Source organism: Chlorocebus sabaeus, chromosome 22 (assembly GCF_047675955.1).
Source record: "Chlorocebus sabaeus isolate Y175 chromosome 22, mChlSab1.0.hap1, whole genome shotgun sequence".
NCBI classification, from domain to species: domain Eukaryota; kingdom Metazoa; phylum Chordata; class Mammalia; order Primates; family Cercopithecidae; genus Chlorocebus; species Chlorocebus sabaeus.
The window spans coordinates 36,671,766-36,743,854 of record NC_132925.1 but is presented as its reverse complement, the minus strand read 5'-3'; positions in this window follow the sequence as shown (position 1 = coordinate 36,743,854).

Sequence of the window (72,089 nt, the reverse complement as noted above, 5' to 3'; positions counted from 1 at the left end):
ATTTTCACATACGATTTTTCCAGAGTTTTGGAAAATAACATTCAATAAAGAAAGAAGACACCCTGATTATCACTTGACCCATAACTTGCTGAACCATGTTTTCTTTTTCAAGTATTACTATTCCGGACTCACTAGTAACTCACAGTGTTTTTCTTCCAACAAGTGTTACTCCAATTATGTCTGCACCCTTGCTCAGCTACTGTGTAAAATAAACATTCTGTACAAGCTACACTTACTAATTTGTATTCTTAGGGCCACTACCCTTACCTTATCTCTTTCATGCTCTACCTGCCCCAGACCTTGGATCATTCAAATTCATAGCAGGCCAAGCTATTATCAAAACTGAAAATCTGACCTGACTCTTCTCCTTAAAACCCCTCCATGTAGGTCCTCATTGACCTTAACATTTTAGGCTATGATTTTAACTACTTAGTAAATAATGCAGAGAGGGCTCTTTGGGATTTGAGCCCTGTTTACCTTTTACTACGACACCCATCCTGCATGGCAAGCTGCAGTCAGGGTTTGACTGCCACCCTCTACCTCATGCCACTCCTACCCTCAACCCACCTTTCCTGCCTAACATCAGAAAGAGGTGTCCTGGAATTTGTTCAGAGACTCAACAATGCTACAAGAACTCAGGTTGTACTGTGGTGCTACTGAGATCCCTCCCTTCAAGGAAGTACTTACAAACCAACTGTGAGGCATGCATTCAGTAGACAGCCCATAGCTGTGAGCTCCTGCAGTGTCAGCCTTGGCTGCAGGGAGCCACCCTGCCCCCAGGCATACTCTTAGAGAAGCTGGCTTCTGGTGACTGAGCAAGGCTGACCCTAGTGTTTAAAGGTGTAGCCCACAATAGGACACTGTGATTGGAAATTCTTTGCTCAAGACCTCACTGTATTTTAGTTGAGGATTTATTGGGTCTGAATTAGTTTGTCTTCTTCCTCTGCCCAATCCTGCTCCCTCCATTTGTCTTTCACATACGTTCATCCCCAAACTCTGCCTTAGTTCTGCTTCTACAGAGCATAATCTCAAACTTTTTCTGGCATCCTTAGACAATGGTTCTCTCCTTTCCACTGGATGGCTGCAGCAGTTTCTAGCATCGTGTCCTCATATGATGTTACACAAAAGCCACAAAGGAGGCAGGGGCATAGGAGTCAGTGAGGGCATCAAGACAGCACATGATTATCATTTTTATTATTTTTTATTATTTTATTTGGGGACGGAGGCTTGCTCTGTCCCTCAAGCTGCAGTGCCATGGCATGATTTTGGCTCACTGTAACCTCCGCTTCCCAGGTTCAAGCAGTTCTCTGCCTCAGCCTCCCGAGTAGCTGGGATTACAGGACACACCACCATGCCCAGCTAATTTTTGTATTTTTAGTAGAGACATGGTTTTACCATCTTGGCCAGGCTGGTCTCGAACTCCTGACCTTGTGATCTACCTGCCTCCGCCTCCCAAAATGTATTTGGTTTTATTATAGAATAAAATATTTCCCAGAATGCCCCAACAAAATTAGCTCTTCATTTCATAGATAAAAGCTGAGCGGATTTTTTTTGTTTTTTAAATTTCTATCTTGAGATGTTGACTCAGTCGGCAAGAAGGGTCATGTATCTGGAAAGAAGTTATCTAGGACAAGTCTTCAAAGTCTTATGCTCATGAATCCCTAAAAAGAATTTTTAAAATTATATAGTTCCTTGCACATTAATTTCACATCAAAACCTGTTTTGTTATAAATTCCAATAGTTGTTGAAGTGTGATTTCCAACATTTGTAAATATTTTAAAATAAAAATATATTATTCTTTAAGTGTATCCAGTGGAATCTGATTACAAGAGAAGTGTTTTTTGTTTGTTTGTTTTGTTTTTGTTTTTGTGAGATTGAGTCTCACCCTGTTGCCCAGGCTGAAGTGAAATTCTACAATCTCAGCTCACTGCAACCTCCACCTCCTGGGTTCAAACAATTCTCCTGCCTCAGCCTCCCGAGTAGCTGGGATTACAGGCACCCGCCACCACACCCTGCTAATTTTGCATTTTTAGTAGAGACAAGGTTTCACCATGTTGGCCAGGCTGGTCTCGAACTGCTGACCTTGTGATCCACCCGTCTTGGCCTCCCAAAGTGCTGGGATTACAGGTGTGAGCCACCATATCTGGCTGAGAAGTTTCTGTTTTATTTTATTTTATTTTTAGAGACTGGGTATAACTTTGTAGCCCAGGCCAGAGTGCAGTGACATGATCACGATCACAGCTCACTGCAACCTCGACATCCTGGGCTCAAGCCATCCTCTCACTTCAGTTTCCCAAGTAGCTGGGACTACAGGTGCACCATCAGGCCTAGTTAAACTTTTTTTTTTAGTTATTTGGAGATGAGGATCTCCTATGTTCCCAGGCTGGTCTTGAACTCCTGAGCTCAAGCAATCCTCCCACCATGGCCTCTCAAATTCCGGGATTAGAGGTGTGAGGCACTGCGCCCAGCCAAGAGATTTTTTTTAAAACATGTTTTAAAAAACCCTCTTTATTATGGGAATTTTTAAGCATGCACAAAAGTAGAATAATATAACAAACCTCCATTTACCAATTACCTAACTTAAACAAAGTCAACATTCTGCCATTCTTAGGCGTTTTCCCCCTATTTGTTACAGTATTTCAAAGTAAATTGCAGACATCATATTACTTCATTCACAAATATTTTTAAATATATAGCTGACTGCAAAAACCATAAAACTATTATGTCACAATCAGCACAATTTATAATATTCCCTTAATAGTGTCTAATATTCAATATATGCTCAATTTTTTCCGCCTTTTTTTTTTTTTTTTTTCCCTCTGCTGGCTTCTCTGAATTAGGATCCAAAAAAGGTCCACACGTTCCATTTGATTGATTCCTTTTGAGTCTCTTTTACTCTATAACGTTTCTTTTTTTTAATTTTCCATGGCACTTATTTGTGAAAGAAGTGGCATCTTTTGTCTTAGATATGATTGTATTGTCACAACTGTGTCTTCATGGTGTTGTTTAACATGTTTTTCTTTCCCCTACATATCCCATAAACTGAAAGTTAGATCTAGTGAATTGGTAAAATTAAGGATTATTTTGCTTTCTTTTCAAGAATACTTCATGGGTGATGCTTAGTATTTTCTATCACATGATATCATGAGGCACATAATGGCAGGTTGCCGTGTTATTAGTGATGTTAAGATTGATCAGTGGTTCAGGTGCTGTTAGCCTGATCCATCCATTTAAAATTCATCATCAGTCAGTTAAATAGTTTTAGCAGCTGCCTGTGATCAGATCCAATATCCCATTAAGGTTACAAAATAGTGACTTTCTATCATTCTGCATTTATTATTCCTGGTTTCCTATAAAAAGTTTTCCTTATCAACTATTTGTTTACTTTGAAAAACAGCTCAGTAAAAAAGACAAGATAAGTACTTCATGTGTTCCCTTCATCAGTTTTCAGAATAATGAGTTGTTGCCCTGGCAACCTTCCATGGTTATAAATGAATTTATTTATTTATTTCTTTTGTCATTGTGAACTTCTAGACTTTATATGTGTTTCAATCGATTGTAGTCATTATTCTTTTTGCTGCTCAGATTTTTCTATCTTTGACCATAGAAATTTCTTTATGTTAGCTTTTGTCTTCTTTCGATGTGACCCTTGAAATCTTTAATATCACCTTTCTTTCAGTCATGGCAAGCCTCACCTTATAAATGCTCTGCTACAGACCCAGAATCAGTCATTTTTCCAAGAGACCAGTTTTGTGTTTTGTTTTGTTCTATTAGTCAAAACATAAATGACATTTAGAACAAACAACCTAAACACACCATAGGATTTGGATCTTCACTGAACAAAAGCTTTTTAAACTTTTTACAATCTTACATTGTTCTTCTTTGTCTTACGCTTTTGTTCTCATTTCATTTTCCTCATGATTTTTATTCTAAGGAAATATGTTTGACAGTATGTTATTGATTCTCTTATCATAACTCACTATGACAACATTTATACAATTAACTTTTTCATTGTTTCATGTAATCATGTCTCTAAGTCTTAAATGCATTTGTAGCCTATATAAACGTTATAAAAGTTAATGAACTTCATAAAAGTTAACCTCATAGAAATGACTTCATGAAAGTTATTTTTCTCCTAAGGATGTAAATAAATGTTAAAAAAAAAAAAAAAACACTTATCAAAAAAGTTGTGTTTTGTTTTGTTTTACTTAACGATGTAGTGTTCATCAGTGAGAAGTAAAGATGGAACTTTTTTCCTTTTCTTTTCTTGAAATCATGAAAAATATGCAACCTGAGGTAGAGAAGGGTGATTGAAAGTACAGGTACTCCCCTGGACCTTTCTCACAATGGAATGGTGACAAGGGAGCCTTTCATAAAAGATTAAGATTATCCTGCGTTCTTCTTACAAGTCTCAAACAATATAATTCTAAAACAGGTAGAAAAGGCACAGAAGTCTTTCTTTTTGAGTCCTGTATTTACCTGGAAATAATGTACCCTCATCTTTCTCAGCAATGTGCTTTACTAGTTTTGCTTCCTCAAAACCAGTGCGTTCTTTGTCAGTAGTCAAGGGTGGAAGAAATGAAGACATAGAAAGAGCTATCACTTCACTCCTTTCGCCACACTGTTTGATACATTTGAATTCAGAATGCTCTAACATTGACCAAACTTTCCTGCTTCTGATGTCACATATCACCCTGCAGACTTCACGTTGTCTCTTTGTTTGAGTCAGGGATTCAGGTGTTTGAATCCTGGAACAATGTAAGATTTTGGACAGGTAAGTGGTAGGCCTTTATTCTTAAAGTGAAAGAGAAATAATGAAAGAGTGGGAAAGAAGAAAACCTACCAATTAATTGAAGAATATAAAAAATCTGATGATTGGAAAATTGATTCAGTTGAAACTATTTGCGCTTGCATACCTCCTTGGATAGATTTTGTGTACAAGTACCTCATTTTGAAGACTGCTGTGCTAACATATATATCCAATAGTGGCATTGAAATTTCCTAGATTAGACACATGAATAATTGTACTAAGTCATGATAGATTGTCCTTTAGTTTTGTAGTTCTATATTACACATTTCTACCAGTAAACATCCCGTTTCCTTAGACTCTTATCAATACTTATTATTCAACTTTTATTTTTTGCCAGTCAAGTAGGTACAAATTGGTATCTCGAGGTACTATTAATTTGTATTTTCCTGATTAATTGTATTCCTGTTATACTTCAAGTTTTCTCATTCTGTGACCCTTATTTGTGAATTACCTGTCCATTTTTTATTTTCTTTCCTTTGGGTAGCTGATTTTCTGGAATTTCTTGAATGTTCTTTATATTAATCTTTGCACAATTTTAAATATCAGAACTATCTTCTCAAAGCATATCATCTTTCAATTTTACAAATAGTAACATATGGTGAACATAAATACTTAATTTACAGTATCATCAAAGCCAACAATTATTTTATGATTTGCTTTATAGTTTATGCTTTCAGAGTCTTGTTTAACCAATATGTGCTCACTCCAAGGTAACCAATGTATTTCCTTAGTTTATTGTATTAGCATTACTCTTTTGGTTTGAGCATGTTTGAAATTCATCTTTGTGTATACTATATAGTAGGGGATTCAACCTTGCTGTTCTCCATAAATGAATCTATCGCTCCCAAATATCTTTTACATAATTATTCCTTTATAGATTTTTATTACTGTTTTATTATGTCTATAGTTTCTCTATGGATTATAGAACTCTTTATAAATACTTTATTCTATCTCATTTGGTCTATTTGTTTATTTCTGTGGCAGTTTCATGTTGTTTTTATTATTATGGTTTTATAATGTGTCTTAATACCGTCAGGTTTTCTTTGGTCTACTTTTTGAAAATGAACTTAGTAATCTATGATTTTAATTTTTGTATACATTCTTGAATAAATTTGTTGAATTTCTTTAAAATACTTCTGCTGATCCCCCCGATATTTTTATTGAGAATTATGTTTAAGTTTGAAATTAGTTTATTGATAGTACACACATTTACAATATTGAGGTATCTAATTCATGAACAAAGTATCAACTGGTATTTAAGTTTATGCTTATGAGATATAACAGAGTTTAAAATTTCTCTTTGTGAATATTTTGTGTACTTTTGGTCAAGATAATTTTTAGATATTTTCTTTTATAGTTTTGAGTGATTCTTAATTTCTATTATATTTCTAAATTTGCTATTACTGGTTTAGATGAATACTATTAGTGTGAGCAAGTTGATCTGACTCATCCGTATTTCAGAAGTTTGAGTTCTACTGGTTTATGTAAACAATCTGTTGATTATCCTGTGTAAATGTACATTTGCAAATAGTTATAGGTTTGCACTAATTTTTTTTCAATCCTTGTCTCACTTTTTGTTTTTTTTTTTAATGTGCTTTTGTGTTTGCTAGTAGTTCTAGTACTGTATCCAACACGGACAGGGTTAATGGGCAATTAATCTTTCTTTCAGATCTCTAAGAAAATGTATACAATGAATTTTCTTTTAGCAGAATATTTACTATAGATTTGGCATATAGTCTTTATAAAGTTGTAGAAGTGCCTTAGTAGTCCAAATATTTGAGAGATTTTTGGTTTGCTTTGTTTTGCTTTTAAGTATGTATTAAACTAAATCAAAAGTCATTTTTCTACATTTATTTTAAAAAAAACCGACTTTTTTTTTCTCCTTTAGGCCACTAATAGGATGCCTCATGTTGATAGATGTTCTGATGTTAAGCAACCATTTTTTTATCAGGATAACTATTACTTTATGAATTTATTTTCTTAGTAGTCACTCCAGTTTTGTCAGATAATTATTATTTAGGATTTGCTCATCTATGCTCTTAAGTGAAATTATTAATTTTTTGTACTGCCTTTACTTTTTTTTTTTTTTTTTTTTTCCTGAGATAGAGTCTTGCTTTGATGCCCAGGCTGGAGTGCAGTGGCACAGAGGTGTGACCTTGGCTCACTGCAACCTCTGCCTCCCAGGTTCAAGCGATTCTCCTGTCTCAGCCTCCTGAGTAGCTGGGATTACAGGCATGCGCCACTATGCCCAGCTAATTTTTGTATTTTTAACAGAGACCAGGTTTTGCCATGTTGGCCAGGCAGGTCTCGAACTCCTGACCTCAAGTGACCTGCCCACCTCTGCCTCCCAAGTGCTGGGATTAGGTGTGAGCAACCACACCTTGCCCTAGTTTTAGAATCTTTAGAGCCAGAGTTTTGTTTTGTTTTCTATTTCTTTGGACAATTGTGTAGGACAAGAATAAGGTTTTGTTCCAAATTTTTGTTTTCTTGTAAAGTTCTCTGGCTCTAGGATTTGCTTGGAGGTAGCAAGATGCTTTCAATTGTCACTTGAAGTTTTTGAATGGTTATTGATCAATTCAATTTTCTAATTTTGTGCCAGGTTTGGCAATTGTTTCAATTACTATAGCCATGTAACCAATTATCTCAAAATAGGGATGAAAAATAATTATTTTTTCCCTCACAGATTCCGTGGGTCAAGAATTCAGACAGGATTATGGTGGGATGACTTGTCCCTGAATGATGATGCTCCTTAGCTGGAAGAACTGAAGAATAGGGGCTGAAATTAGCCAAAGGCTCATTTATTCACATATCTGACTGTAGATGCCAGCTTTCAGCTAAGGCCTCTGTTCTTTTCCCTGCGGGCCTCTCCATCTGGTATTTCCATGTATTCTTTCTAAATCAGCTAGTTTGACTTCCAACATGATGGTGGCTTTCTCAGTGCAAGGGAAAGACCCAGCATAGGAATTCCCATAGCTATCTATAGCCACATTCTACTCTTCAGAGCAGGCACATACCTGCCCAGGTTCAAAGGAGTGGAAACATACTTGGCTTCCATGGAGGAGTGGCAAGATTCTGGAAGCGCTTGTGAATGTTTATAGAAGGAATAATCAGCCACAGTAATTTATATATTTTTTCAGATACATAGCTCATCTGTGTTTTCACACGTTAGTGAATAGTTGATTGTAGTATTTTTTTTCTTTTCTTAATTGCTGTGTTATTTCTGACTGTGTCTAAATTTTCATTTTGTATTTTGTATAACTGAAAATATTGTCAGGGTCAGGCACAGTGGCTCAGGCCTGTTATCCCAGGACTTTGGGAGGCTAAAGTGGGGGGATCACTTGAGGTGGGGGGATCACTTGAGGTGAGGAGTTCAAGACCAGCCTGGTCAACATGGTGAAGCCCCCTGTTTCTACCAAAAAATACAAAAATTAACCAGACATTGTGGTGTGCACCTGTAATCCCAGCTACTCAGGGAGCAGAAACACAAGAATTGCTCAAACTCAAGAGACAGAGGTTGCGGTGAGCTAAGATCATGCCATTGCACTTCAGCCTGGGCAACAAAGTGAGACCTTGTCTCAAAAAAAAAAAAAAAAAAGAAAAAGAAAAAAAAATATTGTCTTTTTTCTTTCTTGTCACTCTTACTGGATATTTGTTTAGTCCTAAACAAAGTAGCTTTAGCTTTTAGTCATACTCATTACTGTTTTTGTGTTCAATGTTTCTTGATTTCTGCCTACTTTATTAATAAGGATCTCTTTATTTCAGATTGGTCTGTTCTTTTTCAATGAATCAAGTAGAATTCATGGCTCATTTTATTTCAATGTCTTTATACTTTCTGATCAATGTATTTAAAGTTACACATTTTCCTCTGATTTCTGCTTCAACTGTGCCCTGCATGATTTTATATGCAGAGATATTGTTGTCATTCAGTTCTAAGTATCTTATAATTTATCTTATGATTTCTGCTTAAGCCCAAGGGTAATTTAATAGCTGCCTTTTTAGTTTCAGGACTAGGCAATATTTTTGGCTGTTTTAAAAATTATTGCTTTTCTAACGTTATTTCAATAGAGTTAGGGAACATATTCTGATGTTGATTCATTGGAATTGTTTGAGCCTTTCTCTATAATTGTTACAAATTTATTTTTTGTGAGTATTCCATATGAGCTAAAAAAGAATCTGTTTTTGTTCTCTGCTCTCCACCCTAATGAGACTTTAGAAACTCTCAGCTGTAAGCCATGATCCTTGGCCCCATAAAGAGAAGGGTGTAAACATGGACCTGACCTTCATATGGGGAGGGGGAGGCAAAAGAACACAACTGAAAATGCTCCCCCAGCTAAATTGAGAAGAGGTAAAGTGTAGGAGTGAGCTAGGGAGAGAACATTTAAAGGATATTGACAGAGTTTAAATAGGTGGTGATAGGAACTTGATAGTAAAAACAAAAACAAAAACAAAAAAACTCACAAAAGAAAATCAAGACTTGGAGACTAACTGGGTCAGGAGGGCAAGAAAGAGACGTTAGAGGAGTCAAGGATGATTATAATATTTAATGAAGTGTGTAGGGCAAGGATTAGGGTTAAGGAAGTTAGGAATCCATGTTCAGGTATAAGTCTGAGATGTGATTTAAAAGCACTGGCAAATGTTCTGAAACAGCTCAGAAAAGCAGAAGTAGAAATTCCCAGCGTCCCCTCAACTGGGAAAGTTGCAGGCTGCCTTCTGCTACTCTGCTAGGGCATCACAAGTTTCCCTGAGGGCCCCTGACCTCTAGTCCTCATTTCCAAATCTAATAGTCTTCTTAGACAAATATTTTTATGAAAATAAAGCCAAATAACATTGCACTGACTTTGTCAGTCTGATTTTCTATTCCACACTGGATTTCAAGGGAGGGGATTGCCTTCTTCATGTTTCAAGGGCCAGCGCAATCTGGTATTCTTTATATTGCCACTACTGCACCATCAAGTTGCAATCTAATCAATTGGAGATAGTGGCTGATTAATTCTCTGTAGACTGAAATTTAATTCTTTCATCCTGAGTGCTGGTAGGTGGCTAAATCAAGGTTCTACCAGGTTTCTTCCTGCATTTTATAACCTTCTTCGGGTCTCGTGAATGGTAAATCTAATCTCCCCTCTCCTGAATTTTCAAAAATGTTTTTTAGGTCTTTCCATGTAGAAAGTATAAACATTAAAACAGATGTGCTGTGTATTCTCTGCTTGGCATGTGGGGAGCCTAAACTATTTCAGCCACTGGATCCTTATGCTTTTAAAATCCTGGGGAGTGGAATAGAGGGCGGAGTCCCTCTCCCACTCTGCCTCTCTGCTTCTCCCCTGGGCTTGTCCCTCTGCTCTCCCTAGAACCTGTCTCCAGCAGGCCACTTCCTCTATGCAGCTTCAGGCATCCCAGCTGCATCTGTCCTTGGCTGTCATCCTTTGCCTGCAGCCTGCAAGATGCTTCAGCAACTCCAGTGAAAGGGCTTACATTTCTGTTCTGGCAGTGGGTGGGGAGGTCTTTTTTTTTCTTCCTCTCTTTCTTATTTTGTTTTGTTTGTGTTTTTGTTTTGTTCAATTTACACATTCCGGAGCTGTCATCCTGGACCTCCCCTCCCTCCAACAACTGTCAGACCCCCCTCTACAAGGAGACAGAGTAAACCAGAAACAAACAATGTATGAAGAGAAATTTCAAAGACATTCAGAGGTGTTACTTCAAAGGCAGTAGCGAGGTCCCCCTGGAGCTCATTACTATAGTTGGTGAGATAAGGCAGGGAGGGAGCTGCTCAGTGGGCTCCCAGGGGATGGGGAAAATGGAAAAAAAAGCTCACCAGAAGTGCAGTTTAGCCATTTTTAAAAACTATCAAACCTCTATATCCGTCATAACTAAAGAAATAAACTTTGCCCCTTTTGTTGTCTCCAAAAGCTGTTCACCTCACTTGATATCCCACTGACACACCCCAAAACCATGAGTTCTTGAGAGGAGAATGTCTTCTCCACTGTGGAATCAGTACGGCTACAGGGAAGAGAGACAGAATGGCAGGGGTAGAGGCCACATCTTGCTGAATAACAGAGGTTCAGATAATGAAGTGGAAGAGGAGAGGGGCTACAGCGCGCCAACCTCACTCTGTATGTTAGGATGGAGAGCCATTGAGGCAGCCATGGGAACCCCAGCTGCTTTTACTTTTGGGGAGCTGGTTTTGTTCTAGCAGCAAAAGTTAACCACTGTAAGAATGTATATTAGGTAAAATTGACCTGGAAGGGAACATGTATGTCAGTAATAATTGATCTTTCATGTACTTTAGATTGTGTATACCTTTATGTTGAGATTGTGCATACCTCTACTAGAGGATATGCACAATATAGGGTAACTAGAGGTACGTACAATCTCAACATAAAGCTTTTTCTATTTTTCCTTACAAGTTTGTCATGTTCATTAGATTGTGAAATTTAAGGTCAAGGAAAAGATTATTGTATTTTACTTTTGTTTTGTTTGCTTTTTCATCTCCAAATTTCTCAAGGAGTCCAAGAGATACAAAATAACAACCAAAATTGTTTTTGAACTCAGAATATTTTATTGCCACCTGCTTCAAATTTATTTTTTAATATGGATGCAATAAAATGGGTGTTTTTGGTATAGAGTTCCATGTGTTTTGATAAATGCAGAGTAGTATAACACCACTACAATCAAAATAAAGAATATTTCTGTCAACCCATATGCACACACATACACAACACACACACAGACACCACACACACACGGGTGTTAGCCTTTTTCAGTTCAGCCTTTACCCGTGACGATTACTAATTTGTTCTCTGTCTCTATAGTTTTCCTTTGCCAGAATGTTATATAAATGGAGTAATACAATATTAGAGCTTCGTGTCTGGCTTATTCAATTAGTATAATGCATTTGAGATCCATCCATGTTGTAGCATGTATCAGTACTTTGTTCATTTTTATTACCAAGTAATATCCCATTGTACAGATATACTGCAAGGTATTTATTCATCCCCCGGTAGAGGACATTCAGAAGTATATTTGTTACAGGAAAGGAGTCCCGATCCCAACCCTGGGAGAGGGTTCTTGGATCTCATGCAAGGAAGAATTCAGGGCAAGTCCATAGTGCAAAGTGAAAGCAAGTTTGTTAAAAAAGTAAAGCAATAAAAGAATGGCTATTCCATAGAGCAGCCCTGAGGGCTGCTGGTTGCCCATTTTTATGGTTATTTGTTGATGATATGCTAAACAAGTGGTAGATTCTTCATGCCTCACCATTTTAGAAAATATAGGGTAACTTCTTCATGTTACCATGGCATTTGTAAACTGTCATGGTGCTGGTGGGTGTGTAGCAGTGAGGATGATCAGAGGTTACTCTCATAGCCCTTTTGGTTTTGGTGGGTTTCGGCCATTTCCTTTACTGCAAACTGTATTATCAGTAATGTCTTTATGACCGGTATTTTGTGGTAACCTCTTATCTCATCCTGTGACTTAGAATGCCTTAACCATCTGGGAATGCAGTCCAGTAGGTTTCAGCCTCATTTTATCCAGCTCTTATTTAAGATGGAGTTGTGGCTGGGTGCAGTGGCTCACGTCTGTAATCCCATCACTCTGGGAGGTCAGGCAGGTGGATCACCTGAGGTCAGGAGTTCGAGACCAACCAGGTCAATGTGGTAAAACCACATCTCTACTAAAAATACAAACAAAAAAGTAGCCTGGCGTGGTAGCATACATCTGTAATCCCAGCTACTCCGTAGGCTGAGGTGGGAGAATCACTTGAACCCAGGAGCTGGAGGTTGCAGTGAGCCAAAATTGCACCACTGCACTCTAGCCTGGATGACAGAGCAAGACTCCATTTCAGAAAACAAACAAAAACAAAAAACAAGATGGAGTTGCACTGGTTCACATATCTCTGACATATACCCCTCCCTTTTATAAGATAATCCTTAATCCTAAGAGTTGCAGAGGGATGAAAATCCATCTTCCATAACTTCTTCAGGCTGAATGGGGAGATGATATTTCTGCCTATCAGGGTCTCTTGTGTTCAGGGTAGAGAGGACCTCAGTCAGAAAACATAAGTATGGCGAGGGCCATTCATGACTCTCAAGTTTCGACAAGACATGATATCTGGAAGATTAATAAGTGTTTAGTTTAAGAAAACATTCAGTAAGCTTGTTCTGTATTCCTACACAAAGAATATAATAGCAATATATTCACAAGAGTAAAGCAAAATAAGTAAAGTTATTCCAAGTAAATTGAGTTAGAAGGCTTTTCATGAACTGGGCAACTGTTTGAACTAAGCTGATATGGGGTTTTTAGCTATTGTAATGTGCCCAGAATTAGAATACTGATCCAGATTTTTACATTACCTATCCCTCTTGTTTCTTCTGAGCAATAGTCAGAGATCACTATTTGCTTTACAGGAATACACAGGGTTAGCCTAAATTGCAGAAACAATTGCAAAAACAACTAATGAGACTAGAATTTAATAAGTGTAGCTGGTTCTTGAAATATAATATTTCTCTCTCCACTTTCCCATTTTTACTAGAGACAAATCACAGTAAGACCAATTTGCTTTATTATACTTGGCCTGATAATTTGTATAAAGTGCAGCAAGAATAATTATTTTCCACATAAGCTCTTTTTAAATTGGCTTTGATGGAACTCTGTTGCCTAGAAGGAATTTCAGATAAGACTATTTTAAAGCCGAACCCAGCCATGGGTGTTTAACCCTCAAATGTCTATGAGTTGGGTAAATTTTTTCCTCTTGAGGTCCCAAGGTAACTTGGGGCTCCTGGATCTGTCAGAAAGTGACATTCTTTACTCACTACAGATCAGAAACCCTGTACAGCGACTGTGTAGGCAAGGTATGAGGCCAGTTCCCCAAGGGGCTTTTATTGGCTTTATAAGTCACATTTAATTCCTTAAAGGAAAACATACCATTCCATTCAAAGCCTTGTCAAAATAACCAATTTCTCTAATTGTGTCCATTATAAAATAAAACAGACTCTTATTGAACTTATGCAAATAACTATATTGCCATAAGTTAAGAAAACTCACAACTAGTTTCCAAATTCTGGAGAAATCAGGTAGAGAGAAATAAATGTGCTCCAAATTTTGTTCACAGGAGTATACTTAATTGCTACAAGCTGTAAATAGCTCAAAAGAAAAGTTTCCTTGTCTCTGAAAAACAAAACAAAGGATCAGCAGCATTTTAAGCAACGCTAAAAAGATTACTTCCGTTTTCTATTGGTTCAGTTAATTCAGTTAACTCCTGTTTATTTGATATTCATGAACATTCTAGCTCTTCATGAGAGTTCTGAAAGTTGTTTCTTCTCTTCTAATGTTACAAATTCCAAAGTTATGAGAAATCTGCATTTAAGACACCTGTTAGAGTTCTGGAGTTGATTATGAACCACCTTTTGAAGAGGATTAAAATAAGACAACAATTGTCTGTGGATGACAAAATGTCTTAGGACAGCCACAGTCAAAAACATGATTGACAAAGGAATGTGGTTAACTTTGTGACATAGAATGATTTTATGAAACAATTATAATTATTAAAAACCTACACTAAGTCATTAGAATTATAGGAGTTTCTCATTATTTTAGAGCACATACCAATAACATTTTTATACAAATACAACTTAAAACCAAACAACATTTCATATTTGATAATGCTTCCTATTTGATTTTCGTACCAAATAAGTCAAATGTCACTGTTGCATTAGTGCATTATTGATGTCAAACCCAATTTTTAATAAAATCTTATAGACATATTTACCCATTTCAATGTTTAACCATAATGTAAGATTCTTATAAACTTTTTATAACCCTTTACATTTATTTTGTGTGTGTGAAAGAGCAGATCAGTTATCTAAGAAAAACCTATTGTGCTTTGATTCCAATGTTTATTTTATGGAAAAACTGAATAATACCCCTGTAACTTTAGCCAGTATGTTCACATACAGAATCTCTTACAATTAATTTTTATAAACCTTCCACAACAGTTCAAACCTTTAATTTTATTCCATCTAACTTAAAACAATTCTTTAGCCCTTTAGGCAAAAAAACAAAACAAAACAAAAAAACCCCACACATTTCCATGTATTTTTATAATCTTTTACCAGAAGTACATTTTACTTTCCTTACACACCTTACATGTAAAATTGTTTCTTCAGTAGTCTCAATTACATATTACATGTTTACTTTTAGTGACTTTTACTTGTGGTGAAAACCCTGGTTAGTAAGTAATTTTAATTGTGTACTAGTTGTGGAACCTAGCCTAGGACACACCAGGCAGAAGTACAGATTAGAGCTGACTCTACAGCATAGCTAAGGGGTGTGGCTAACTCCACATGTCCCCTAGCTTTACCTTACTTAAGCAGGCAAGTTGTACAGTAAGAGTTATAGTGGTATTTTATAAAGCATTTAGGAGGCCTAACAACTGTTGAATTGTACAATGTTTCTTTCAGAAATTCCCTTTCACGACTTACACAGACCATCTGAGACATTCTTGGACTTCCTGACTTGCCTTAAACATCCCTCCTTTTAAACAAACAGTCATTTTACTTTAGGACAAGAATTTACCATGCAAGATCCTTTCGTATACAAAATCTTTCTTTAGATTTTTTTTTTTTTTTTGTATAGGTATTAGACATGGCTAATTTCACATGTCCCTAGGCCTTATCTAGAATCTAATGGCTTAAAGGTAGGTAAACTGAACAATTCTTTAAAGTCAAAGAAACAATTTGACCTTAAAGCATTCTGTAAATCTGATTATCTGACCTTAATTTAAAACGAATGTCTACATTTTCAAGACATTTTATTTTACCAACAACTTTTAAAACTGTCTTTATTTCCAAAAGATTACTAAAGTCACATGAACAAAAAGGCATTCAATTTTCTATTTTTCTGGCAAAATATTTGATTTAAGCACTTATTTTTCTAAGTCAATTAGCTAGAGCTCTTTTATATGTAAACATACAACAACATATAAATACACAGACAGAAGATTCAGCATTTGTACGATTTTTTACTTGCCAGTTTCTTAATTGCGTTACTGGCTTCAGGGTGAAGCCCTTGCAAGAACAGGGCCAGAAAAGCATGTGTTTCTAGGGCAAAATAAGCAGCAAATAAGCAGCTGAAGGCAAAGATCCCCAAAATTAAGAGCGCCATTTTATACTGGATCCTGGATCCCCAAAAGGAGGGAAACACTATGGGAGAAGACAGTGCAGTGCTTTTACTTTGCATTTCATTGCAAGGCAAGCCAAAGTCAATCAGCCCATTTAGTAGTCAGCCCATCCCTCACGGGAGTCTTATCTCTCAGTGTGGGGTGGGGATGCTTCCTTATGTTCCAGGTGGCCAAGAACAAGTTTCTCTGATCCAGGGGTGCAAAGAGTCAAGTATCCCTCCATAACTACTATTAGCCATCACTTAAAGAATATTTCCTACCTAGTTATTACAAACCAAAACACTCTCATAATGTGAAGTAATTTCTGATACCCACAAAACCCAAAGCCATCAGATAACACGATGCAAAACAGAACAGAGCCTTTGATTTTGAGAGGGATCTATTTGCTTTTAATTCCTGGGATTTCATGAGGAAAACAAAGGTTTGTTGTTGTTGTTTCCCTAAAACAGGGTCTGTGGTGCCTCCTCTGTTTTTCCCAAGGAGTCCCAGGCTATCAGAAGTTATCTTAGGGACTCTCATATGTGCATTAAGAGTGGTAAGACAAAAAAAAAAAAAAAAAAAAAAAAAAGAAAAATCATTCAGTCAACTGAAAAGAAAATGTCTCTTTCCAGAAAAACAAGTTTCGAGAAGAGAAAAAAGCACAGGCCTTTCAAATATATCTATAGCTTGTTTATTCACTTTTAAGTAAGCTGACTTTAAACTATTGTGCTCTTTAAAAAAGAAATCCTCCTAGATCTCTTATTACCCAACTTTAGCCATGCCAAGTGGCCAATATTTCTAGCTTCTGAACATTACCAAAGGTAACCTCCTAGGAAAATTTAAGGCAATCCACGAAGAAGAGAATAGACAAGGTCATGCAGATATTAAACCAGAAATGACTTACTTCCTAGGTGGGGAATTGAACCCAGACAGCTACTGTGAAAGTGCAAAAATCTTAACTACTGTGCTACAGGATGGGGCAAGTCCCACTTTCTTTCCTAGAAGAAGTCTAGAGTAGTTAATTTTGAGCTTGCAGAGCCTTTTAACTATTTAATATGATTTTTAGAGCTAACTATGACATGAAGCCTAAAATTCCTGTTCCCTGGAAGGTGGAGACTAAGAGAAAGTACTGCCACATGGTTAAAAGGTGAAGCTCCCAAAGACATGAAACAATGTGGAGACTTTATCCAGTGTTTTGTTTGTTTCAGGGACCTGCAGCCAAGTTTGTTACTGATCAGCTTGCTGGGTCATCTTGAAGAGCGGGCTTACAAGTGTTCTAAGCCCATGTTTTATTCTACAGAAAAACGAATTCATAGCACAAAATACAGCAGCTTACGGCTAGCCTTAGAATTCTTTTTCCCATTAAACAAAATGTTACAGAGGAGATAAACAGATACACACACACACACACACACACACACACACATATATATATTTTTTCCATTCATTCACCCATTTGCACAGAGAGAGAGAGAAGACAGAAATCTAACTGCTAAGAAATTCTTACCCTTTTGCCCACATGCCAGGCTTCTGGGCTCCCTTTCCCTGAGTGGCCCTAGTGATCCAGCTTTTGGCACCATCACCCTGGGGTTCAAGCCACATCATAAAGGAGAATTATTATTATTATTATTATTTGTTCTGGCTAGAGCAAAATACATGTGATAAAATATAGACATTAGTCACTCTGCTTAGCGCCCAATATCAAACTGGCAAGGCTTAAATTTGCCCTCAGATGGGCCCTGCCATCTTTCATCTAACCTCCAACTAGGAGTTTCAACACGTGGTCTCTAGGCAAGATGGTCACCCTGAGTAACAGAAAAGATAAAAACGGAGAGGAGAGAAGGAATGTATTGCCTGTGGCAGGGTGGGGAACGTGAGGGACATGGGGGGCCAGAGAAAAGACCCACCCATTAAAGCAACACTGAAAATTCAGGTGGTTGCTTCTCGGTAGCAAAGGGATCTTTTCCAGCAGTCTCATTAGCTCTCATTTTCCTTTTTATGAAGGAAAAAGTTCCCCATGTTCCATGATCCTGTACATGCCTAACCTTGTCACCCACAGCCATCAGCAGAGTGCAAGGCAGATTAATTAGCAATAACCTGTTCTTAGTCAAGAGGGACTTTACCAAGTGGGGCCTCTAACCCCTGAATCTTACAAGGGACTCTAACCTTCCTAAGTCGGGCCTCTAACCCGAGGTGGGTCAATTGTTCTTGCCTTTTATTAAGAGGGGCCTGTAACCCACTTTGTCTTAGGAGAGACTCTAACTCCCCTAAGTTAGGCCTTTAACCTAATCTCATTCTTTACCTGGGTACCCCCCCCCCAACTTACCCAAAGTTGTTCAATTAGTGCTACAATCTATTTCTTTTGGGTCTGTGGGGGGGTTCCTCAGTCCTCAGTATTGTCCCTTTTGTGCTTCATGAGAAAAATGTTACAGGACCCCAACACTTACCCAAAAATTAACCTTTGGTTTGGGGGTTTTTGCAGTCTAGTTGCTTCTGTGGTCACCAGAAAGATGTTACAGGACCCCAACACTTACCCATAGGTAGCTGTTGGGTCAGGGTTTCTGGACTAGAGTCCCTTCATGGTCACCAGAAATATGTTACAGGAAAGGGGTCCTGATCCAGACCATAAGAGAGGGTTCTTGGACCTCGTGCAAGAAAGAATTCAGGGCAAATCCGCAGTGCAAAGTGAAAGCAAGTTTATTATGAAAGTAAAGGAATAAAAGAATGGCTACTCCATAGACAAGGCAGCCCAGAGGGCTGCTGGTTGTCTTTCTTTTTTTTTTTTTTTTTTTTGAGGCAGAGTTTTGTTCTTGTTGTCTAGGCTGGAGTGTGGTGGCACAGTCTTGATTCACTGCAACCTCTGCCTCCGGGTTCAAGCGATTCTCCTGTCTCAGCCTCCCGAGTAGCTGAGATTACAGGCACATGCCACCACACCTGTCTAATTTTTTGTGTTTTTAGTAGAGATGTTTCATCATGTTGGCCAGGCTGGTCTCAAACTCCTGATCTCAGGTGATCCACATGACTCGGCTTCCCAAAGTGCTGGGATTGCAGGCATTGAGCCACTGCACCTGACCTGATTGCCCATTTTTATGATTATTTCTTGATGATGTGCTGAACAAGGGGTAAGTTATTCATGCCTCTCCTTTTTAGACCATATAAGGTAGCTTTCTGATGTTGCCATGGCATTAGTAAACTGTCATGGCGCTGGTGGGAGTGTAGCAGTGAGGACGATCAGAGGTCACTTTTGTGGTCATTTGGTTTTGGCTGTCTCCTTCGCTGCAACCTGTTTTATCAGCAAGGTCTTTATGGCCTGTACATTGTGCTGACCTCCTATCTCATCCTGTGACTTAGAATGCCTTAACCATCTGGGAATGCAACCCAGTAGATTTCAGCCTCATTTTACCCAGTTCCTATTTAAGATGGAGTTGCTCTGGCTCACATGCCTCAGACATATTCAGTTTGGGCAGTTATAAATAAAGCTGCTCTCTATATCAGAATAAAGGTTTTGGTGTGAACATAGGTTTTCATTTCATTTGGATACATATCTTGGAGTGGGCCACATAAATTTTTGTTTAGTGAATTAATGAATGAATTGACTAATATGCAGTGTTTTTTATTTTCCTTTATAAGCTGTTCTCAGTTTCTTTTTTCAATATGCCACTAATGTAACAAGTCTGTGCCAGTGACTATTTCACACTGAAATCTAGTTTCTGGGATCATTAACCTTGTATTTCCAATAAAACTTCACTTCAGATGTAAAAATGATGTGAGGAGGGGTTCAATTTTTATTTACAGAATTCAAGGGCATACAGCTATTAATTCCCAGTTCTGCTTTTTTGGGCTGAGTGGGTCTGATCTCCCTATGGTTAAAGGACAGGCAGCCTGGCTCAAGTGCATCTCAGCCTCCAGGAGATAATTTGACTCCTGAGTTTCTTCCTAGGTTGAGGCTGGCTAATTCTCTAAGATTATAAGCACTGGTTGCTTCTTATGCCCCCCACTAAATTGACAGGGCAAGAATAGATGATGAATGTTCTGCCTCTTTTGTAAATGTAGAAAGAGGGATAATTTGGGTACATTACCCCCAAGGGTATCACTATTACTATGTAAAGTGTCATCAGCTCTAAATAAGAAACCAATGTCCACAAATCCATTCCCTTATTAATCACATATATGGGGCTGTAGCAAGCAAAGCTGGCTAAAATAATTGCTAATTTTTGTTCCTTTGAAGCACTTTTTTATCAGCAAGCAGTCCCATAAAGATGTGTTTCAATGCTTTGTGAGTGCATCAAAAGACTTTCACTGAATAGGGTTTACACTATGTTAATTTGAAGTAAGATATACATTGTAAATTAAATCTTACACCAGTCCCTTTTTCTAAGTAATCCAAATTATTTTTATATCATGTTGAGACAGGCCAAACTTTAAAAATGTACCATCAAGATATACTCAGTGATAATAGCCTTCGTTTGTGTTCATCACAATTGTGATAATCAGGAAATCAGATAATATTTGAGAAAGAGCCCTTATGTTAAGACTATACAAAGAACAAACTTTATAAATTTTATCACCATTGCATTCAAACAGCTCAGAGGCTCTAACTCTTTTTAGGTTATAGACTCCCTTGAAAATCTGATGTGAACTATGGATCTACTTCCAGAAAAAAAAAAAAAAAAATGTATCTATACACCCCGGAACAAAATTTTACTTATAGTTTTAGGGAGATGATAAAATAAATGAAGTAAATCTTTAAATTCCTTAATGATCCATGTCCAGGTTAAGGACAAAACTATTATTGCATACACATTCTTGTTTGACATGTAGGAAAAGCTATTGTTTAAAAGAGTATATGGATGGTCCTTTTCAAAGACAATGAGGAGAGAGAATCCGAATGTAGCATTTGACCGGAATGATTCATTTTAAAAATCATGTGTAAAAGAATAATAAAGAAGAACATTGGAGAAAAAAGGCCCATGGGAACCACAGTTAAGCAGAGCCTCTTCACCAGTGCCTACCACAGTGCATATAGAAGAGGCTCAATATATATTTGAGAAGGGAAGGAAGGAAGTAAAGGAAGAAATAAGGAGAGAAGAAAGAAATGAAGGAAAGAAGGAAGGAGGAAGCAGGAAAGGAAGGAAGCAAGGAAAGAGGGAAGGGAGGGAAGGAGAAGAATGGAGGGAAGGAAAGAAGTCAGTTGGGAAAGGCAGGGAAGGGAAGGCGAAGGGGAAGGGGAAAGGAGATGTTTTGCAGGTAGGGTATGTGTAATAAACAGACAGGAGGTGACTACAATAGCATCCTCTATAAGTGACCCAGGCAAGGATTGTATTTCCTTATGAATATATTGGAAGAACACATCGAAGTAAAGAAAAAATGGTTTCCTGAACACAGCAAGCCGATGTATACAAATCTAGCCCTGAACTCAGCGTCAGTACATTAGCAAGTGTTATGCCTGCTGCAGCTTTAAAGGATGAGGGATGGCACTCATTCCTTCCATCATGATTCCAGTTGCAGATCAGATTTGGTCTACTCCAAAGCAAACTTTTGAGAAAGACTTCTCCTACCATACAGTAGCTTTCATCTGTTTCTCAATAGTCGTGTTCATCAGCCTAATGAGGTCTTTTGTTAGGCTGCCATTATCCTTGTACTTGTCTGAGCTTGCATCCCAGAAAAACAATTAAGGTGAAGAAAGGAGTTGCTGCCAAGAAACATTTCCTTGGTTGTCTTCTTCACAACTTCCTGGCAAACTTCAAATCACATGCCCTCTAAATGCTTTCTTTCAGTTTTTGGAAAGGAATATATAGTCACTGAAGCCATCCAAGTTTGAATTTCAACCCTGGCTCTATCGTGGGCTGTGTCACCTTGAACAAAGCTCTTAACTTCTTTGAGTCTCTTAGGATTATTAGGATTCTTGGAGCAGCTGCACGTGAGTCAAATGGGTATGTTACCAGAGAAGTAATATACTCACCTTCCCATGTGAATATATCAGCTCTACATGTTTGTACTTTATGATGGTAGTAGAAAGAGCTAGAGCCAAAGGGATGGGAGATGTCAAAGGGAAGAAGTAGAGAAAATAAAGAGATGGTAGCATTTTGGATGAAGGGAGTGGGTGCATGGTAGAGTCAGAGTCCAGCAACTCTATTAAAGGAAGCAAATGAAAAGCAAACACTGGTATCTCCAGTCCATATCATCTCTGCTGCCTGCTCTAGTTTTGTTAACCTAATCCTGAATGTCTCCAGGAAATGTATCTGTATAAGAATATGCTTCATATCAGGCAGTATTGGTAGCCTTTTCTTTCTACTCTGTTTTTTTTTTTTTTCTCTTTGTATTTAAAAGCCCTTGCTTGTTCTTTGGGTAGAAGGAGGAAATACTTAACATTTTTCTAACACATATAATTCATGTTCTTATTTACTACATAAGGCCCTATGCTATTTACTTTTAATGCCTCTGTGTTATAATCTTTGGAATCTAAGTTTAGGCACCTGTCTGCTACAGAGAAGTTCCCCTGTGGCTTAATGTCTTTCAACTGTATGAATTTATACTCCTGCATCCATTTAGATCCAGCAAAGCATACATTCATAAAATACTTTGCTGTTTACACAGTATTTTTATATAAATTTTAATATCAGGGCCTCATGGAAATTAAGATTCAGAAAGGGTTAGTGGTTTGGCCAAAGTCACACAACTAGTGAGCTGTTGAACTGAAACCTAGGTTAGGGCTGGTGCAGTGGCTCACACCTCTAATCCCAGCATTTGGGGAGGCTGAGACCAGAGAATTGCTTGAGCCCAGGAGTTCAAGACCAGCCTGGGCAACAAAGTAAGATCTGTGTCTCTATTTAAAAAAAAAAAAAAAAATTAGGCATGGTGGCATATGTCTATAGTCCCAGCTACTGGGGAGCCTGAGGTAGGAGGATCACTTGAGCCTGGGAGATGGAGGCTGCAGTGGATCATGAGAGTGCCACTGCGCTGCAGCCTGTTTGACAGAGTGAGACCTTGTCCCCACCAAAGTAAATAAATAAATAAATAAATCAAATCAAATCTAGGTTAGCTAGTTCCATTTCAATGTATAAACTCATTTGACATATCTGATAAGTCAAAGAAAAAATAATGAGTTGATTATATAGATATAAAATATACATTTAATTATGTATTACTAGATATATTATCACACACAGGTAGTCATGTAAGCATGTTTTTTTTTTTTTTTTTCCCCCGCCTGTTCTTGGCATTCTATTAGTTCTCTCAGCATTTTTGTGAGTTTGAATAGCAGTTTTCATTTTGTAAGTAGAAAAACTGAAACACGGTGAGATGTTCAGTGAACTGAATATTTCTCTATCTTGGAAAAAAGTTCAGAATACTAAGGACACATTATTTAAGCATGTAATTCTGGAGCTAGTAACCACCCTCAGAGAAATCACATATCTCAGTCATTTTGTCTCAGCTTCATAAAAGTCACAACAATGAAAGTGTTTATAAAATTTATTTGCTGGTGTTTTGTTTCAAGATGGCAGCTTGAGCTACACACTGTATACAAACTATGAGCATCCACTATCTCCTTTATGCAGGTACTGTTCCAGGTGCCAGTGCATATACTACCTTTAGGAAAACATCAGATTCCACAAACTCAAACCATACTCTACCAATTTATAAATGCATGTGAACTAGATTTAGAAAAGTTTTCCTTTGTGTTAAACAAATAATGTCCAATTATCTTCTATTTTAAGTACAGAAGTGCTAGTAGCATTTTTCTATGCATTCTGTTAAATTATTAGACTTACAATTAAGATGCTGAGAAATGTAAACTCTTACTAAGAGGAAAATCTTTACTGAGCATGTGTCCCTATTTAGGAGAGTCCTTTGTCTCTGCAATAGGTAGGTCCAGTCACAGGGCCTTCCTGCCTTTTCACACAGGCTAACACCGGGGAACACCAAGGCTGGAAACAGGCTTCCTGCTGAAATCTAGTTCCTATTTCAGGAGAATATCTATCTCTGGGAGAAGACAAAGGGAAAAATAGATTCTAGGGAAGGATTACACACAGGACTGAGGGAGAATATGATCCCCTAAAGTGAAACTAAACCTGTCCTTAGACACTTCTCTGAGTACAGCAAAAACAGTGTAAAGAACCCTTCTAGCTTTGAAAACCAGGCCAGAAATACTGAAACTGATCTTCAGGGACTAAAAGAGGGAATGAGTTGGGTAGGTCTGGGAAGGGCCTTTTAGTTGAAAAGATTTTACCCCAGTTTAGTGGTTGAGCTGCCTGTGTCACTAATCTTTGTTGACAGTGCCACCATCCATGTGAGATTCTGTCTTCTGTTGCTCTGCAATTGCTTCTGGTACAGCTGCTCTCCAGCTTTGTCCCTGACCTGGTGTCTTTTTCACTTCTTCTGGCTGAATAGATGTCATCCTGCTTGTGAAATTGAACAGTTCCTAGTCCAGACCACACTTTCTTTCTCTGATCCTTTTTATTTCCCTAGTTTGCTGCATTGACATATTTCGGCATATTCTTCCTTCTCTCACCCATGTCATCAGTCCTTTCCCAGAACTCCTGCCCTTTTTCTTATTTGATATATGCTTTTCCCCCCTACAGCCTCCTAGACTCCACCACGCTGGTATTTCTTCCCTTTCAATGTTGCTATCCCTATATCCCTAATCTGAGCCTCTTTTCTTCCTCTATAATTTGGGAGAATCAAAACTAGTATTTATATTTTTTATTATATGTTGAGCCTTAACCATTGATAACTCCCTTCCCAACAATGGTGGTACTCACCTCTCTGATTTCTACCCACAGTCCTCATCCTTCTGGGACTTGGAGCTGTCTAAATAGAGTAAATCTCGGGATGTCCTCATTCCTATCAAGGAGTAAGAAAGAGAGGAATCACCCACCCAAGTTTCAAAATAACAGAGGAGGATGAGAGAAGCAGTCAGGAAAATGTGATCCTGTATATATCCCATGGAGATATTATTGAATGTGAAATTCCTTTCATTTATTCACTCATTTTTTTCAGCAAATGTTTTCTGAGTACTTATTTTACCCCAAGCACTATATCAGACTCTGAATAAGGGTTAGGAGTATCAGACATTTATGCCTGCCAAGCAATGTGCGAAGCACATTCAACCTTCAAAATCACCCAAGGAAGTAGGTATGATAACCCCCATTTTAAAATAAGGATCTGTGGTCAGTCAAGTTAACAGCTTGCTTAAGTTCACACAATTGATAAAGTGACTCTACTACATTCTTGTGCTTCTTAGGTTATGATCAAGCACATTGTGCATTAAGGAAACTTCTATTATTTGTTTGGGGAAACTGAACAAATTATTTCTTATTTCCAGCAGGGTGGATAGACTTTCGAACAACCAATATACAATCTGCGTGTTGGTAAATTAGGAAGCATTTCTAGCCTGCTTGTTTTAGGGTTATTGTTATTCATTTACAAGTTATAAACTCCATCTTATCTAAATATTGTATTTGAAATTCAAACACACACAGACACACACACACACTCTTTTTAAGTATAAGACTAATTACAACACCTTATTGAAAGAAAGGAAAAATGCTACAACAGAAGCCATTGAATTAAACTCAGAAGTGGGTTATGTAGAGAAAACAAGCAAATTGCAACATATCCCCATCTTAAATTTTCTAATTTTTCTAGCCATGAAATGATCTTTCTAGATACAGTTGCCGAGGCTATGTACAACTGCAGGATACAGGGTCTTATCTCAGAAACACAAATCATATAAACCTCTAGAACGTGTCTGGGGGATTCTACTGTGTCTGTTTTTCCAACCTTCAATCAGAGATGCCTAGCCTCTACCCTGGGCCAATTAAAGGGGATACTTTCAAAAGACACTCTGAAAGCTGAGGGATAGAAAATTTAAATGAATTTCACTTAGCAGAGCATATTGAACTGTGTTTGGGCTCCCCCTAGCTGCATGGAACCAGATTCTCATTGCTTAAGCAGTTCGGCTGAATGCTTAAGCTCAAAAGGCTGTGCGAAACAGAGCAAAGATTTTATCTCCTCTCTGTCTCCCTGGTTTACTTTTCTGAATCCACTGTTGTTATTGCATTCGGTTGCAGAGACCAGAGAGCATATTAAGTAGTCCTGGTCAGAAGAGGGAACTCAAGTCAGAGAATGAAAAGACAAATGTTATTGTGGAGGTTGTTTTAGCGATGCTTTATGAATGTCTACAAAGATAACATCAATTTCCCTTGTCAATACCTTTATTGGTGTTTTCCCCCAAAGGGAGTGGGGTGAATGTGTTCACTTATTAAACCACCTCGGTCTCACGTATAACCTCCACTGTTTTTACATGTAACGTCAATTCATCCTTATGTAAGGAGTGAGACTGAGTGGAGGGAGTTTGACAGGAAGAGCCACATCATCCATGGCAAAAGCAGCTCCCTGGCAGCCATGGAGAGAGATGTCCCAAAGGCCTTCCCACACATCCAGAGCTACTGCCAAGCAAGAGGAGCTTTAGGAATGAGAAAATTACAGATGTTTTAGCTTTTGTTTGCGTTACCAAAGCCTACTGTTACTGTTCCTACTGAAAGACAACAGAAGACATCCCCAAGCGGCTTCCAGCATCCCCAAAGCTCTGCCTTAGGGGCTCTGACATTTCAGTGTTTTTTTTTTGTTTGTTTTGTTTTGTTTTGTTTTGTTTTGTTTTTTGTTTTTTGTCTCTTATATAGTATCATTGCACTTGGGGAATTATAAAGCACCAAACAGATGCGGCATAATGTATTGGTTAAAGTGATCCATATTGTTATCCATGGAGCACTGCTGCCTAGGTAGAATGGAGCCACCGATTGTCTCTTTCAATTGGATTAAATGAAGTCTTTGAGTCTACAAGTATTAATTCAGTACTTGGTAGGTTCAAGGCATAGTTTTGGGAACCAGAACATTGGAAATCATTCAGATGCCAGCTCTGTAGGCAACGACCTCACCATCTATTGGAGGAGGGCGAGCTCCTACACAAGTGAGGGCATGGCCAGGCAGGGTGGGACTTGGCAGGTAATAGAAACAGGGTTTTATGAGGCTGTGGGTGAGGAACAAACCTGTTGCCTGTGATGGAGATTGGGTCAGGAGAGAGGCACCAGGGGTAACTTCACAGGATGAAGAACATTTGAAGAGAAACAGACAGAATAGACAGGGTTTAGAGAGGCCAGAAAAGGGATCATAGGGCATTCTGGGAAGAAGGAACATTGCAAAGAGAGAAGTGGAGGTGAGAATGTTAATGGAGTACTGCAGTGGTAATCCTTGGCTCCAGTGAGAATGGCAGGGATGAGGAGATGCATAAAAGATTGGCAGGCAAGGTGGGGCCTGATTGTGAAAGGGCTTAACCATGGCAGTGAATTTCCATTTGTTATGAAGGCATTGGGGACCACATAAGCCTTTTTGAGTGAGGAGCTGGCTGTATCAGATTGGTGTTGTAAGAGAAACTGCAAAGCCTGTGGGGACTGGATGAGCGAAGGGTGTACTGGATAAGTTAAGGAGGGTGGATGATGCAGCAGTCCATCCCGAGAGAGAGAGGGAGAGGGTCGGAAATGGAGCGAGGTGCTGGGAACCGTAAGGGAGTGGATAGTACGATTCAGCTTGGCTGTGCTCTGACAGTCTGGATTATCTTGGGGCTGTCTCAGAGGAGATCTGGGGCTGCCCCGAAGTGGGTTTTACTCTCACTGTGCTGTGTTGTATTTAATAGCTGACAGTTGTATTCTTCTCTGGTTTTATACTTTTTTTTTTTTTTTAAGTGAAAGCACATCAAATCAGTTTTCTATTAGTTTCTACTCCTAATCCTCTATTAACATAAAGGTTTTATGCTCATATATGGTAACCCACAACAAAATCTCATTTTCTAGATTCAGAAATGTTAAAACAAAAATGATCAACACCTCCCACCCCCCCCCCAAAAAATCCTCACCATGGAATATATTTCCAGCAATGACTAGCAGTATTAAAAAAAAAAATAAACACAGGTGTTCTGAGACACAGCACTTAACCCCCAGCCACATTTGCCTCCTGCTATTTTCAGCCTACTAATGTCACCCATGAATTGGCAATATGTAAAAACCCCTTCTGTCCTTTCACGTTGTATAAAGTACTTTAGTGCTATAGTGTTAAGCAACATTTAAGTAATGAATGCATTTCTGCTGTCATAATGCAGCAATTTTGCCAGAATGTATGTGGGAGAATGTAGATGGATTAAACACATTTATATCTCCAGGAAAATTGAGCAGCTATGTCAAAATAAAATATCGCTAGGCATAGTTTACCATTTTATTTTTTTCTCTAATTATTAGACAAATTTCAAACTTGGCTGTCTGTCTGAGTATGAGACAGATTAGGGCTATTAATTTATACCTAATTCCAATTAGAATATATAGGATTGTCATTTCTAAAAGAAATATGATTCAGTGTGAACATTGCCATACTTTAGAAATTGTACAAAATAATGTGTTTCAGACGCTTTTAAACAATGCAGTAAGTGAAAACAAGTTTAAGGGTCCAAAGATAATATTTGGCTATTGGAATTTGCTTGCATCCCTTTCTCTCATAAGCCGCAAGGTCAGATCTACCACCAGCAAGCCTGGGAGAGCTGCTCCACTTGACCAGCTCTCTCCTCTTTCATTTCAGAAAATGCAGAGAGTGAGGGCAGATCCCATACACAAAGACTTAATGCTTTCTAGGGCCTCTTTCTGCTCTGTGATTCTGCAGCTTCGGGCGGCTCCTAGAGGATCCCAGACTAAGAACACTGATAGACCTCTGAGGGCAGGTGAAAGATCTCTGTTGATAGCAAGAAAAGCAGGCACATAGGAAAGCCTAGGAGCAGAGGTGGGGGTTGAGGAGTGTGAGAAATACAAATGATGGCTTTATTACCTGTTTGTTGTTTGTCTGTTTGTTTTGTTTTGTTTTCATTGTTGTATTAACCTTCAACTGCTCTACAGATTCTTGCTGTATTAGGGTTCGCAAAGTGCTGTATTTTTGCCGATTTTGCAAAGCATACTCACAGTAATTACTCTCAGATCACCTTGTGAGCCCCCCTCCCAGAAACGCAGCCAGAGTTCTCATTCTTCTGTATGCTCGGCAGAGTTCGGAAGATCAACTCCAACCCTGCCAATTACTTCTTAAGGTGAGAGAGGTGCAGGCCGGACATGAGTGTAAGGTCATGGTCAGTTTCCAATCTGCAAAGAAAAAGCTCTGTGAAGTGAACTGCAGGTGCTGAGGAGAGCCGGGAGGAAGGTTTGCCGTGTTTTCTTTTACAGTGATCCCCACTCGAATAACTACTTTTTGATTTCTACAGATTAGCGCCAGCAAATTAGCATAATGACATTACCCAGACGCCTTTGCTGTTGTTTTCTTTCAAAGGTCGTTGTAACTGTGGTTGGAGAATGTAATAGATTAAGAAAAAGAGAGGGAAAATTACCATATTTAATATTGTTTCCAGAGAAATTGACATAGTTTATGGAGCCGAGAAATATAATGCAATTTTCTCCTCCATCCCTGCTGGAAAGAGAAGGGATGGGGTACGGGGGAGCAAGAGATGCGGGTGGTGGAGCACATAGTTACCGAGATGGTGTAGCTGCTAACAGGCAACTCCCACAGTACCTTCGGCTCTCAGGGGTGGCCCCGGTGAAGCCAGGTTCGTTACCTGTAAAATCTGGGTATGATCAGAATAACATTTCAATGAAATTAAACTTGGGATGGTTCTTAGATAATAGATACATGAATGTGTGAGAAAAGACCTCGATCGCAGGGCCTGCTCTGTGCCATGTACAAAATCAGAATTGCCGGCGAAGAACACCAGGGAAAGGCACGTGAATTGCCTTCACTCTGTTACACACAGACCAATTGCTATAATATTGAAGAAAATATTCATACATCCCTATTCCTTCCTCTGCTTTATGCTTCATCGCCTTTTCCCCATTTGTGGTTTATAGATGGAATGAAGAAAAAATGTAGAAGGCAGATGGCAAGACTGAGGGTGTTTCGTAGAGACAGAATTGCAGAGTGGCTAAGAGGCAGGTCTTTCTCATCAGGCAACTGAATTAATTCTGGGCTCAGGATTTTACTAGCTGTATGAAAGTTTCTTAATTTCCTTTAACTTCATCTGTAGAACAGAAATGTTGTAAATGATGACAGGAAAAGTACAGAAGCAAGATCAATTGCCACTAATGGGATAAATATCAAAGAAACTGACTAAATAGACTAAATAGTTTGATGTTCCTTTGTTCAGGAGAGGATGATACAATTTAAAGAACAATGAAAATTAAATATTGATGTAAATTGTGTTAGTAAGGTATGATATGCATGCAAAAAATGACAAGCGGTTTACTAAATACTATTGCTAATATAGTTTTAAAATCCCCGACACTAACATTGTGCTTATTTTGTTTTGTTCCCAAGTACCAAAGAACCAAAAACAGAAATATATATAAGGCAGTAGTCAAAGATAAGGAGTTCATTTGACACTGTGAGGGACCTAATGAGTAAAAATAAACAAATACCTACATAAATAAGATTAGGGAATTGGAACAAATGAATAATACCATTAAGCCAATTAGAAGAACTTGAGAAAAGGGGTAAAAATGAAGATAACACAAACACAGAAGGTGAAATAAAGGGAAGGGGAAGATTCCTGAGCCAGTTTCTTTCCATAATTGGCCAAGCAAATGCTTCTTCCCCACAGTCTTTTTCTTTAATTTTGGAGAAAATGGTCAGAAGAGGGTTCCTGGTGTAGAAATGTAATTTAAGCCACACAAAAGGTTCACCTCCATGTGTAAATTCCACAGACTACTATTAGAGAAACCATGGCTTAGTGGAAAGAGCATAGGTGGAAAAATCAAGTTCTTGGCCTGTCTATTCCCTTCTTTATCAATGGAGCTAATTTCCCATTTGTAGTTCATAGGTGGAATAAAGGGAAACTGCAGAAAACAGATGGTGAGGCATGAGAATGTTTCCTAGACACAGTGTCTCACAAAGTTTTCTTGTGGATCAAATGAGACCAATTAAAATGTTTTAAAATTATAAAGTATCATTTAAATATAAGAGTATTCTTATAGTCTCTTATAGCATTTAATGATTTTAGTAATAGTTTTTTATTCTTAGAGTATCAGCTACACACATCATTTCTAATTTGCCAATGTGGACACTGGCAGAGATTAGAGTTTCTATGCTATACTATGCTATATATATGTATACACACACACACATTTATATATATACATACTATACTATATATATGCTATATATTATTACTCAGGTTCATTCATGTAGAAGATATAGGCCAGATTAAATTCTGCCCATTCACAGCATTTCCATAGGAGTAGGAAGCTTCCTTTGATCAAAATGTACAATTGTACTTCAACAGCCCCAGTAAATAAAATCTTCAGTGTTTTCCTCCCCATCCAGCCTGAGTTAAATCTACTTATAAGTGATAAACTCTTTTCATAAATAATTAATGGTTACTTAACAAGAGTTTAGCATTTTCCTGCCATTGTTTTGATTACATTAGGTTCACAAGATGACTTTTTGAGGAAATGTGAATGGCATTTACCCATAGATAGCTGTGATTAATTTTTGTCTGTTTTTAGAAAAGCTTTTGTTTCATTATCATGAAGTTAAAAAAATGGAGCCTGAAGAAAATCAAAACAAATCTGATCTCAGAATACCTGAAGCTTTGATTAAACTATCTTAGGGATGCTAGGTCTATTTTGTACTTACATAATATTATTTATTTATGATTTTGATTTATGTGGAACTTGCAGTGGGAGCTCTTTTGTGAAAACCACCCTTTCAGGGATAGCATTTATGAATCAGCACTGAACTGTGTGCTTTTTAGACTGTGGTCTGGGGTTCTTATAGCTACATCTTTCAGTGAAGACTGAAAACTCAAAGCTTGATCATGGGCAATGGTTGAGGATCCCATGACACTTCTGAGAAACCATCAGGATTAGCTTCCATGCTTGGCCATTTACCCATTTAGGTATATTCTCCTTCATATCCCAGGGTTCCTTGGAGGAGACTTTTTGGTTTAAACTGTCTTGTATTTTAGTTGCAACTGTTAAGCAGCTGCTTCATTATGCTCTCCACGTGGCAACATTTCTATTGAAAACTGAAAGAGAATTACAACGTCAGAAGGGGGCAAAAAAGCAAAACAATAGCAACAATGAGAGAGGCAGTAGGGATGCAATTAGAATGTGTGGTAGTGAGTTTCTTATGGCTAATGTTCAATATACACTTGAAAGTCAATAATGACCTTGGTTATTTTTAGAAAATCTTATTTTCTTCTCTGCTGTGAATGTTAGTCAAGACACCATGGAGCAGTATGACAATTATCCCTGAGTAAGAGGGATCCCTCTGTGAGTCTCATGCTTTAGGATATCTTCCCCACCAGTTATACCCACACTGAGGGAGTCAGAAATCCTTGGGGGTCAAAGAGATAAGCCCACCCTGGGCCTACCGCAGCCCTTCTAGACTATGATCCTGCTTCAGATGAATTTAAAATTACTTGCCCAAGTATCCCTGAACTCACTTCCAGAATCTGTATGGACCTCTTTCCTAGGCTTGTTTTTCTAAGTGCTCACCATAACAACTAGTGTGCACATCTCTAGGCCAGAAGGAATGGCCAAGGGGAAGTTGCTTGCCTGGAGAATAGACAAAACTTGGATGTGGAGCCTGGGAGTGTCCACATGGATGCGTTTCCTCATTGTGTTGACTGAGTCAGGGGTGGGAAGAAACACGAGGAAGCCCATGGATCAGGGGTTGGAACTGGGGCCAAGTCTTCTTGCAACATGTTCTGATCTAGAACTCCAAGTGGCCTAAGAATTGTAAATGTTAAGCTGGCCTTGCAAGTCAATGTAAAGATAAATTGCCAAGTTTGGAAGATAGAATATATTTTATTATCACTTTATTACCTTGATTTATAACATTCAAACATTTAGATACATGACAATAGGCCTCCCTTTATATTACTGCCCCAGGTGCTAGAAACAAAGGCTCACCTGCCACGTGGTCCCATTGTCTCCTAACACATATTCTATTCCCATTGAAAATAATCTATACACTGCAACACTATTAAAACTTTATCATGCCAGTGACAACATGAAAAGAAAATGTTGTTCAGTTCATTTCCTGGCCTAAGTAGCAAAGTTTTACTAATGCTCCCCAGGGATATTAAGACTCAGAATGTTGTTCCTGTCCTGTGAGTTGAGAAATTCTACTTGAATCTACACGAGCATCTACCCATAATTTCCTTTATGTTCTCATGATATCTCTTTCCCAAGCTCTTCATATGAACTAATTGAGAGCATATCCACAAAACGTTCAGGAAACAGTAAAAGCCACACAATTGTACTGCATCAATGTTATTCTCATCTCTCACCACCACCTCCCTCCTTCAGTGAGCTCCTTGAGTTATTATTGCCTAAGAGAAGTTCAATCGGCCTATTCTGGGCTCAACCATAGAATACAACTTTTGTAAGTGTAGTACACTTTCACTTTGATCTCAAGCCTATCTTTCTACGATGAAGCAAAGAAGATGCAACTGAGACTACTCAAGAAATAATAATAATAATAGCTAACATGTACTGTGCTTTTATCACGAACAGTCATAGTCTAAACACATTTTTGATATAGGTACAGGTATTATTATCACATTATAGATGGAGAAACTGAGGTCCATATAGTTTAAGTAACTTTCCCAAGCTGATAAGATTCAGAGAGGGTTTCAAATCCAGGTATTCTCGCTCTGGAGTACTTAATCAGTCCACGGTGTTACCTGCAGAATATCAGGTTGTTTCTCCTCCTGATTCCACCAAAAATCATCTTCAGCAGCCTCTGCCTGTTAGTTTTTAAAAGCTATTGCAAGATCCCAGAGAATTTGAAGCCTTATAAATGTAAAAGTAATCATCATGTTTCATTATTATTATTTTCCTAGCCCCACCATGGTCCCTTTGAAACTATATTGAAACATACTAGCCTTTAGCTCACCTCCCATCAGACGGTCAATAATTTGGCCAGGAAACACAATTGTGATAGGCCAAGCATTGGTATCACAGAGTATGTCCGATTACTTAATCTAAAGATATTTGACTAAGAAAAGCCAGTATTTAAAGACATGAGTAGCCACATAAGCATGAAACACCACAATTTTCTTTCTCACAAGTCAGTGAAAATTTTTAATACAGTATAATCTAGTTTGTCTTAATACCAGTACATAGGGTTAGTTATGCTCACCTATTTTACATAGCAATTCATTGAAGTTCATCATTGTCTCTTGGTAACATGAGGGCAAGGGTAGGAGTGTGCGGAAAAGCATTTTATATTTCCATAGTCATTTAGAACTCTCTTAAGATATACTTTCAATACCTTTCTGAAACTTGCATTTTTAAAATTCTTAACTCACTTGGAAATCAAATAAGTGAAATAAACATCTCAAAATATCTAATTGAAGAACATACATTTCTTCTACCCAAACCAACTAAACCCTATCTAAGAATGCTAGAAAGCTGTTCTTTGCTCTCTTAGCTGCCCTTCTAAATGCAATCATTCTAGCAGTCACTTCACTCGCCAATTCCCATCTAATCGTTTTCATTTACTAGAGTGCATTGGCTCAGTCTCCACCAAAACAGCAGCTACATGCAGTGCTATAATGTGGTTTTGCTCATCTCACAACCCTCTGTGATAGCTTTAGTAACTTCTATTGTACATTGATAACAGCTTCATTTGTCACATGCCCACCGAAAAGAACTCAGTTCCTGTTCTCAGATTGGGTGGGATGAAAGCCAAGAGCTTCCAGTGCTCACTGTGGATGCTAAGATAGAATATACACGGTTAACCTCCAATGGCAGATAAGAAATGCCAGGGTATAAATCCCCAAGGGACCAATACAGCTTTCATCCAAAGCAGAAAGTAATTTTCTTTTTTGCTCTGGTGACTGGGACTACCCTGTTTGGATCATTTGGTTTGCAGCATAAAAGGCATGATGTGTGGGTGGTAATTGAAGGTCAACAATGAAGAGAGATGGTAGTTCTTATGGGAAGGCAGGGGGAGTCAAAGTTCAGTTGAGGTATTTTAAAGGTCTGATTGCACCATTGAGAGGTGCCATAGGGAAATGCCATCTACAGTGGTACTGATGCAGGAAAACTGCTAGGAGCTGGGTGTGGGCATCTATCATCTCAGCAGTGAAGTCCCTGCGGATCATTTGGCAGCCTGCTCAAATGCAGGTTACTTCTGTGTCCCTGACTTTCCCTCTTCTGTCCGGGACCATGACTAGGAGACATGTCTTTGCACTAATGTTGTGAACTGAGAATAAAACTGAAGGCCAAAGAAAAACTTTTCTGTGTTAGACTGTTGAGCCTGCCCTAGACCAAGCAGTAGTCCTGTTTGATAGATGTACAGATTACCTACAAGAATCATTATATGCAATATAAGACCTTTAACATCAGAGAGAGTGTCTTGGTTCCAGTTAAACTGCCAGGCCTAGCAAAGAGGCTGACACACATTAAGGGTCAGTAGATATTTGGTGAATAAATAAAAGAATGAAAGACTGACTAAATGATTAAATCATGAAGAGACCAGGTTATTTTCACCTTCTGAATTACACTGAGACCTTGTCCTGGTAGAATGAGCACATGTAGTATGGGAAAATCTGCTTTGTGCAAGATATTTAAATAATTTTATGAGGTGGGAGGACCAATGAACTATCAGATTTTAAAAATAAGCTAAAGCTGTAATGTCAGGACAAGGGGAAAGCAAGATTTGATTTATAAACTTCAATGCATATACAGCATTTTAGAAACATGTTTATTATATAAAACAAATATTTTTTTTCTTTAATTAAGTTTCCAAAAACAAATTTACCATGAAATGATGTTTAAATGCTTCTGTTGTTGTTCTTTATTTCAGGTAAGTGGAAAGATATCTTCTGAAGTGTACTGCAGAAACTGTGCAGGTGGCGATTCTCTTAGAAGAAAAAGAAAGGCAGGGATCCTTGAAATGGTAATATTTCAGCTATTTCATATACATAGAAGCATCTCACATGACCAGCAAGGCTATTGTTTTCTCTTATGTGCTTATAGCTGTTTACTTCATTATAACTTGACATGGCTTAAACCTCAAGGTCTGTGAGAATTGTTTGTTTTTGTGTATCTGCATGAGAGCCACTCATACCCTAATCCAAAGTTTCTGCAGCCCACCCTCAGTGGAAAGCTCATTATTCATGAATTGTTTAAAATGGAAATGTCATTCTAAACAGATCCTACAAGAACAGACATATACAATTTAGACTATATAGTACTATATATATATACATGCACATATATGTAAATATATATATATTTGTAACCCTGTTTTCTTTCATAACTGTTTCCTCTTGAATATGAAGTGCCTTACTTTTCCTGTTTATGACAGTGTTATCTGTTTAAAATGTATTTGTAGCCTGTAGACTTTCAGTCTAACTGACAAGCCAGCTGAAACATGCTACAGATTTTAGTAGCTATACAACCTAGTTTAGCAAACTAGCTCCCTGAGAATCAATGACTGACAAAAAAATTTGATTTACAAACCTTCAATGCATATGGAATTCCAGTTTACAGTATAAGGTCTGCAAACACTTCACATGAGGACAGAAGCAAAGGAAGTAGATATACATAAATATTAAATGAAAAGTTTGTGAGATTATATTATTGCAGCAGATTTTAAAAACATAATTTGCTAAATGCACTCAATTGGTTCAATGACAAAATTTACATCCCAAAACTAAGGCATGTTTTCTATTTGCAAAAGTGAAATTGGTTTCAATGAGTTGTTACTATTTGGGAATTCCTACCAGAATTTTCTTTTTAAATAACCTTTTCTTTATATCTAAAATAAATCACTCTCATTTGCTAAGAAAGTGTATATAGTTGACTTAGAAAACACTAAAATATGTCATATAGCTTCCTGAAGAATTAGCTATACAATGCTCAGTACTTTTTAATATTCACACACATGGTCAAGTTTTAAAATGCTGGTCATGACATAAATATGTGCAATGAAGTTTAAGTCACCTAATATGAAATGTGTATATACCAAGTATTAATAAAAAGTAAAGATAATTCAAAGCTATTAATAATCATAAATGTATCCTTGACTCAAGAGTTCAGCACTTTAGAAAGAGGTAAGACAGAGGCTATGCTGAATAGCAGCATTGTAATTGAAGAAAGTAAAAGTATTGTTATGCTTTTAATATAAGAAATATATACAGAAAGCTAATGGCCTAAACTGTCATTCAAATTTGAGAAAGTATGTGTGGTTATTTTCTGTTTTCTAGTTATTTTCATTTATTTGCTTATTTTCTTTCTATAGAAGAAATAAGAAATTCTTTCTATAGTTACATCTTTCTCCACAAGAAAATGTTTTAAGTTTAGATTTGAAATATAAATAAATATGGGAAAAGTAAGAGAAATGTTCCCACTTGTTAAATCAGATGGTGATTGCCCTTTGAGGAAGAGAAAGAAGCTCAATTATAGAATATTTAAATATATAAATTATATTGGATACTAAAGAATGTATAATTCAGCAGATTGTTTTGTTAATGTGTAGAAAATCAGGTAACATGGATTACAGTGACCAAAGTACCTCCTTCTGTGGTATGGAGTGAACAGAGCAAAGCAGATTTTTCTGTGTGAAATACACACACTCGTCTTGTATGCTTGACTCCCACTGTCTTAAGGAGTGTCTGATAACTTATATACCATTTGACCTAGCAATCTCATTACTGGATATATACCCAAAAGAATATAAATCCTTCTATTATGAAGATACATGTACATGTATGTTCATGGCAGCACTAGCCACAATAGCAAAGACATGGAATCAAACCAAATCTCCATCAATGATAGACTGGATAAAGAAAATGTACATATACACCATGGAATACTATGCAGCCATGAAAAGAAACAAGATCATGTCCTTTGCAAGGACAGGGATGGGTCTGGAAGTCATTATCCTCTGCAATCTAACACAGGAACAGAAAACCAAACCCCACATGTTCTCACTTATAAGTGGGAGCTGAACAATGAGGACACGTGGGCACATGGAGGGGAAAAACACACACTGGGAGGTGGGGAGAGGGAGGGCATCAGGATAAATAGCTAATGCATGGGGGGCTTAATACCTAGGTGGTGGGTTGAGAGGTGCAGCAAACCACCATGGCACACATTTACCTATGTAACAAACCTGCATGTCCTGCATGTGTATCTTGGAACTTAAAATTAAATTACATTCTAAAATAAAAAGAAAGTAGCTGACAGAAGCGTCAGCGAATGAATCTTAAGGATCTATTTTTGTCATGATTGTTCCTAAAGCTCAGTCACTCTAGAAGACTTTGTGAATTAGAGGGAGGAAGGAGAACCATGGATGAAGAACAGAGTCAGAACATTCAATTCATCAAAAGTTCTCTCTCTCAATTACAAATCTGTCCATTTCCCAAACCTTATTTATAGTCCACAGATGCTTAAAGATTTTTCTCTCATTTTCTTACTCTATGAAAGCCACCTAGTGTCTATATTTCTATTACAAATAGAGAAGTATTCTTTGATAACCTAGAATTCTGAAATCAGTTAATAGTATGAAAAGCATACTTAACTTCCTAATTTTATTTATTTAGGCATTCATTTCTACTCTGTCTCATTTTCCAAAGGATTCAAGGGGTTTAAAGGGTAGAGTGAACAACACTCCTGCCTTTTCACATTATGATTGAAAGACTAAGCACACCAATATCATGGTTTTGGTTGATCTGAGGAACTTCTGTCCTGAGTAGGGTGATCTGTTACATAATCCAATCAGTTAAATCAATTCAAAAAAATATATCCAAGGATCTGCACAACCATATGCTTGATGGGTAGAAAGATAAATTTGTAAAATATAGCTACTGCCTTCAGGGACTTTGCAGCTTAGGCCTCCTTACTGGCTTCTTTTGCTTGATCATCTAGTGGTTTAACCTTTAGTCACTTAACTGATAACCACAGTTATCACTTATTCGCATAACTGATAACCACATGTTATGCCTCTTTCACAGCACAAGAAATAAAGGTTACTCCTTCAGCACATGAGGCCTTCCTGTGAAGGTCAAGTGAAACTGGATTTGACTGAACTGGGTCAGATGAGATTTTGATATTACCAATGTAGTTGTATACAGTATTTTGGCTTCTTCACTAGCTTGGATAATCAGGACATGATAATTATAACACTTGTTTCATGAGGAAAGATAATCATGTCATGACATTTCATGCTTCATTCACTGTTACGATTCGAACAGCATCATGTCCAACACTGGTTTGTAGAGTTCTAGTGCTGCATTACAGTATTATAAAAACAAGCTAGAGTCACATGACTGTAGTCAAGGTTTGGACTGTTGCAGTAATATATTGATTATTTCCATGACATCCAAAACAAAGATTGTGTAACTATAACATAAAATGATTAAAAAGCCAAGAAACTCATTGCATTGGTTGACAGCTAATAAATTAGTTTGAACTTTAAGTTTTCAAAGAGTTTTCTAATGGAAACAAAAATTTTAATGTTTGTTTCACTGATTAGGTGTTCTAGAGAACTTTATGATCTCACTTTTTGTTTGTGACCACGAATTCCTGATTTCCTGGTGTTTATGTTTATGATTTGGCTGATAATCTTGTTTCAAGCACTTCTTGCATTGAAAGTGGAATTGCTATTAGAACTCACCACATGTCGTCGCAATTCTAAAATTAGTTAAGAATGCATTGTTTGAAGCCCACATGGACTTCTTAAAAGTCGGGGAATATCCTTCATGTATTTGAATTTGGCTAGTTTACAATCAACACATACTAATTTAGAAATTCACAGCACCAGTATGTGAACATTTTCTAGTCTTCAATTTATGCCTCTGAAAACAGTAGTCTCCTCAAAGAAAAGAAATAGCTTCTTCTAGAAAATGAAGTAAAGGCAAAACCAAGTTGATATATTTCAAAAGCTGTATGCAGCATCCAGCTCAGATATAATTTTCAAAGAATGAATTTTAATGCACACAGCCCTATTAGCACAGGATCAGATTCCTAACAAATTGATTGGACATGCAAAAAGAGTCTGTGTCCTAGATTTAAAGTCATTACACAGTCTTAAACACAGCTGTGCAGCAAGCCTTTCATTCTAGATGGACATAAGCAAATTGTTCTGAAGGTGATTGGCTGGTGGATTTCCTACAATGCAATTTTCAATAATAACAAGTTTAATGAAATCACTATTGTATTATTTAGCAAGGGAATGTGTATTCTATTTTGTACAGCCATCAATGGCTGATTAAGTGTGCACAGGAATATGAATGCACAAATATTTAAACAGATTCAGAGGCACCCATTATTCTTTGGTTTAGGGGAGGTACATGCACCCAACTCTGTCGTTATTCTTACCCAACCAGGGATGAAGATAATCCTATACTTTTTATTGTAACTTTCTTTCTGTCATTCTTGAATTATAGCTTCTTGCTGTCTCTAATCTTTTACTAGAATCATCCATTTCCATTGACACTTTCTTCTTAATTGTAAATGTTTTCCATTCTATATCCAAAAATGTGGGCCCACATAAGCATTACAAATATAAAAATATTACATATGTAAACTACTGACCTTGTATCATTGTTTCATGCATGGACTGTGCAGATGCCAATGAGGAAAATAATACCATATATATATATATATATATATATATATATATATATATATATATATATTTATTTATTTATTTATTTGGGACAGGGTCTTGCTGTGTTGCCCAGACTGGAGTGCAGTGGCATGATCTTGGCTCACTGCATCCTCCACCTCCCATGTTCACGTGATCCTCCCACCTCAGCCTCTCTAGTACCTGAGACTACAGGCATGTGCCACCACGCCTGGCTAATTTTTGTATTTTTAGTAGAGACACGGTTTCAACATGTTGGCCAGGCTGGTCTTGAACTCCTGACCTCAGGTGATCCATATACCTCGGCCTCCCAAAGTGCTGGGATTACAGGCATGAGCCACTGCACCTGGCCTATAATTCTTAATTTTTTGTCATATGAGGATTGGGGCAGAATGATCCATATACATTCTATAAAATGAAATTCTAATAAATAAATGAATATCCTTGGAGGAGATTATTTTTCTTGTGAAATTCATTCCCAGTACTTACATTTATTTACAGGAAAAGTGCATTATAACTGTTCAGTTTTGGTGAAAAACTTTATACCTGTTGCTTATGATTTCTCATGTGTGGAGCATAAAAAATTGTGTTCTTATAAATTGTCAAATTGCCTGTCATCTTGCAAAAGTAACCATGCAGTCTGTGTAATCTTAGGAAAGCCTGCACAGATTTCCGGAAAAGGAAGTTTAGCAGGTGGAGGTTTTGTCTACCATGGTTGAAAGTCTTCTTGATTGAACCGAAGTGTCAGGTAAACAAAGCAGAAAAACAGAAACAGCTATTTTTACAGCTCAATGTAGTTGTACTAAGGGAATATACATCCTTTTCTTTTTTTATTAAGAAGAGCCCATTCTGAGCTATGAATATAATTAGTTAATAAATAACTCCAGTTGTATGCCTTAAGGAACTTAGCTTCAGGGCAGTTGTTAATAGCAGGCAGTTAGAAAAACATGGGCTTTCTATCAGAGACACACTGAAAGTTAGTCAGCAGAAGCTGATTCTTTCAAGTTGTGCTGTTAATCTAAGTCAACAACAGATAGCTTGTTTACAAAAAGTGATAGGAAATCAAGAGCGTTTGTCAAGAATATCTATAAAATGAATATACTGATAACTATGAAGATTAGCAGATTTTATTTTATGTCATTAGAAATTATAAAAGTGTTGGGAGTAATACATTTGGTCAAGAAAATTATAGACCAGATTTTGAACTTCTTTAAAAGTTATATAATATAAAGTTATATTAATACTTAAGATGTATTAATATAATTAAGAAGAAAACAATTTAGTCTACTTTAATAGACATTTATTGATAGACACTGTCCTGGGAAAGTAAAGATGAGGATGGTCCTTGTCTTTGAGGAATTTATATTCTGGAAAGAGAAACCAACAAATAGGCAGATAATTTTAATGTTGGATAAAATGCAGCAAGTGTGCATGGGGATTCACGTTAGTACAGTGAAGAAGGGGTCCTTGGACCAACCTGCATGGCAGGAAGGACTCTTGGGTATTGGAAGGAATTGAGAGGTTCATCAGGCAGAGAAAGAACAGAAGGATACTCTAGACAGAAAAGAACATCATTTGCATGTGTTCAATTTTCCACTTATATTGTCTGTTACAAATATATCTATTAAATGACTAGCATATCCTACCCAATGTTTTTGAACCTCTTGCCTCTCCTATAGTCTTAACTTTTAGTACTCCCTATGGGTTCCTCCAATGGGAAAGAAGTGAAAAATTAACACAGGTGGCTATATTCTTGGATAAATCCCCTGGTAGTATTTAGTTTCCTTATCCTTTCACAAATAATAGAATGAAACAGAAGCTGTTGATTCAAACTCTCTGTGTTCGTATAAATTAACCACCCCTACCGCCACACACTCACTCACAAGCTTTCAAAAGATGAATCCTTCTAAATCTCTTCCATCACTTTATTGCTTTCACGTGAAGCTTAGGAAAAGAACAATGTTCATGTCTTTTGCTATTTAATGTGCTCAACACAGTGCTATGCACTCTCCATGGGATGTCTTATTTAATTCTTCAGTAGCCAAGAGAAAATATTACTTGCTTTGTTTCATACATCCGAAAACAGAGGCATGAAGAGGTTAAGTAACGTTTCCAAATTTACTCACCTAGTAAGTTGTAGAGTCAGTTTTTGAATTCAGGCAGTCTGACTCAGGGGTTGCACTCCTAAATCGTATTCAATACTGGCCCCTTGTCTGGTATACATTCCATAAATATTTAATATGTTTACAATGTACAAGACATTTGTGTGAATTTTTTTAATGATTTGCAGCATTTTATACAATTTAGTATGCTTCCAGTTCATTATTTCATTTTGAGCCTTAAAACAATTATATTAGGTAGTCCAGCCAGGTAGCTAAACTTTATAGATGAGAAAATTAAGAATCAAGGCATTGTAATTGATCAATGTCTCATAATTAAGAAGCAACAAAGCTCAAATCTTGGATTTTTTTTTTTTTTTTGATCCTACAGATTTTTTTCAGACCAGAAAAAAATGGATAATACTAGAACTATTATTGTAACATATGAGGGGAAAATGATCACGTTGGTGAACTCATATAAAGTCACAATCTGAATTATTGAAAGACTCAACACTAAGATGAGGTCTCTAAATGGAGATTACACCCTTTCTCTCAACCACATCATTTCAAAAGCTTGAGAAGATTTTGTGGCTGTTAGCTTTTTTTTTTTTTTTTTTTTTTTCCCCACTGCCGATAATCTTGAATAGGTTATATACTGCCCCCAACATCTCACTTGGTTTGGGTAAAATAGAAGGTTGGCTATTATAAAACTTAGAACAATAGCAGAAGTTTGTGTGATGTAGAGACTTTTAAAGTCACTGCCTGATTATAGCCAGTTACATAACTATAGGAACAAACATGAAGAATTATGGGTCTCCTACTCCCAAAGATAGATATACACATATACTGATTATAGACAGTAATGAGAAATCTGTTGTTCACTACTAACATTAAGTACTCATTTCCCATTCCCAGGCAACTTCCCATTTTCTTCCATTAAACTTAATTATTTTGGGGACATCAGAGAGGCACCATAACAAAGTAGGGGAAAGCTCATCCAGCTTCACTGCTTAGAATTATGTCCCCAAAGGCAAAGTAAACTCTCGTGGCCACAATTTCTTCTTTTTAATCTGAGAATAGTCATCTCTAACTAACAAGGTGTGTAAGAAATGTTGCTTACCATATAATAGGTGCTCAATACTGGGCCATTATCAATATCACTGGCACATAATATATTTGTTTGTATAAATCCATTCAGGAATTCAAGCCATTATTATTTTGCAGTAGGTAAAGTTTGTTACTAGAAGCCAGAGTTCACTTTTGTGTACCCCTTTTCCTTCTACAAAGCTAGCAGTAATATGTTATAGTAAAAAACACTCACATGTGGAACATGGAATTTGGCCCTGCCACTGAATGGCTCTATAAATTGTCTATGAGTTACATATTTAGTTTCTATGAACCTCAGTTTTCTCATCTGAGATGAGAATAACAACAATGATGGTAATGTATGGTAATGTTGCGAAAATTAGGTGAGATGAGACATAAATACATAGGGCAATATATAACTTATGATAGATTTTCCACATAGATTGATGACTTTTCCTCTTTACCTTCCTGCATACCTATGTATGCTACACTCTATTCCTTTATCCTGCTAACCAAACCGTATCACAGGTCTTTGAATTGCAGCAATGTAAAATATTGAAGTTTAGCACCTTGAGATAGAGCCATAGAGTCTAGGCTAGGAGACTTCAGCAATAATTAAAGACTTAAAGAGATGGAAGCAGGCTTTTGGTTACCTTTTCACTTGTATTTTGTGCCGTAGTCATACCAGAAAACTCACCATTCACCCCTCTTTCAAGTCACTAAAACTAGATAATGATGTTCCCTCTTCTCAAAATATATGCCTCTTTTTCTGTTTCTAGTGAGTTTCTTCTTCTTTACTACGATCCCTTTTACATGGTGCCTACCTACTTGGAGAAGTCATTGCCAATTACACACACACTTGGGCTATCACAAATCAATCAATTTTACAGCTACCTCAACTTAACCACATTTGGGGGCAATTGTTTTAAAATGTGTGACTTAGTCAGAAAATTCCAAGCATCATTAACATCATTTTGCCCTTTCTTGGGATGCAGGACAATCATTATGGACCTGGTTTTTTTTTGGATAATGTGGTAAAAGGCTGTCAGCCATCACATCTGCTCGTACTTTACCTGCCTCAGACAGCTTCTGACCTTTTCTGATGTGCTTCTGCTAATCTATCAGAGGCTGAGAAGCCAGATAACTAAGCTTTAAAAGAATTGCATATTTAAAAAGTCAATAAGGTTTGCCTGAATCTCTAAGAGCATTAATGCATGGCTTTGGTGTAGATATTTCTGGCTTCTCTGAGGCCTTTATCAGAGAATTCTGACAAGCTGGACCTTCCGGGTAAGTGGGGAGTTACTGTATTTTAATTGCCTAGTGTCTACTTTATGGAAACACAGAATAAAAATGTAGATATAAACAGAATGTAAACTAGAAGGTAAGCACAAACTGACCTAGGCCATTTAAAATGTAATTTAACATAAGAATATTCAGTTTGCATTCAGCTTTTCTATCATGTAGTTGAGAAGTAAAGGCATCAGTAGATAAGAATAATGAACAAATTGTTAGATTATCCTCTACTTACACTTCCAATAAACCAGCAAATCATTTATTTATTTGCCTAGCCGTTGCTGTCGTGAGTATAGGCCATTAGTGACTATTACTATATAAAAATGTGTTTTTATTTCCCAAAGACATTATGCAATCCATAAATCTTGCTTTTCTCATTAAAGATACTCCATTTTATACATCCTTGATCAACAAATATGATCAAGGTCTACAGTGCAACTTTAAAAGTAACATGGAACCTTAAGAACAAAAACGACAAAAACATAAATCATAAATTTCTCTTACTGTTTTTCTCTGATGGAGATACTTGTTTTCAAGTGTATGCTAATGGCAGACATGAAAACTTTAAAAAAATTCCGATATACTTATAGTAATTGTAGTTTGTATCTACATAAGTACTTTATGATAAATGTTTTAATATTATATTTGATGTAATTGGATATTATTCCCATTTCATAAGAGAATTAAAGAATTGAATAATTAAATAACTGTCCAGAAAGAACTCTATCATAGTCTTTTTTTTTTTTTTTAATATTATACTTTAAGTTCTAGGGTACATGTGCACAACGTGCAGGTTTGTTACATATGTATACATGTGCCATGTTGGTGTGCTGCATCCATTAACTCATCATTTACATTAGGTATATCTCCTAATGCTATCCCTCCCCCCTCCCCACTCCCCACAATAGGACCCGGTGTGTGATGTTCCCCTTCCTGTGTCCAAGTGATCTCATTGTTCAATTCCCACCTATGAGTGAGAACATGTGGTATTTGGTTTTCTGTTCTTGCGATAGTTTGCTGAGAATCATGGTTTCCAGCTGAATCCATGTCCCTACAAAGGACACAAACTCATCTTTTTAATGGCTGCATAATATTCCATGGTGTATATGTGCCACATTTTCTTAATCCAGTCTGTCACTGATGGACATTTGGGTTGATTCCAAGTCTTTGCTATTGTGAATAGTGCCGCAATAAACATATGTGTGCATGTGTCTTTATGGCAGCATGACTTATAATCCTTTTGGTATATCCCCAGTAATGGGATGGCTGGGTCAAATGGTATTTCTAGTTCTAGATCCTTGAGGAATTGCCACACTGTTTTCCACAATGGTTGAACTAGTTTACAGTCCCACCAACAGTGTAAAAGTGTTCCTATTTCTCCACATCCTCTCTAGCACCTGTTGTTTCCTGATTTTTTTAATGATCGCCATTCTAACTGGTGTGAGATGGTATCTCGTTGTGGTTTTGATTTGCATTTCTCTGATGGCCAGTGATGATGAGCATTTTTTCATGTGTCTGTTGGCTGTATGAATGTCTTCTTTTGAGAAGTGTCTATTGATATCCTTTGCCCACTTTTTGATGGGCTTGGTTGTTTTTTTTCTTGTAAATTTGATTGAGTTCTTTATAGGTTCTGGATACTAGCCCTTTGTCTGAGGAGTAGATTGCAAAAAATTTCTCCCATTCTGTAGGTTGCCTGTTCACTCTGATAGTAGTTTCCTTTGCTGTGCAGAAGCTCTTTAGTTTAATTAGATCCCATTTGTCAATTTTGGCTTTTGCTGCCATTGCTTTTGGTGTTTTAGACATGAAGTCTTTGCCCATGCCTATGTCCTGAATGGTATTACCTAGGTTTTCTTCTAGGGTTTTTATGGTATTAGGTCTAACATTTAAGTCTCTAATCCATCTTGAATTAATTTTCATATAAGGAGTAAGGAAAGGATCCAGTTTCAGCTTTCTACTTATGGCTAGCCAATTTTCCCAGCACCATTTATTAAATAGGGAATCCTTTCCCCATTTCTTGTTTTTGTCAGGTTTGTCAAAGATCAGATGGCTGTAGATGTGTGGTATTATTTCTGAGGACTCTGTTCTGTTCCATTGGTCTATATCTCTGTTTTGGTACCAGTACCATGCTGCTTTGGTTACTGTAGCCGTGTAGTATAGTTTGAAGTCAGGTAGCGTGATGCCTCCAGCTTTTTTCCTTTGGCTTAGGATTGTCTTGGCAATGTGGGGTCTTTTTGGTTCCATATGAACTTTAAAGCAGTTTTTTCCAATTCTGTGAAGAAAGTCATTGGGAGCTTAATGGGGATGGCATTGAATCTATAAATTACTTTGGGCAGTATAGCCATTTTCACAATATTGATTCTTCCTATCCATGAACATGATATGTTCTTCCATTTGTTTGTGTCCTCTTTTATTTCACTGAGCAGTGGTTTGTAGTTCTCCTTGAAGAGGTCCTTTACATCCCTTGTAGTTGGATTCCTAGGTATTTTATCCTCTTTGAAGCTATTGTGAATGGGAGTTCATTCATGATTTGGCTCTCGGTTTGTCTGTACTGGTGTATAAGAATGCTTGTGATTTTTGCACATTAATTTTGTATCCTGAGACTTTGCTGAAGTTTCTTATCAGCTTAAGGAGATTTTGGGCTGAGACAATGGGGTTTTCTAAATATACAATCATGTCATCTGCAAAGAGTGACAATTTGACTTCTTTTCCTAACTGAATACCCTTGATTTCTTTCTCTTGCCTGATTGCCCTAGCCAGAACTTCCAACACTATGTTGAATAGGAGTGATGAGAGAGGGCATGCCTATCTTGTGCCAGTTTTCAAAAGGAATTTTTCCAGTTTTTGCCCATTCAGTATGATATTGGCTGTGGGTTTGTCATAAATAGCTCTTATTATTTTGAAATACGTTCCATCAATACTGAATTTATTGAGCGTTTTTGTTGAATTTTGTCAAAGGCCTTTTCTGCATCTATTGAGATAATCAGGTAGTTTTGGTCTTTGGTTCTGTTTATATGCTGGATTACGTTTATTATTTGCGTATGTTGAACCAGCCTTGTGTCCCAGGGATGAAGCCCACTTGATCATGGTGGATAAGCTTTTTGATGTGCTGCTGGATTCGGTTTGCCAGTATTTTATTGATGATTTTTGCATTGATGTTCATCAGGGATATTGGTCTAAAATTCTCTCTCTCTTTTTTTTTTTTGTATCTCTGTCAGGCTTTGGTATCAGGATGATGTTGGCCTCGTTAAATGAGTTAGGGAGGATTCCCTCTTTTTCTATTGATTGGAATAGTTTCAGAAGGAATGGTACCAACTCCTCCTTGTACCTCTGGTAGAGTTTGGCTGTGAATTCATCTGGTCCTGGACTTTTTTTGGTTGGTAGGCTATTAGTGCCTCAATTTCAGAGCCTGCTATTGTTCTATTAAGGGATTCAATTTCCTCCTGGTTTAGTCTTGGGAGAGTGTAAATGTCCAGGAAATTATCCATTCCTTCTAGGTTTTCTAGTTTATTTTCGTAGAGGTGTTTATAGAATTCTCTGATGGTAGTTTGTATTTCTGTGGGATCGGTGGTGATATCCCCTTTGTCATTTTTTATTGTGTCTATATGATTCTTCTCTCTTTTCTTCTTTATTAGTCTTTACTAGCAGTCTATCAATTTTGTTGATCTTTTCAAAATCCAGCTCCTGGATTCATTGATTTTTTGGATGGTTTTTGTGTCTCTATCTCCTTCAGTTCCACTCTGATCTTAGTTTCTTGCCTTCTGCTAGCTTTTTGCCTTCTGCTAGCTTTTGAATGTGTTTGCTCTTGCTTCTCTAGTCCTTTCAATTGTGATGTTAGGTTGTCAATTTTAGATCTTTCCAGCTTTCTCTTGTGGGCATTTAGTGCTATAAATTTGCATCTACACATAGCTTTAAATGTGTCCCAGAGATTCTGGTGTGTTATATCTTTGTTCTCATTGGTCTCAAAGAACATCTTTATTTCTGCCTTCATTTTGTTATGTACCCAGTAGTCATTCAGGAGCAGGTTGCTCAGTTTCCATGTAGTTGAGCAGTTTTGATTGAGTTTCTTAGTCCTGAGTTCTAGTTTGATTGCACTGTGGTCTGAGAGACAGTTTGTTATAATTTCTGTTCTTTTACATTTGCTGAGGAATGCTTTACTTTCAACTATGTGATCAATTTTGGAATAAGTGTGATGTGGTGCTGAGAAGAATGTATATTCTGTTGATCTGGGGTGGAGAGTTCTGTAGATGTCTATTAGTTCTGCTTGGTGCAGAGTTGAGTTCAATTCCTGTATAACCTTGTTAACTTTCTGTCTCATTGATCTGTCTAATGTTGACAGTGGGGTGTAAAAGTCTCCCATTATTATCGTATGGGAGTCTAAGTCTCTTTGTAAGTCTCTAAGGACTTGGTTTATGAATCTGGGTGCTCCTGTATTGGGTGCATATATATTTAGGATAGTTAGCTCTTTCTGATGAATTGATCCCTTTACCATTATGTAATGGCCTTGTCTCTTTTGATCTTTGATGGTTTAAAGTCTGCCTTATCAGAGACTAGGATTGCAACCCTTGCTTTTTTTTTTGTTTTCCATTTGCTTGGTACATCTTCCTCCATCCCTTTATTTTGAGCCTATGTGTGTCTCTGCATGTGAGATGGGTCTCCTGAATACAGCAAACCGATGGGTCTTGACTCTTTATCCAATTTGCCAGTCTGTGTCTTTTAATTGGACCATTTAGTCCATTTACATTTAAGGTTAATATGTGTGAACTTGATCCTGTCATTGTGATATTAACTGGTTATTTTGCTTGCTAGTTGATACAGTTTCTTCCTAGCATCGATGGTCTTTACATTTTGACATGTTTTTGCAATGGCGGGTACCGGTTGTTCCTTTCCATGTTCAGTGCTTCCTTCAGGATCTCTTGTAGGGCAGGCCTGGTGGTGACAAAATCTCTAAGCATTTGCTTGTTTGTAAAGGATTTTATTTCTCCTTCACTTATGAAACTTAGTTTGGCTGGATATGAAATTCTGGGTTTAAAATTCTTTTCTTTAAGAATGTTGAATATTGCCCCCCACTCTCTTCTGGCTTGTAGAGTTTCTACTGAGAGATCTGCTGTTAGTCTGATGGGCTTCCCTTTGTGTGCAACCTGACCTTTCTCTCTGGCTGCCCTTAACATTTTTTCCTTCATTTCAACTTTGGTGAATCTGGCAATTATGTGTCTTGAAGTTGCTCTTCTCAAGGAGTATCTTTGTGGCATTCTCTGTATTTCCTGAATTTGAATGTTGGCCTGCCTTACCAGGTTGGGGACGTTCTCCTGGATGATATCATGCAGAGTGTTTTCCAACTTGGTTCCATTTTCCCCATCACTTTCAGGCACACCAATCAGACATAGATTTGGTCTTTTCACATAATCCCATACTTCTTGGAGTCTTTGTTCATTTCTTTTTACTCTTTTTTCTCCACACTTCTCTTCTCACTTCATTTCCTTCATTTGATCTTCAATCGCTGATACGCTTTCTTCCAGCTGATCGAGTCGGTTACTGAAGCTTGTGCATTTGTCACATAGTTCTCATGTTATGGTTTTCATCTCTATCAGTTCTTTTAAGGTCTTCTCTGCATTGATTATTCTAGTTATCCATTCATCTACTCTTTATTAAAGGTTTTTAGTTTCTTTGCACTGGTTATGTAGTTACTCCTTTAGCTCTGAGAAGTTTGATCAACTGAAGCCTTCTTCTCTCAACTCTGCAAATTCATTCTCTGTCCAGCTTTGTTCCTTTGCTGGCGATGAGCTGTGTTCTTTTGGAGGGGTAGATGAGCTCTGATTTTTTGAATTTCCAGCTTTTCTGCACTGCTTTTTCCCCATCTTTGTGGTTTTATCTGCCTTTGGTCTTTGATGATGTTGATGTACTGATGGGGTTTTGATGTGGGTGTCCTTTATGTTTGTTAGTTTTCCTTATAACAGTCAGGGCCCTCAGCTGTAGGTCTGTTGGAGTTTGCTTGAGGTCCACTCCAGACCCTGTTTGCCTGGGCATCAGCAGCGAAGGCTGCAGAAGATAGAATATTGTTGAACAGCGAGTGTTGCTGTCTGATTCTTGCTCTGGAAGCTTGTCTCAGGGGTGTACCCCGCCGTGTGAGGTGTGAGGTGTTGATCGGCATCTAGTGGGGGAGGTCTCCCAGTTAGGCTACTCAGGGGTCAGTTACCCACTTGAGCAGGCAGTCTGTCCATTCTCAGATCTGAACCTCCGTGCTGGGATATCCACTGCTCTCTTCAAAGCTATCAGACAGGGTCATTTACCTCTGCCGAGGTTTCTGCTGCTTTTTGTTTAGCTATGCCCATCCCCAAAGGAGGAGTCTACAGAGACAGGCCTACCTCCTTGAGCTGTGGTGGACTTCACCCAATTCGAGCTTCCAGGTGGTTTTGTTTACCTACTTAAGCCTCAGCAATGGCGGGCGCCCCTTCCCCATCCTCGCTGCCGCCTTGCAGTTAGATCTCAGATTGCTGTGCTAGCAATGAGGGAGGCTCCGTGGTGGTGGGACCCTCTGGGCCAGGTGTGGGATATAATCTCCTGGTGTGCCATTTGCTAAGACCCTTGGTAAAGCACAGTATTAGGGTGGGAGTTACCTGATTTTCCAGGTGTTGTGTGTCTGAGTTTCCCTTGGCTAGGAAAAAGGATTCCCTTCCCCCTGCACTTCCCAGGTGAGGCAATGCCTCACCCTGCTTCAACTTTCACTGGTCGGGCTGCACCAGCTGACCAGCACCGATTGTCCAGCACTCCCCAGTGAGATGAACCCAGTACCTCAGTTGAAAATGCAGAAATCCCCCATCTTCTGTGTCACTCATGCTGGGAGCTGGAGGCTGGAGCTGTTCCTCTTTGGCCATCTTGGGCATGCCACACCTCTATTGAAGTCTTTACTCCTCTACTTGATGGTCATGTGGTCTAGGACATTGTGACATTCTGAGCCTAATTTTCATCTAGTATTGGAAACAGAGCTAATATCTTTTTATTGTTAGTTATCTTGAGAACTAAATACATTGTAGATAAAATGGTGGGTACACTGTAGATAATCAATATGATTTCTCCATTAAAATATATCTTTTAGTTTTATAAAGATTCTAACATTTGTAAAGGAAATCAAAATATTGTTTTATAAAGTTCAATTTCCCTGATGAATAGAGAAAATCAAAGTGTTTAAAAACATGTTGAACTTAGGGTAAAACATACTCTAGTAATTACATACCTTATATTTGGAAAGACATTTTGCTTACACATTGTTTAAATCAATGTTAATTGACTTTGGCTTTGCCAAATATGAAAAAGGTGGCAAAACTATCTTCACAATTCCAATTCATATTTATTTACAGAAAGTTGTTATGTGAAAGGAAAACAACACTGTAGTGGAAGTCAGAAGATGTTGGTTCTAATCATGAGCCATTTCACTAACTGTGTGACTCTGAGCAAGTAATTTGACCTCTCTGGGTTTCATTTTGTTCATCTGTAACATGTAGAAGTTGAAATCAATAATTTCTAAGGCGTTTTCTAGCTGTAAGGAGACAAAACTCATAAACTGTCTTCTATAGAACAGAAGTTCAATAAATTATTAGATTTTTCCTTTAAAAAGTTAATTCTTAAATAAGTCTGAGAAATGTTAAGTATTGTCTCCTCCTTTAGGAAATTCACAATGCATAGTAGCATATTAAAAGCCCTGAAACATCCTGTACTAAAGACACCCTGATCAACTATAGCTTTAATTAAGGTTACTGTTAATTAACTCTGGGAAGCATTTCCTAACCTTTTCGAACCATAGATTATCTTTTCTGGGGTGACAGTGGGAGGTTAAGAATTACAAAAGATATCTTAATCTTTCAATAAGTAGGCATTAGGAGGAACTGTGCTTTAACAAATATTGATTTCTATAATATTTTCAATTTTTCTAAATCTAAACTACATTTTGAAAAATGGTGACAATCTGAAACTGTGTGAGAAAATGTACACAAATGGAATTATCTATATATACACATAAGTAGATTTGGGCTTCCAACATTTTCATCTTTTCAAGTCCTCCAGTGCATAGAGTCAAGAGAATTCTGAAATAGGTTGGGAGCAATGAGTACTTCTTATATCCAGTGAAACCTCATTTCAAAGAAGCTCTTCATATGCAATTGTGGATAGCTTAGACAATGGAGCAGCCCTGTAATGAGGGGATCCAGCTTTGAGTTTTCTGCCTGCCTTTCAATCCTCTGTAATCTTGGGTAGGTCACTTAACTTCTCTGAGTGTATAATCCCTCATTTGTAGAATGGAGATATGATTACTTGTCTCACATCTTACTCATTGTATTAAATGAGGTAAAGAAATGTGAAAACAACCTTTAAAAGTATAAAATTCTGTATAAATGGAAACAGTTATTAATAGAGTCTGTATTCAAGAAATATTTCTAAAAATATTAAATATTTTATATCTCCTAAAATAACAAGCCTGGAGAAATAAGAATTGCTATAGAATTGTAGGACTAGAAGGACTGCAAACAATTATCCCCATGGCTTCATTTTTAAAATAAAATGCCAAGGCACAGAGAAGCTAAGTGAGTTTTCTCATCACATCCATTTGACAGGATTAGAGCCAGTTCTCTGAGCTAGTCCCTCTGACTCTGAGTTGATTTGTTTTTCCCAGCACAACCACACTGGCTCAGTTAATGTACATTTGAGTATACTATACCCTTTACTATTTTCACAATCAAATACTTGAACCATTAAAAAAAACCTTATTCTAAGAAAGGCAGACAGAACATTGCCCTTGAAATATCACTGCTTTGTCTTCTGTATTTTAAAATTTAGTTTATTTGTTTCTACCCTTACACGAAGATACTTTTGTTTTTCTCATTATGTCATTTCCTTTTTTATTTTTAATTTTTTGGCCAATCCTTTTCTTATTTTCTGTTCTTTTTTCCACTTTTTTTTAGTACTAAGCTGTGATTATACATTCTGTACATTTTTATACATTATATATTTTTCTCAACATGGTCAAACCAGTATGTGATGGATTCTGAGAGTGGATTCTAGCTGGGCTATTTATCAACTATGTATATTGCATTTTCTTAATCTAGTTAACTCATTGGAATATAAAAAAGTATGGCTTATAGTTAGTGAATAATTTAATTATACGTAAGTCACATTGAATTTTCATTTCTTAACTGTAGTTAAAAGAACATACTGGTGGATCTTAGGTTTATTTATCATTGCTGCTAAGAATGGAAAATGTTCCAATGAGCATAAACTGCAACTCAAGAGATGTTAGAATGCTTCTCTGATTAGGAAGGTTGTATCTATTAAACTTTCTTAGAATAAAAAATTCTTTCTTTGGAAATGTCAGTAAGAGATCTTGATTGTTTGAAAGACCTTTGTTTTCTACAGAAATTTAGGACCAGATGAACTCTCCTATTTTTAAAGTAGTTTTATTATAAAGTTCTTGAAGACAAATCCTTCCATTTCTCTCTCCAACAAAAGTTATCCAAGTTACAACTGTCCTCTTCCCAGGTGGAAATATGAACGTTATATTATATTCCGAGAAATGCACACAATGTCTTAGCAAGTAGCTCTTTGTAAGTAGATAGAATTTCTTTATTACAATAATTTATTTTACTTTGACTTTAATAGGTTTCAGAGACTTAGAAGAGTGGCATATTAATAGAATGAAACACAGTAGTAAATATTGCTAGATTTATTTTCTGATTTCTCCTTTAGTATTAACTATGAAGCTTATGCAAGACAACTAATCTCTGAACTTCCCATTCATAGTATGTAAAAGGACACAGCATTACTTGCTTGAAGCCCTCTCATAGACTGTACATATTTATGGGGCTTTTCTCAGACCCAATTCTATGACTTTCTAGGTCACAACAAGGAGACATTAAGTAATTTCAATAGAATGTAAATACAATAATTTCTTTCTCCGAATTACTGCTACTAACTCACCCTTGACCAGAAAGAAAATGTTTAAGAAGTAATACCATCTTGCTGAATTTGCAGATGTGGAAAAATGACCGTTGATATTAACTCATGTTGTCTTCTGAAGGTAATTACTTTGGATCATTGGGGAAATCCTGGACCTTGCCATCTGTCTTAGATTGGACTACCTGGGAAATGATCAGACAGATTTTTTCTTGCAGGAGATTTGTTGGGGATCATTCTCAGAGCAATATCCATGAGGGGTGAAGGAAGTGAGGTTGGGCAGAAGGAGAAGCAGAACTGCTATGTAGCTGCATTCAAGATCACAGACCATTCTAAAGGTAATTTGGGAGCTTTTCATGCTGGTGTCAGTTGAGGGAAGGAGTGGTAGGGGCCCATTGTACCCAGTTTCTACCACGTGACTTGTTACTTTCTTTGAGATACGGTACCATATCAGAAAGTCAGCATTGCTCTCTGTGGCTGATAGTTTAGACAGTTGGTGGCAGAAATAGCTGGATCAGACTTGGTGAATGGGACCCCATTGTGTTCAGCTTATGCATAGCTTCCCTTCCTGCCACCATGTCTATTCAATTTGTGTGCACACTGCGTCAGTGCTTGGGATGGCTGATGACAGAGAATGGCTAATGTCAAGTGACATTGAATGTCACTGGCTGAATTCCTCTAATTGGTTTTAGTAGTAATCTCCTACTTGTTAGCTGCTCTCCAATATGTGTTAATATGTAATTCAAAGTTCTTCACACTTCATAGAATTCCAGAATCCATCCATCTACTTCTTCTCTAGATATTCTCGAGCCCTATCTTTCAGTGTCCCGGCAGGCCTCTGGCCAATTAGGTAAGGTATTCAATGCTTCCTCTGAATTCCAATATATATGTATGTGTGTGTGTGTGTGTGTGTGTGGTGTGTGTGTGTGTGTGTGTGTGTGTGTGTGTGTATTTTATCTCAGGACAGTTTTATTTTCTTACAAAATGTCAAGCGTACCACTCAAATCTCTACGCAGTGAAAGAGTTTTGCCTAACTCTTCTCTTTTAGGTTCACCCCTGAATGGGACTTGGGATAATACAGCAGCAGTCCATCTTCAGCATATGGAGATGTCCTATCCATGAGCCAAGCTCAGACTTTTTTCTCCTCTGTCAGCTAGTCATAGGAGACTCCTCTCTACCTCCACACACATATTTATCCATAGGTATAAACTAAGGAAGAGTTACTGATGAAGCACAGTGGGTGACATGGGTTCTGGGCCACCTGTTCATGTAGCTTATCTGTACTCTCTGGCCTCGTTTATGCTGATCCCAGATTCCTCATGTCCATCTTACGACGAATTACTGCTGGATCCATCTACCTTATGAATTGGTTCTGACAGAACCCAGCTCATAATGGGCAGCTCTGACCTCACAGTCACTTGATTCTCCACCACCAGGCACTCCGTTTCTACTACAGATCAGAAGTGTTTTTCAAATGGTGTGCAAATCTCTGCTTGCAGATAACATGGTCTTGTTATAGAACTTCAGGTGTCTAGACTTTGCTTCTCCTGTTTTGGGACTTGCCCTAAACTTCGTAAGTGTCTTTTCTCATGACAGATACTTCTAATACCTTAAAGTCTGACGGATCATATTGTCCAAGTGTCAGGGTTGCAAGCATTGCAGCCTACAGCTGCTGCAGAGCCCTTTCTTACACTCGGCCCTCCTCCTCCGTGGCAGCTTTCCAGATCACTCAGTAAATGAGGCAGGGTAGTGTTTTTTAAGTGTGAAATATTCTGCTGACTGAAACCAAAGAGGCTTAGCAGACATTATGTTTCTTTCTTAGTGAAAAGAGGTGCAAGCTGCTATAATGTGTCTTTTCCTTTGGAGGAGATGTCCTGGCATACCCAACATAACTGGATCCCTAAAATCATTATTAGTATGGTATGTCCTTGAGTCTTCATAGCTCATATGTTTTACCAAGGCTTCTGACAATTTTTACTTGTTGAGTCCATTTTAAATAACAATCTCAAAATAGTGGACAAATCCCATCTGTGGAATGTTTCAACACTCCAAATCCTTTTGAAATATATTATGAAAGAGGGTGGCAAATTTAACTAGGCCTCTGGCAAGACTATAATACTCTTGTTTTTCCTACATGAATGTGAACTACTTCCGGCTCTCCTTACTGATGGGGATAGAAAAGAACTAGTTTAGCTGATCATTGGCTACATATGACATACCTGAGACCATGTTACTGTGCTCTAACAAAGATAACACATCTGGCTCAGCAGCTGCAGTTGGGACTATCTCTTATTGTCTTCGTGGTTTACTGTCACACTTAAGAATCTTTCTGTTTTTTGTAGGGGCCAAACTGGTGAATAAATGGGGAGATATGATGAGAACCACTACCTTTGCATAATTGAATGGTAACCCTAATTCTGTCATTATTCCCAGGATCCAATATTGTTTATGATTTTTTAATTTTGGCTAGGGCAGGACACTTTAAGAGGCTTCTGTATGGCCTTCCCTACTATGACAGCTCTTATCTTCAGATCAAGGAATCTATATAGAGGTTTTGTTAACTACTGAGTATGTTCATTTCAACTATGTACAGTTGGCTCAATGTGAGTTGACCTTTGCCAGTACTCCATTTGATACTGGGACCATGTGTGCCACCTTTTTAGCATGAGGGCCATTATGAAGCTTAAGGTCAGTGGATAATAATGTCATCTCGATCTTTGTCCAAGAGTCCTTGAAAAGTATGGATATCCCCATTTCCTCACCATATGATTACTTGAGTAAATGGCTACAAGTCATAGATAAGAGCCATGTTTGCAAAATTTATTCTGATGGGGATTCAGCTTCTCCTTCTGTCAGGGGGAACCAGGTCTGCCACCTGGCTCAGGTGTGAAGACTGGGTTTGGGATAGTGGGTTTTTTATTTGAGCAGACTCCCTCAGCCTCCAAATCATCTATCCTTGATTCTTTTGTTGTTACTGTTGTATAGATTGAGCAATATCTTTAATGGATGGCCATCTATCTTGCTCTTGGAGGCATTATTTCTATTAACCATTTTACAATAATTGCACATACAATCTTGCTCCTGGTGATTAAATGCTTGTACCTGACAATCATCTTTGCAACCATCTTTGTTGCTATCAGGAAGCCCAGTTATTTAGTATCATCTCTTACTATTAGCTCTGGCTTACACAGAATTTCCACCACTGTGATTATTAATTCTGGGGCTGTTTTTAAAAACCAGTAAATTCCATATTTCCTTAGTAAAGGAACTATTTTCCAGTCCCTTCCATGAAATAGCATCACATGAAATAGCATGTGATGCTATTTCATGCTATTCTGGCCTTAAGTAATATATACACTCTACTATCCACTTCTTTGAGACTTTCTACCATTTACCATGAAAGAGTTAGTATTTCTACTTCATTTGTATGGATCATCACGTTATCCAAGCTTCCAGAGTTATTCTAGGAATATTGTCTCTCAGTGTTCTTACTAGAGTGTTAAATTTTGTACCATGGGGGGATGCTTTCATATAAATAAAATCTCCCTTATCCAACTTTGTATTCCATTCTTACTGGTCAGGACCTTCAGGATATACTTGCATATGTACTATCTCATGTGATCCAAGTCCACATATACAAACCCAGCTCCTGCCAGCCTGTTAGTAGGCCCTGAAGCTCCTGCAGAGTATCATCCCTGTATTTCTTTAACAGACTCAGTACACCCTTGTCTGGGTTATGTTGAAGATTAATCCTAGTTATTTGTCTGATATTTAGAAGTGGGTTCTCAGAGGGTTTCTTGTCTTGCTATATCATAGCCTCTGCATTATCTTCAAAGAAGAAATGAGCACAAAGTTTTTAACAAGTAAGGATGAGATTCTTCTGGAGGCCTAGAGTGCTAAGGGGATCCTGGGGATTCAATATTTCTGAGTGTGTCAACCCGGATGTCCCCACACTCAGTCCCAGAGTCCCACTCCTAATTTTGGTAGCCAACTTGTGAGCATTGGAAATTCAACTTTCTCTGGAGTTATGCTACTCTTATAATTAAGCCTTAGGTCCAATCCTCAGCTCTTTCTGTCCTCTGGCTATAGGAGAAGAGAGTTTACATGTTGCCATGAAGGCCTTCTGGCACTCAAACTTTGCCTTATATTGATGATCAATCACCTTTACCATTTTGCTGTCTTTCTTCAAGGCATTGATGGTGCCTAGCAAGTTATCTGATTCCAAAATCTTTATAATTAGGATTTCTCCAAACTTCTTAAACATCTGTGATATTTCCTGTAAAATTTCCTACACCGAAGGGACATTTTCTACACTGATGGAAATTTTAAGAATTTCACCGCAACCACATGTCAGGGGCTATCAGTGCCCCACCTACCACTAGAAATGAGGGACTCAGTGCCAGCAAGCCAGACATGCACATAGCTCTTAGGTCAGGTGTTTTGAGAAAGAGAATCTAATACAGAAAATCACTAATGAAAGCTTTTAGAAGAACTCTTGGAAACAACACCTGTGAGAGAGAGAAATACAAGACGGGGCAGAGGGTGAAGCTGAACAGCAATGCAGTACAACAGAGGCTTCCACCAACACTCTGGGGGATTTCTGGAGCCAGGATCACTCCCTCTCCCACCTCATCCAAGGGGTCCATACCTTTGTATCCTCACATTGACAAATTATTGGGTGCAGGTTGTCCTCTGGAAAGGAGTAAAGCCTTGGATGAAGCACTTTCCTTTAATCAATGCTGACTACAGGAGAGGGACCCAGCTAGGAGCAATCAGGAGCTAAGACTCCAGTCACATGGAACAGGAAGAGACTTGATCCTAAAGAATTATCTTGGAAGAGAACAGCAATGTCCCTGTATTATCTTCTCTGTGCTGCTTTATGCTTTTGTTTGTTTGCTTTGTTGTTGTTGTTGTTGTTGTTTTGAGATGGAGTCTCGCTCTGTCACTCAGGCTGGAGTGCAGTGGTGCTATCTCAGCTCTCTGCAAGCTCCGCCTCCTGGGTTCTGGCCATTCTCCTGCCTCAGCCTCCTGAGTAGCTGGGACTACAGGTACCTGCCACCACACCCGGCTAATGTTTCGTATTTTTAGTAGAGACAGGGTTTCTCCATGTTAGCCAGGATGGTCTCAATCTCCTGACCTCATGATCCGCCCGCCTGGGCCTCCAAAAGTTCTGGGATTACAGGCATGAGCCACCGCGCCCGGCCTACTTTATGTATTTTTAAAATATGTTATTGCAGGTATTTTGATGTATTTCTTCATAGCACTTTATTATTGACCACAGAATTACTGAAAATGAACACATTTCTAAATAAAACCGCCCATTCTGCCCATGCCCAACCCATACATGCATACTTTTAAAAAAACAATTTCAGCTTTTCAGTCATTTCACTAGTGTGCTGACATTACCCAAATAGCAGGCTCCAAGAATTAAACAGCATGGCTCAAAGGGAATGGATGTGGTTGTACCCAGTAGGAATTTTGCTGGTTCACAGCTCCCTGATGCTTCAGAAGTACTTTAACATACTACTGTGCTGCAAAATATTGACTCTAAAACACCTCTGTCCTGGAATAGATCCACTCAGGAAAAAGCTCTTGAACCTCTGTTTCTTCCTTAACAATTGAACAGCTGTTACATTGTTAGGAGTTTTTGTGGTGGTGGTGATAGTAGTTGGTGTGAGTTCAAAGGGCAGAAATACAGGAGTAATATTTAAGGAGATAAGAAAATACTTTGATAATTCAAAGAATTTGATAGAAAAGTCATTTCTCTAATGTTCAATCGGTAATACCATGAAGCTATTGTAAGAAATATTTGTTTGCAGGAATACTCTTCATAGCATGACATTACAGAGGAATGGCATTGATTATCCAGTGATTTCTAGCTTCTAGTCCAATTTTCTCTCTTCTTATACAGACTAGGTAATATAAACAAGACCCCACATATTCGAGTGGCAAAGATGCAGTCTGAAATGAACAGTAAACTGTCTCTTTTGCCACGTCTCTTCATTTTTGTGCACAATTTATTAGTGTAATTGATAGAAAATGTGGGTCATGTTTTTTCCTGTCAGAATGCTCTTGCTCTAATCTTCATCATTCAACAACTAATTGGACAAAAATGGGTCCAAGGCTTCAGCATTTATGCATTTGCTATAGATTAGTATTTAAATCCTCAGAGCTAAAATATAAGGGAATAAAAGTCATGCTCAAAACCAAATGACTGGGGCTGGGCTCCGGTGGCTAAACGAGGTCAGGAGTTCGAGACTAGCGTGGCCAATATGGCAAAATCTCATCTCTACTAAAAATACAAAAATTAGCCAGGCGTGGAGGCAGGCTACTTGGGAGTAGCCCGGCTACTTGGGAGGCTGAGGCAGGAGAATCATTTGAACCCAGGAGGCGGAGGTTGCAGTGAGCCAAGATTGTGCCATTACACTCCAGGCTGGGCGACAGAGCCAGGTTTCCTCTAGACTTCTCCCTTTCATTATATTAGCTGACTTTTTCACATAAACAATATGTCGTGACCCTTGAATATATATAAACAATTGCTGTTATAAGGAAGTACATTCTGTAACATACTTCATGTGACCAAAATTCTCAAATATAGTTAATTGTTTCTCCGTAAGACCAAATAATAATTTTTTACACTTTTTTCCTGTCATTCTGAAGTCAACATCTGTGTTCAAAATTACCTGATGCCATGTGTTATTTATCATATACACATTAAATGGCCATGGTACTAAGTGATTTTGTGGACTTAGGGCTTGCAGACCTTCCCTTGTCCTTTCCACACTATGCTGCTTGGCTGAAGTCCACTGTCTTCCGCGAAGTCCTCTCACATCTAATCTTTTAAAACCTTTATTGTTATTCTGTTCCTTCAGCCACACTGACACCTCTGAACCAATGTCCTTGAACGGCAGCTTCTGTCCTATTCTCCAGCATGGAGTCTCTGGGATGCTGGTGGCTGGAACTAATCCAAACTTGAATTAAGCAGCTGTGAAGAAGAGCATGAGAGTTTACATTCCCTTGCTCCCCTCAGGGCAGGAGCAGGGCTAGTCTGGGGGTGGGATGGGGTGTGGTGAAGAGGGAGTGGGCAGGATGGAATTGACTCCCAAGTTAGATAAAACTGTCAGTTTGTGCCTTTACATACCTGGTTATTTCTCAAACAGCAATTTTGGGCAGATATGAAACAAAACAACATGTAAAATAGAAGACTTATCTAAGATATAATTTTTTTAAGTGCAGCTATGTTATAACATAGTTCTGGAGACCTATTGTATAGCATGGTGAATACAGTTCACAATACCAACTATTGTGTGCTTTAAATTTGCTAAGACAGTAGATCTTATGTGCCTCACCACACACTCCGATACACACAATGGTAACTGTGTGAGGTAATGGATATGTTCATTAGCCTGATTGTGGTAATCATTTCATAAAAATGTATGACTATAGCAAAACATCACATTATATACCTTAAATGTATACTATTTTTATTTGCCAATATCTCACTAGAGCTGGGGTAAAAAATGAAATAAAAGTGCAAAATCCCAGGAACACCTGATACAATTTTGAAAAAAAGAATATGGTGCAATTTTGCGGGAGAAGGCTTGTTCTTGTCAAGGTTTATAATAAAGTTATAGTTATTAAGACAGTGTGGCATTGAGTCAATGATAGACACATAGGGAACTGGATTAACATTTTAAGACACATTCAATTGTGTATGGATTTAGTATATGAGGTTGTGGGATGTCTTTTGTTTGTTTGGTTGGGTGTTTTTTGGAGAAAGGGTCTCACTGTATCTTTCAGACAGAAGTGCAGTTTTGCTATCATAGCTTACTGCAGCCTTCACCTCTTGGGCTCAAGTGATCCTCCCATTTCAGCCTCTCAAATAGTTGGGACTCCAGGCGCATGCCACCACACCTGGCCAATTTTTAAATTTTCTCTCGAAATGGGATCTCATCATTTTTCTCAAACTGGTTTTGAACTCCTGGCTTCAAGCGTTCCTCCTGCTCTGGCTTCCCAAAATGCTGGGATCATAGGCATGGGCCACCACACCTGGCCTGAGGTGTGATGTTTTTAATTAGAAAAGCAATGTAGGGGTTTTCAGTAAATGGTATGTGAACCATAAGCAACATAGAAAAATGGCAAAATTCAATATTTGCATTATATTATAATAAAATAAATTCCATGTGCTTAAAGAATAAACTATTAAAGATCATGTTTATGAAGACATATGTATTTTCATGTTTTCTTTCTTTCTTTTTTTTAATGAAACAAGGTTTTGCTCTGTTGCTCAAGCTGAAGTGTAGTAGGGCAATCACAGCTCACTGCAGCCTCAGACTCCTGGGCTCAAGTCATCCTCCTGTTTCAGCCTTCCAAGTAGCTGAGATCATAGACATGTACAATTATGCCCGGATAATATTTTAAATTTTTTGGAGAGACAGGTCTCACCATGTTGCCCAGGCTGGTCTCGAACTCCTGGGCTTAAGCAGTCCTCATGCCTCGACCTCCGAAAGTGCTGGGGTTATAGGTGTGAGCCACCATTCCTGGCCTCCTGTATTTTTATCCTTATATAGGTATACCTCAGAGATATTTCAGGTTTGGTTTCAGATAACTACAATAAAGAGAATATTGCATAAAGCAAGTCGCATGGATTTTTTGGATTCTCAGTGCATATAACAGTTATGTCTATACTGTATTGTAGTCTATTAAATGTGCAATAGCATTATATGTGAAAAGAAAATGTATATTCCATAATTTAAAATACTTTATGGCTAAAAATCGCTAATGATCATCTGAGCCTTCTGGGAGTGATAGTCTTTTTGCTGGTTGAGGGTATTGATTTGATTTTGTTGGCTGCTGACTGATCTGGGTGGGGGTTCCTGAAGGGTGGGAGCAGCTATGGCAATTAGAAAAAAATACAACAACAATGAAATTTGGCATAACAATTGACTCTTCTTTTCACCATGCTTTCTCAGAAGCATGTGATGATGTTTCATAGCATTTTACCCACGGTAGAACCTTTTTGAAAATTAGAGTCAATCCTCTCAAACCCTGTATCTACTTTATCAACTAAAGTCAAACTAAAGTTCATGTAATATTCTAGTCATATTCTTTTCTATCCTAATTTTCTATTCGATTCACATCTTTAGGTTTCATTTCTATTACTCATGCTATATCCACCACATCTAGTTTTTTCAAGTTATTTCTTCAAGTTATTTTTTGAAGAATATTTTGCTATTCTTTCAAGTTATTTTTTCAAGTTTCAATCAAGTTATTTGTTCCACTTGATGTCTTAACCCCCTCAAAGTCATTCATAAGGGTTGAAATCAACTTCTTCCAAACTTCTATTAGCGTTGGTATTTTTGACCCCATTTCATAAGTCATGAATGCTCTTTATGTTATCGAAAATGATGAATTCTTTCCAGAGGTTTTTAATTTACTTTGCCCAGATCCATCAGAGGAATCATTATCTACGGCAGCTATAGCATTACAAACTGTATTTCTTTATTTTATTTTACTTTAAGTTCTGAGATACACGTTCAGAATGTGCAGGTTTGTTACGTAGGTATACATGTGCTGTGGTGGTTTGCTGTACCTATCAACCCATCATCTAGGTTTTAAGTCCTGCAGGCATTAGCTATTTGTCCCAGTGCCCTCCATCCCCTTGTTTGCAAGTGAAAATTACTCCTTGATCCATGGACTGTCGAATGGATGTTTACATTAGCAGGCATAAAAACAGTCTTCTTGTATGTCTCCATCAGAGTTCTTGAGTGACCAGTTGCCTTATTGATGAGCAGAAATATTTTAAAAGAAATCTTTTCTTCTGAGCAGTAGGTCTCAAATTGGGAAATTCAGTAAACCATACTACAAACAGATGTGCTGTCACCCAGGCTTTGTTGTTCCGTTTCTAGAGGACAGACAGAGTAGATTTACCATAATTCTTAAGGGCCCTAGGATTTTCAGAATAGTAAATGAGCATTGGCTTCCACTGAATGTCATCTACTGTGTTAGCCCCTAACAAGAGAGGCAGCCTGTCCTTTGAAGCTTTGAAGCCAGGCATTGACTTTTCTGTAGCTATTGGAGTCCCAGATGGCATCTTCTTCCAACACTAGGTTGTTGTATTTACATTGGAAATCTGTTGTTTAGTGTAGCCATCTTTATCAATTATCTTAGCTAGATCTTCTGGATAACTTGCAACAGCTTGTACATCAGAACTTGCTCCTTCCCCTGGTACTTTTCTTAAACCTCATAAACCAATCACTGCCAGCTTCAAACTTTTCTTCTATGGCTTCCTCACCTCTCTGAGCCTTCACAGAATTGAAGAGAGTTAGGACCTTGCTTTGGATTAGTCTTTGGCTTAAGGGAATGTTGTGGCTGGTTTGATCTCATATCCATATGGCTAAAATTTTCTCTGTATCAGCAAGAAGGCTGCTTTGCTTTCTTATCATTCATGTGTTCACTGAAGTAGCACTTTTAATTTTCTGCAACAACTTTCCCTTTGCATTCACAACTTTGCTAACAGTTTGGCAGAAGAGGCCTAGTTTCAGCCTATCTTGGCTTTCAAGATGCCTTCCTCTCTAAGCTTAATCATTTCTAGCTTTTGATTTAAAGCAAAAAGTATGAAACTGTTTGACTTGAACACTTGGAGAACGTTGCTGGGTATGAATTGGCCTAACCTCAATACTGTTGTGTCTCATAAAATAGGAAGGCTTGAGGAGAGGGAGCAAGATAGGGGAATGGGTAGTTGGTGGAGCAGTCAGAACTAATGTATTTATCCATTAAATTTGCCATTTTATATGAGCATGACTTGTGGCACCCCAATATTCTTACAGTAGGTAACATCAAAGATCACTGATTAAAGATCACTGTAACAGATATAATAATGGAAAAGTCTGAAATATTGTGAGAATTGCCGAAACATGATACAGAGACATGTGAGTACATGCTGATGGAAAAATCGTGCCAATAGAGTTTCTCAATGCAAGGTCACCACAAAGTTTCCATTTGTAAAAAGTGCAATCTCTTCAAGAGCAATAAATCATAGCACACTAAAACAAGGTATGCTTATTCTTCAGATTTGCTAATAGAGTGGATATTTGTATTTTCACACGCATATACAAGTTAGCTAGGTGAGATGATGGATGTGCTAATTAAATAGATTGTGGTAACCATTTTGTAATTGTATGTGTATCATATCATCACATTGTAGACTTTTGTATTACTATACTTGTCAATCGTATCTCTATAAAGCTGAAATGTAAAAAAAATCGGCCTCATTAAATTTAGAATTGCATGCATTTGGGGACTTTTTTGAGGGCCTAGTACAAAATCGCATATAGTGCTCTGTTGATGAGAGCCCCTGCATGCCTCTCAGGCCCCAGGTAAGAAATGAATGGACCTTCCCTGTGCTTTCTTTTTTTTTTTAAATAGAAATTGTAGTTCATTCAAAGCAAGGAAATAAAAATGTCTAGCCATCCTGAGAGAAAATAAGGCCTTGCAGTGAACATTTTATGTACTGGCCTTACCGCTATCTTTATCTTAATATCTTTTTATATTTTTATACTTATTTGCTGTTGCTCCAATTCCTTTCTTATTTTCATGATATCTTACTTAGGTACTTCACTTTTTAAAATAGTTTTGAAGAGATGGTGTAGGTTTAAAAGGATATACCGTGAAAGGTCTCTCTATCGCTAAGTTGTGAGAAGAAGTCTTTCTCTCACCTCTGTTCTGCAGTCATCCATTGTCCTCTCTGGAATCAATCAACATAAGTATGGCTTGTGTATCCTTCCAGAGATATACAATATCTCAGGATATAGACAGATAAGCTCATATATAATGAAACGTATGTGTGATCTACTTACCTAACTAGTTAGCTATTCTCTTCTCCCCCTCCTTTTTTCTCCCTCAAAAGTTATAAGAGTTTACATCTACTTAATCTATGTTGAAGATTATTCCATATTAGTATATGGCTTCTTGAATATTTTGTGGAATGATACTTCATTATGCTGTATGTGTTTATCCAATCTCCTGTTGTAGTATGTTGTTTTCAATATGTGTAATTACAAACATTGCCAATTACAAATAATATCACAATAATTACACTTGTCCATACATCATTTAGTACATGTATAGGTATATTCCTAGGACAGATTCCTCGAAGTAGAATTTATGGCTGAGGAATGTGGACATTTGTGATTTGACAAATATTTTCAAGTTGTCCTACATTTTGTTTGACCATATTACACGCTTCTGTAAGCCATCTCAAATCCTTCTTTAAAATGTTGAGGAATAGATATCTTATTGAAGTAAGTACTTAAAATGAAAATTCAATTTGGTTTTAGGCACAGTAAGATTAAAAAATTAATGAAGCTTCTCCATGGTTATGTTGATGGAGAAATATATAAGCTAAGTGAAGGATTTGGTAACTGCCAACATACAACTGTAGTTTTAACTTAGAATGGATAACTACACTGGATATGTGCATGGATGGATGGATGGATGGATGGATGGATGGATGGATGGATGGATGGTTGGATGGATAAATAGAGATAGATAGATGATACACTGATATATGATTCACAGGAGATCCAACAGCAATTTCCCAGTTGGTAGTGAAGGACAGCAAATCAGCAAAACAAATGTAAAAAGAGGTGTTAATAAAGTATAATAAAGAATAGGGGAATACATGTATACCAGGTTAAGAAAAAAACATTAAGAAGGAGAAAAATCTAATGAATGGCAAGTCTGTAGTTTTCAAGAATACGGAAGAAATCTCTGGGTGTAGCCAGAGTAACAATAATGTAGAAACAAATGCAGCTTCAGGGCAATGAGAAAGACTGAAAGCAGATAAACAAACAGCAAGGTTCTCTGTGGATGCCGACTGCAAATGCTAAGCTGATGCTCCAGGAATGTGTTACATGATTCCAAATATTTAAAAGATACTTAAAACTTTCTTGCTAAAGCAGAGAGAACTACAGAATCTAATTATATTTTGTACATAACTGGAGTATAATTGTCACACAACAAAGAAAGGGTATTATATGTCAAGGCAAAGACTTCAGTTGCTTTAGCCTCTATAGCTGTGCAATATAAGTAATATAAACTTCCTTAGACATATTGTACTAAGGTAACCAAATTGTTTATGGAATATGCTAATTTCAAATATGAATATATTAAATACTAGGTATTATTTATAAATACCAACCTTTAGTTCGCACAGTTAGAAAGACTGTTCTTGAGAGGAGGAAATATCTTTCTCGTAGTCCAGATCCAATATCAAGTATTGACCAATCCACATGGGAATATTTATCAAAATAGAAAAGGATAAAAAGGAGTTAACTAATTATAGTACTTTCTTATTCATATTTAAAAATATTGTTGTGTAACCTTTAAGCCTTCAAGAGAACTTGAGAGGGGGGAAAATATGTGGAAGAAGAATAGTTCTAAAGGAGGAATAAGATTAATTGTAGAGAATGAACGTTAGATAAAATAACAAGGAGGAAAGAGAATTGTTTGAAATGGGAATCAGAGGACATGTGATAAATCACTAGGTAATAAGAGATCGACAAGGCTGGCACTTGATTCTAGAAAACTTGTGTCGTGAAACTGGTCTCAGCCTAGTAGTAACTAATGAAGAACAGCCACCACTAGAGGCTTCCACTGCAGTGGACGGTGCAGATATGATAAATGGGAGCTGACGCACATAATCAAAGCATCATAGAAAATGGAACACATGTTAGCGATTACTTTTTTCAACGCTCTCATTTTATATATGGGAAAATCAAAATCCAGACAGGGGAAATAATTTGCTAATTTGCTATTGACATTTGATTATCTTGTTGAAAAACTGGAGCTATGACTTAGGACTGTGGATTCCTAATCCTGAGTAGAAATCCAGTAGTGATCATTTTCTTTAACCCCATGCAACCTTCCCACTTTCTCAGTGACCTCCCTGAAGCCTCTCCATATTGAATAACAACTTTTCAATCATAAATTTAATAGTGCATATGCCTACACTTGGCTAGTGGTAAAGGCAACAAAATATTTTCCCCTAGATAATTATCCAATTGTCCTTATTTACACCCCAAAGCTGGTACACACACAGAAACATTTTGATATTTAATTTTACACCACTTGGCATTTTTATTTAGTTGTTCCAGTTGAACAACTTTTGTCTTTTCAATTACCTTATAAACTTTCAGAAGGGTGAAACCATGTCTTATTATTGTTTAATTTTTTTTAAAAATTTTCTTGTCCTAGCAATATCTCAGGTTTTCAGTCACAATGTAAGGCTCTTCCTAAAGATTTGTAGACAGGTGGCTGTTTATCTCAATCCTTGTTTGGGCATAATTCTGAAAGAAAATTAAATTGTTTCAAATTGCCCTCAAGATACTCAGCTCTAGAGATGCTAATACAATTTCTACATTTATAAGGCTCATTGACCAATTAGATGCACACTTTGAAGAATGAAATTTGACACGACGTTTTTATGTTAATTCATGATCTCCTTTTCCATCATTCTCTTTTCTTGCATTTTCTGTCATTTTAACCTAGCCCAAGAGAAGTGACTTTCACTATTTGTCGTTTCTCTGTTGTTTAATCAAATGTTGGGTGGAATCAAGGTTGGCTGCTCTGAACTGCATCCAAGCAGGGATTCTTAGAGGGTGGAAATGTCAGCCTACCTATTGGGAGCTGTTCGAGAACCAGCTGGAGCTGTCTCAAACACTCTTAATTACCATTTTGTATTTTAAATGTCTCAGTCGATGTAGTCTCTTAAAAAAGAAAAAAAGAAAGAAAGGAAAATAAATAAGTCCAGGTAAACAAAAAAGAAAGGAAAGTCAGTATAATCCAGACTACACCTGGTGGATGAAGCATAGGCAAAACCTTTTTTAGCATGTTCTTTAAAAGATTGCAGTTAACTGCTCAAATGCACAAATCACCTTCTTCAATAATGTCTTCTTTTGAGGACAGACTACTACAAGTAATAGCTCAGCCCTCATTCTAACTCGAATTTCCAAGAGACGTTTAATTGGGTAGGGCACCAACTATTTGGAAATCACCCTGCAAATAAAATTGCATAATTCCAGGTGTTGCCAATGACTTTATCAAGGAAATAAGCTTATTTTAGCAGAATGACCAAAGTTACATCAGACTGCACACAATTTTCCCAGTCTCCTCTAGCTTCCAACTTCTTTCTTTCATGTTCCTTGTCTTTGACTCCATCCTTTCCAATCACTTTTTTTGGGTCCAGTTCTGGTACCCTTATAGTCAATGGTGTTACAAACATAGCTGCCACTAGAATAGAAATGACTAGGGAACATTGTCCATGTGTATCATAACAGTGCTCCTATTCCTCCTATAATTCAAAAGCACTCAAGAGGTGCCACGGATACTTTTGATATTTCTTTGACTTTCACTTTATGGCAGCCATCTTAAAAAATCTGTATATGTGTGTGTGTGTGTGTGTGTGTGTATGTGTGTGTGTCTGTATATATATGTATATATATGTGTGTGTATATATATGTGTATATATAATCCTAATAACAAAGTATCATAGGAATTCACTATTACAGACTGTAAAAGTTATATGCATACTTGTATTTTTACTATAATTTTCTATTCTTTATTATATGGTTATATGATTAAAATTTAAGGCCAAAGCTTATTTAGATTGCATTTGTAACATAAAATCCCTATAGTGACAACATCATGGAAAATCCACTGCTTTAGGAAGCTGCATTAGGATCAGCAGGAGGTTTGGAGATGTTAACTGTAATGTTATTAAATGTGTATTGTGGTTTATTCAGTGAGAGAGATTTATTATTCTCATCATACTCCTTAGAAAAACCTGTGGAAAATGAGTTTAAAATGGAATTTATATCAGATATGGCTTTAAAGAAATGTAATTTTCAGAGGAGATAGGGGTGAGAGATTGTTATGTGTAGCTATGTGTGTTTCACAAATACACCAAATATACATTACTAAGAATATTTCACTTCACAATATGTACTTTAGGAGATCATAGGGTCTTTCACTGCTCATTTATGGAACTCTTTTTCTTTAGAATAAGTCCTTAAATTTATGGTGATAGAAGAACATCAGTTTTGTGAATGCTTTCTAAACTTTGATTCAGATGAAAAATAAACTCCTTAATTTGTCAGTTAATTCTAAATGATTTTTAACTGTTCTCAAAAATACAATACTCTCTTCAAAGTCAGATTAACCACTTTTGATGATATTCTTCTGCATAAGGGGCACTGGGCTTTGAAGGTAGGACCTTGATAGGCCCTTCAAAGAATTGTTCCAGCTATGCCAGTATCTCAGAAATGGGCTTACAGCTTGCAAGCGTGACTACCTTGAAAAGGGTAATACTCATTGGAAAATATAAATTCTGTTTTGTTTAAAAAAAAAAAAAAAAAAAAAACCTCAGCCATTTGACCCTATATTCTAACTATTTATGAAGTTGAAAGAAAAAAATATTATTCACTTTTTAATGTATTTTTTTTCAAACTCATGGCAACTTTATTGTCAGTGTGGACTGGGTGGTGTGAGAGGGTTTTTTTCAATGTAGTCATTTTTTAATATTTTTCATCATGAACTATGTGTCTGGCATCATGGTAAATATTTGATATATCACAGTGATACAACAGACACGGAACCATTCTAACGGAGCTTATAGAGAGCAAATGCAGTAATTACAACAATGACTCTCCAGATATGAACTGTGATAAAATTTTGAAGCAAAAATACAGTGTGCTACAAAAGCAGAACATAGGAGGCCCTAACCCAGTTGTAGAGTCAGGGAAGATTATAGAGAAAAGACCTAAGCTCACGTGCAGACATGGTATTAACTACTTTCAGTGCATTATCTTATTTTATTTTCATATCAGGTTTGAAAATTACATCTTATTTATCCCCACTTTATGGATGACAAAACTGAGACTTTAGAAGATTAAGCCATTTGTCGAAATCCACACTGCTTACATAAGGCATTATTAATATTTCAATCTCTGTCTATCAGATTCTTAAACTT